This window comes from Henckelia pumila, chromosome 4 (assembly GCF_033568475.1).
Source record: "Henckelia pumila isolate YLH828 chromosome 4, ASM3356847v2, whole genome shotgun sequence".
NCBI lineage: Eukaryota > Viridiplantae > Streptophyta > Magnoliopsida > Lamiales > Gesneriaceae > Henckelia > Henckelia pumila.
Window position 1 is genome coordinate 195,718,467 of NC_133123.1, and position 72,089 is coordinate 195,790,555.

At 37.2% G+C, this 72,089-nt stretch overlaps 3 protein-coding genes and 1 non-coding gene across 4 annotated transcripts; 3 read left to right on the forward strand and 1 right to left on the reverse strand.

Moving 5' to 3' along the window:
* Positions 1-11,075: 11,075 nt before the first annotated feature.
* On the reverse strand, positions 11,076-11,148 carry TRNAR-UCU (transfer RNA arginine (anticodon UCU)). The gene has a single exon. It is a non-coding gene; the product is annotated as a tRNA-Arg (tRNA).
* Positions 11,149-31,327: 20,179 nt separating this feature from the next.
* On the forward strand, positions 31,328-33,806 carry LOC140867036 (uncharacterized). Its single transcript, XM_073272106.1, has 3 exons — positions 31,328-32,324; positions 32,562-32,693; positions 33,209-33,806. Exons 1-3 carry the CDS (start codon positions 31,522-31,524, stop codon positions 33,387-33,389), a joined length of 1,116 nt encoding a protein of 371 aa, XP_073128207.1. The 5' UTR covers positions 31,328-31,521; the 3' UTR covers positions 33,390-33,806.
* Positions 33,807-35,995: 2,189 nt separating this feature from the next.
* Positions 35,996-38,388, forward strand: LOC140862536 (uncharacterized). Its single transcript, XM_073265564.1, has 5 exons — positions 35,996-36,101; positions 36,164-36,254; positions 36,487-36,587; positions 37,191-37,543; positions 37,720-38,388. Exons 1-5 carry the CDS (start codon positions 35,996-35,998, stop codon positions 38,386-38,388), a joined length of 1,320 nt encoding a protein of 439 aa, XP_073121665.1.
* Positions 38,389-42,638: 4,250 nt separating this feature from the next.
* LOC140866482 (HMG-Y-related protein A-like) lies at positions 42,639-43,887 on the forward strand. Its single transcript, XM_073271481.1, has 2 exons — positions 42,639-42,834; positions 43,281-43,887. The coding sequence occupies exons 1-2, from the start codon at positions 42,745-42,747 to the stop codon at positions 43,698-43,700; spliced, it is 510 nt and encodes a 169-aa protein (XP_073127582.1). The 5' UTR covers positions 42,639-42,744; the 3' UTR covers positions 43,701-43,887.
* The last annotated feature ends 28,202 nt before the right edge of the window (positions 43,888-72,089 follow it).

The following is a 72,089-nucleotide window of genomic DNA, read 5'->3' on the forward strand; positions in this document are numbered from 1 at the left end:
CCATTCGGTTTGACGAATGCACCAGCAGTTTTTATGAATCTGATGAATCAAGTATTTCGAGAATATCTGGATAGATTTGTCATCGTCTTCATTGATGATATTCTTGTCTATTCTCATGACAAGGATGAGCATGCACATCATCTGAGGATTGTTTTGCAGACGTTACGAGAGAAGCAGCTGTATGCGAAATTGAGCAAGTGTGAATTTTGGCTTGATCGGGTAGTGTTTCTCGGTCATGTGATTTCTAGTGAAGGAATATCTATTGATCCAAGTAAGATAGAGGCAGTGCTGAACTGGTCTTGTCCGATGACGGTTGCTGAGATTCGAAGTTTCTTGGGTCTAGCTGGTTATTACCGTCGGTTCATCGAGAATTTTGCACAGTTGGCCAGGCCTTTGACACAGCTTACACGGAAAGATGTTGCCTTCATTTGGTCCTCGGATTGTGAGGAGTCATTTCACTAGCTGCATAGAAGTCTTACTACTGCACCTGTGCTCGCTCTACCTTCTGGATCGGGAGGTTATGTTGTCTATACTGATGCCTCTGGTCAGGGTTTAGGATGTGTTATGACACAACATGGACATGTTATTGCCTATGCTTCTCGACAATTGAAGACACATGAGAATAATTATCCAGTGCATGATCTCAAGTTAGCCGCCATTGTGTTTGCGCTCAAGATTTGGAGACATTATCTTTATGGCGAGAAATTTGAGATATTCACGGATCACAAGAGTCTGAAATATTTATTAACTTAGGCGGAGTTGAATATGCGACAGAGACGCTGGATGGATCTCTTAAAGGATTATGATTGTGAAATCAAATATCATCCAGGTTCTACTAATCTTACTGCTGATGCCTTGAGTCGGTAGGTGACACTTTCTGCACTTCAGACTAGTGAAATATCTTATATGGTTCAGGAGTGTTGTTCATTGAGTTTTACACTCAAGCACAAGAAAGGAAGAAATGGAATTCGTTTGTATACTATATTATCTGAGCCAATATTGTATTCCCGAATCAGGGAAGCTCGGATATCTGATGTTAAGACTTAGCATTTGGCACGTCTAGCCAATGGGGTTAATACATTTGGATTCCATTATCAGGCAGATGGATTATTGTGCTTATCGAATCGAGTGGTTGTACCTGATGTTGCGGAGCTCGGGAATGATATTCTTTCTCAAGCTCACAGGAGTCGATTGTCAGTTAATCCTGGAAGCATGAAAATGTATAAGGACTTGCGAAATAGATTCTGGTGGAAAGGGATGAAGCGAAGTGTATATCAGTTTGTTTCGAGATGTTTGGTTTGTCAACAGGTCAAGGCTGAACACCGACGACCATGTGGATTACTGCAGAATCTTGAGATTCTCGAATGGAAGTGGGAGCATGTGACTATGGATTTTGTCACCCACTTGCCTATGACTTCACGTCAGTGTGATGCTATCTGGGTCGTTGTTGACCGTTTGACGAAATCAGCACTTTTCATTCCTTACAACCGGGAGTATTCTTATGATCGCATGCCACGTTTATACATCCAGGAGATAGTGTGATTACATGTAATTCCAGTGAGCATTGTCAGTGATAGAGACCCGCGATTTACCTCACGTTTCTGGGGTAATTTTCAGCAGGCGTTGGGTACCACTCTGAGTTTGAACACTGTATATCATCCGGAGACTGATGGGAAGTCAGATCGCACTATTCGTATGCTGGAGGATATGCTACGTTCTTCTTTCATGGACTTTGGATTATCTTGGCAGGATCAATTAGCTTTGATCAAATTTTCTTACAATAACAGTTATCATCGTAGTATTGATATGGCACCTTTCGAGGCATTGTATGGTCGACGGTGTCGTACTCTGTTATTCTGAGATGAGATAGGAGAACGACAAGTCGAGGGTCCTGAGTTGGTGCAGCAGATTGTAGACAAGGTAGATTTGATCAAGCGAAGGATCAAAGCTGCTCAAGATCGGCAAGCCAGTTATGTTAATATTCACCGCAGGCCACTGCAGTTCGAGCCTGGTGAATATGTGTTCTTGCGAGTATCACCTTTCAGGAAGGTGATCAGATTCGGTGTGAAAGGAAATTTGTCACCTCGTTACATTGGGCCTTTCCAGATACTGGAGAAGATCGGAGATGTTTCATATCGTTTGGCGTTACCGCCATATCTTTCCAGTATACATGATGTTTTTAATGTGTCGTTACTTCGACAGTATATAGCTGATGAATTTCATGTTATTCAGCCTACTGATGTTCAGGTAGAGCCAGATCTGTCGTATGTTGAACGACCACTCCGTATCCTAGACAAGAAAGAGAAAGTTCTTCAAAACAAGACTATACCACTTGTGATGGTACAGTGGCAACGTCGAGGCATTGAAGAAGCAACTTGGGAAACCGAGAGTCGTATGCGAGCGAAATATCCTAAGTTGTTTGCTTTGTACTTTTGATTATCATGTAAAGATGTAATTACAGTTGTTGTAATAAAACATGGTTTGATATTTCATATTGTTATCTTGATTTGTCTTTAGATTTTATTTCGCGGACGAAATGTCTAAAGGTGGGGAGAATGTAGTAACCCATATTCCATTTTAAGATAATGATATGTTAAACATGATTAAGGGTTAGTAATTAACCAATCCAGGGCTTAATAGGACTTCAGAATTACCAGATGGAGCGCTACATATAAAGGTAGTAGCCAAGTTCCACTTTACATGCTATGATATGGCATATAATTTTAAAAGTGGTAAAAAATGATTAAGGAGTCCTTATTTGGTGAAAATAAGTGGAAAATCAGCTTTGGAACGTCCAAAAATGGTAGGAAGGGTCTTGGGGGTCTCAGACAGTTCGGAGGCACCGAAATGAGTTCGGAGCATCCGAACTCAAATACCAAGTTCGGATGATCCGAACCTGGCTCTTAGGAGGCTCCGAACCCAGTTCGGAGGCTCCGAACTCCCCAGAAAGCAATGCTAGATGACTTATCCGCGATTTTCGACAAGTGTCGTACATGCAGGTTCGGAGGGTCCGAACCCCAGTTCGGAGGCTCCGAACTCCGGCAGATTTTTCCTATAAATAGGGCCATTCGGACGAGAAATTAGATATAAATCAAGTATTCCGAGTGTTCAGTTTATAGTAAGCGTTATACATAGGGCCCTATCGGTAATAGTGAGATTCTGGAATAACAAAGAAGTTGTTATAGTCATCCAGAGTCAGCGAAATCAAAGGCTTACTACGACGAAGGTATGGTCCGAGAATCTATTTAATTTTTGAGAGTACTTATTAGCTTAGTTAAGGCTTATAGAACTTGTGTATTGATACGGTGAACTTTTGAATATAGGCTTGGAACCTAAGATTCTACTAGACTTGAACTAGCCTAGAGGTACGTACACATTGACTGAGATTGTCAGCGAGTATACATGTTTATATGTTGCATTTATTTGGCATTATTATGTGGCATGATGTATGTTTTACCGCTTTCTATACTCATATATCATGTGCACATACACGTAGATCCTATACCTTGATATACCTGATTATAGAGCCGCTTAGCTCTATACTTGATAGTCTGTCACTGAGAGTACCGCGACGGAGGGGACATGTATTTCTGACTACTCTGGTGTATTAGACGAGTGTGGTTGCACCCAGAGGTTGATCCGTGCGGTGGCAGCACTCATGTGGCGCCGGTACTGAGCATGACTTTTCAGATGACCATTTACCAGTCATCCTGTTGCATGCATCATATACATATGTTTACTCATGTTTATGTACTGGGCATTAGCGCTCACGTCCTAGTTGTTATCTTGGACACCCATTCCACGGGGCAGGTCGCAGGATGGAAGGAGCCGGTAGCTCGAGGCAGGATTAGGGAGCCAGAGCTTTTCAAGGGATTTTATACAGCATGATTTGTTTAGCTGTATAAATGTTTTAGACAGTTTATTTTAAGCATTTCAATATGGTTGTATCACTACAGATTTAAGCCTGGATATGTTTTCCTAAGTTGTTATGTAAATTATGGATTATGTTTCCGCAAGTTTTTACTCTGTTAAGAATTTTGCTGTATTAAGTTTAATGCATGCTATTAGTTGCCAGTTAGTAGGTGATTCCATGCAGGGTCACTACAGTTCTTTCCCCTGTTTTTTATTTTATTTTTGGTTTTTGTTTTTTTTATTTAATTTTTACTTCTTTCCCATTCCAGTTTGCCGAGCCTGCCGATATAAACAGTCTGCTGCTACTGTCCCAGCTGATACTGTCAAGAAGGAAGAGGATGAATCGAAAACCAGGGGAGTGTTATTTTTGTTCTCATTTTGTTTTTGTTCGTCTTTGCATTTTTGTGTTTGTTATGCATTCTGTTCATTGTTCTGAAGCATTGAGGGCAATGCTTTGGATAAATATGTGGGATAGACTAGTATATTGCATTGTTTGTTATGTTTGTGTTGCATCTGTCATGTTTTGTGTTTGTTTGCATTTAGTTTGTTTTTGTTTTTGTTTGCATTGTTATGAGTAGGATGAGTCATAAAAGCCAATGATGATGAAGTTTATTTGAAAAAATGGATTTTTGAAAAAATTTTGCTCTTGACTTGACATGAGAAACTGTAGGTTGAACCGTGAATATTTTTAAGCACTAATGTTAGACCAGTGAATTGTAGCGAAAGATTTGATGAAGTTTCTGTCTGTTTGACCATTGCACGGCAATAGGTGGTTTGTGGATCTTGATTGTGTTCTATGAATTTTGATGAGACTCTAGTTTACACTTATGATCTTGGGCGCATCTAGAAAAAAAAATTTCAATTCCATCCGGGCCTTGAAAGGATTAAAATCCTATAAAAGACTAAATTTAAGGCTAAGTATGCGGATTAAATGAGATTGATCCTCCATCCGGGCTATAGACGAGGGAATTAGAAAGAAAAAAATAGAATGATTTTTCGTATCCTATCCAGTTATAGCTAAGTCAGCGGGTAATTATTGGGGCTAAAGCAATACCGGGTGCAAAATCCGAAGGTATGTAATTCATTATCTCAAGGGAGGTGGGTTTAGTCTAGAAGTCGTTAGAAGGAATGGGCACTAGATTGTGATACTTGCACTGATTTGTCATAGGTCGCTAAACAGATTTGAGACGAATTCGATCTAAGTTGCATGAAACCGGAATGAAATTTCATACACACACGTTCACATTAAATCGAAAGTGTATTATGAAAAGTTGAGAGCATGTCTGTGTTTTTGGTTTTGTGATTGAACTTCTCGGAGGTTGTGCACATTTATGAATCGTCCTTACTTATGTTTTTGTTTGCATATTGTTTTTGCATGTCTTGCTCGAGGGCGAGCAAGGTTTAAGTATGGGGGTGTTGATGAGTGCATTTTGTATGCATTAGTTTGTGTTGTTTTTATATTTATTTTGTGTGCATTCATATTATTTTTATGTGTGTTTATGTTTTTTAGTGCATGTGTGTGTATTTCACTCTCCCGGTTAATTTTGTAGGAAAATGAATTGTTGAAGAGTGAATTACGGAGCAGTTTTGGTCAAAAAATCAAATTTAATTTTAGGGAGATCTTAATCAGATCTCCACCGTTCAGAATGAAGTTCAAGATGTTTTGAAACTTCTGTCCAAATTTCAGGTCAATCCGACGGCTAAAACTCAAAATATGAATTTTTCAACTTTGTCGCTCGGAGCAGATTGAAAGTTGCGCGGTTGGCTGCTGAAGGAAGCGCGATAGCGCATGATTGATGGTGTTCAGTGCTAGTGGACGCGCAATCGCGCAAAAGAATATGGGAAGGGCGCAAGGAGCTGCGCTATCGCGCATGAAGTCTGTACTGTGAGTTGTTTTTTGAGACAGAACATGTCTCGCTCGAGCGAGATCTTGTGCTTGCTCGAGCGAGCGATACGTGAATTTAAATCTTCGGAACAAAGAGTCTCGCTCTCGCTCGAGCGAGACGTCGGGATCAGGAAAAAATTAGAATTTTCAGAATTAAAATCTCTTATTTTTTGGGCTTTCTTTCTTGGGCTTTTTAGAACATATAAATAGGAGGTAAAAGACGCACAACGGGGGATTCATCAGGGATTTTTAGACGCACAACGAGAGCAAGGAGGCTGGAGAAAAGAAGAGATTTCTGCACTTTCTCTTTTATTTTTCTTTTAATTTTTGTTTAATTCTATTTTTAATTATTGAGTAGTTTATTTTCAACCAAGACGACGTGATTGGGCCGAACAAATTCATGTAAAAAAACTTGGATGTTTGTTTGGGATTTTTTAGAGTTGATTTTATTTTATTGATTGTCAGATTTATATTTGTCTTGTGAATAGTCTGATCAACTGTTTGCTTGCATGTTAATCGATTCCAAGTCAACAGAGGAGGTTTTGATTTCGATCACTCTGATAATCAACATATTGTAAAAACGACTAGAAATAGAATTCGGTTTCAGTGTGCGGTTTGGGTGCAAACTAAATTTTTACAAATATTTAATGCATTCAAATTTGATTAGAATTACGAAAGATTAGTTCATCAATATTTGAATAGGTTTGATTGTTCTAAAAATAGTCCTTTGAACAAATTAGGAGAATTCCCGTGAATTAAGATTAAATCTGAGTCCTAAATCGACTACATGTTACATGATTTGTTCGGTACCTATGTGTGTCTTGGTTGTCTTTGTTTTAATTATTTTTTTCTTTAGTTATTTTTATTCTTATTTCTTAAGCAGTTTTTATTTTATTTTCTTATTTTATATTAAATCAAATTGCTTTCTATTATTTTGTCTAGATTAAGTAAAATAATTAATTTTTGAGAATTGACAACAGTCTCTGTGGGATCGATACTTGGACTCTTTGTCCACTTTACTATTACTTGACCTGGTACGCTTGCCAGTAGATTTATATCACACCGATTTAGCCGGTCAATGGTTCTAAGTCAATCAATTATGTGGATAAAATACTGAAAAAATTCAATAAGGATGACTCTGCATTGACTAGTACCCCGATAGATACGAGTCAACATCTATGAAAGAATCGGGGTGAGAGTATCTCCCAATTAAAATACTCTCGAGTAATTGAAAGTCTGATGTACTTAACGAGTTGTACACGACCAGACATAGCATATGCAGTAAGAAAATTGAGCAGATTCACGAGTAATTCAGGAGCTGAACACTGGAAAGCAATTATCAGATTGCTAAGGTATTTAAGATACACTCGTGATCATGGGCTGCACTATACCAGATATCCCGCTGTTATTGAAGGATATAGTGATGCAAATTGGATATCTGATATGAAAGACTCAAAATCTACAAGTGGATTGATATTCACTTTAGGAGGTGCAACAATTGCTTGGAAATCTTTTAAACAAACTGTAATATCCAGATCCACGATGGAATCTGAGTTTATAGCACTTGATAAGTGTGCTGAAGAGGATGAATGGTTGCGTCTATTCTTAGAAGATGTTCCAGGATGGGTGAAACCTGTACCGGCTATTTGTATTCATTGTGATAGTCAATCTGCGATCGGAAGGGCACAAAGCAAGATGTATAATGGAAAGTCTAGACATATACGTCGTAGACACAATATCATTAGACAACTACTCTCAACTAGAGTTATCTCTATTGATTATGTAAAATCAAAGGATAATATAGCGGATCCGTTAACCAAAGGGTTAAACAGAGAGTTAGTTGAAAATTCTTCAAAAGGAATGAGACTGAAGCCTATGGTATAAATTGGTGCGAAGGAAAACCCAACCTATGCTGACTGGAGATCCCAAGAACTAGGTTCAATGGGACAACCTAATCGCACTGGTTTGGTAGATCACTTCACTGTTTGCAATAGGAATGGACTAGGTATAAATTGGTGCGAAGGAAAACCCAACCTATGCTGACTAGAGATCCCAAGAATTAGGTTCAATGGGACAACCTAATCGCACTGGTTTGGTAGATCAATGTGGGGGTTATCCCTAGTCCATTCCTATTGCAAACAGTGAATGTTGAGGATAAACATATAGCTTTTAATGATTATGATGAAATTCAACATAGAATCACCTATGTGAGAGAGAAGGGGGCCACTTCGAAGGAATTGCAAGGCTCAATTCTAGACCCTCGAGCAGAACTAGGCTGGTGTTCATGGCCAAAACAAACACAATCATAAGAATTGAATAATATCAGGGAGAGTCCTATGTGAAGTGTATCTTAATTTACACAAATGACAGAACAGTTCAAGGAAATCATGTCTACTGGTCAGCTAGTAAAGCAAATATATTTTACAAGGGAATGTTCAAAGGATAACACCTACCTATCCTATGCAGGATTCAATTGTAGAGCTTTATCACCAAGATTTGTATCAATTTTCATTCATGTGGGGGATTGTTGAAAATTTTAATTAAAAATAGGTTTGAATGAAAAATTATGGCTCATGAATGTGGGAGTGTCTTTTGACTCTCCGCATTTTTTAGTTAATTGAAGACTTTTGACTCTTCATATTCTTGAGTTTATTGCATGATTAATTGAGTCAATTAAACTTGTATGACTCTTGGTATGCTTTTTGAAGCTTATAAATAGTGTGTCTACCTCCTCAATCCACACAATTTTTGAAAAACAATTTCTACACACAATATTGAAGATCTCATTCAAGTAGTCTCTTGCATTTCATATTGTTAGCTTTTCATTTGGCCTCCTTAAGTTTTGGTGATAAAGTAAAGGTACGATTCGAGTTCGTCGGAGTAGTGAATTTGTGCTTAGTTTGCTACTGGTTCAATCGTTGTATCATGGGAAACAGACGTCGGTACGTGTTGATCCTCAAGCATCGTGTGGAGGCGACGAATCTGTTTTAAGGAAACTATACTTGTTACAGGCCTCGATTTGCTTTACAATTTTCTTATTATTTATCATTTGCTTTACTGTTTCCTTATTGCTTAATCAGTTGTTTATTACTGTTCAATATTTAAACATTCATTATACTGTTGTATTGTTTCTGATCAATTCGTATTTAGCATTTTAGCTAACACTCCTTCGTTCTTTACGTTTATAAACCTAAAGTAAAAGACGGTCGGAAATTGGTATTAAGCAGAGATTATTTCTTTCCAAAAAGTGGAAAGTACGCAAAATTACCAGAGTCCTCTTTTCCATGTAAGATAGTTGAAAAAGATAACATAATAACATATTAAATGAATCAATCCCAATAACATTTGTTTCGTGATGAATAATAATTTGATTAATCGTCATTGCCCTTTTAATATATAATAATATAAAAATAACAAATAAATAAAAACCCTAATCGTTTATATAAAATTTAAGGTAATAACGCCATATAATATATATATATATATATATATTGTTTCGTGATGAATAATATTAAATTGATTAATCGTCATTGCACTTTTAATATATAATAATATAAAAATAATAAATAAATAAAAACCCTAATCGTTTATATAAAATTTGAGGTAATAACGTCATATAATATATATATATATATATATATATATATATTATATTATATAATGGCGTATTGTACATATCCTCTAGATTTGTGGGAATCGAGTTCCTTAATTCCATTTTTTTTTTTCCGAAGCCGCCTGTTGTGGCGGGGTTTGGCGGACCCCTACCTGTTTATTAGAAAGAAAAAAAAAGAAAATACAAGAGAGGGGGATTAGACCAAAACTTCTCAAGAAATTACAAGAGCAATAATAATAAAAAAGATAATGCACCAAACATTTTATTTGTTTTTGAGTTGGGGACATATGATTATTATAATTGGATCCTGATCTCGAGATTTTGTTATAAACTTGAAACTTTGATGTCAGATAAACTAGGGGTGAAATAGGGTTGGGACCCGTCCCGTAAACCCCCTACCCAACTCCCGTCCCAAAAAAAAATCGAAAAACTTTTTTTTCTCCCGATTTCGTACCCAAAACATTTCGGGACCCGACTATTTGGGATCCCGAATGTTCGAAATCCCGTCGGGTAGGGAAAGAAATTCCAGAATTTTTTTACATATTCAAAATTTCGTTCAAAAAAAATAAAAAAAATGATAATTTTATTAAATATACTATTTAGAAACTTATATTTATAAATAAAAATAAATATTCAACTTAAAATATATAATATTAAAATATTCGGATAATGTTTCAAAGTTTTGTTAAGAGAAAAATGTATCGGATAATTATTAATAAAATGTTCGGATGCAATTACTAAATAAATTTGTTAAATAGATTGTCAAATTAATCTCCTGAGTCTTGTTCTACATATTTGTTCTAATTAGATAATTATAAATATGAATTAATTAAATTATTAATTTAATTTTTTAAAAAAATACACAAAAATAAAAGGCATTTCGTGATTTTACAATTTGATCGTCCCAACAATAAAAATTATGCGAATTAAGTCCACAATTAAATGTTATATGAGTTGAAACCTAATAATATTTAGCTTATTATATTAATAAATTTATTAATAAAATATTTTATTATATTATTTCGGAACGGGTCGAGAATCCCGTCGAAATAAGGTTTTATTCCCGATCCCACTCCAGATATTAATCGGGATGGGAAAAATTCCGAAAGTTCGGGTCGAAAAAATTTCGGGTTGAGATTTTTTGGGACGAGAAGGAGATGAGATTCGAAAAGGGTCGAGATTTCGGGAAAGTTTGTCATCCCTAAGATAAGCTGCAAGTCATCTGTCCTTAATTGCCTATTCTTAATTGAAATTTATTTTGCATTTACCTCAAAATAATAATTATTTTATACACAAATAATTTTCACAAAATATAGTAACATCATTATTATCCAAACGATAAAAACTACTATTAAAAAATAATCACAAATCTTGAAAAAAATAAAAACAAGCCCACAATACGTGAACATATGTATAATATTACAGGTCTTTATGTTTTTTTTTTATTTTATGAAACACAAATTGCATGTGCCACGATTCATTAATAAATAATAAATAATAAATAGATAAAAGAGTATGTATTGGTGAACATTATTGATGTGGTATTGGAATGGGCAGAGGATTGTCCAAGCCGTAAATAATGGGGCCTAGGTTGAGCTCGTTGGCCCAAAATTAGAATGAGTCAATCTATAAGCTTCATAAAATAATTTATTGATCCGAAAAAGTCACGCCCAGTGGGACTCGAACCCACAATCGCCTGATTAGAAGTCAGACGCCTTATCCATTAGGCCATGGGCGCTTGCTTAACGGGATATCAAACAATACCTTATTTAACTTGTTAATATTTTCCCTACTTTATACTTTTTTTTTTTGAAATTTACTTTTTCTTTACTTGATCGATAATTGAAATACTTTTAGAATATTTTTTTTTACAATAGTCGATCGTACCAATATTTGAGTTGGCTCTCGTATATGGAGAAGTATTTTAAGGCCAACCGTATAATTACATAAATTATTAAAATACATCGACACCATGGGCATGAGTAAAAAAATCTAATTAAGTATTTTATTTTTTTATATATAAAAAAACACAAATTTATTTTCTTAATAAAATATTTTTTATAAAAAAACACAAATTTATTTTCTTAATAAAATATTTTTTAGACCAAGTCTCAATTGACCTCAAGTTAGCATGATTTATTTTAACGATCAAAATTTCCCATTTGGTAATCGATCGGTCGTCCAATTCTGCTTGAACTAGCCTAGCTAGTGTCAACCGATACGATCGAGGTTTATACGCTGAACGTGATTTATACTTAAGAGAAGACATGACCAAACTTGAGTTTTTGAGTACTCATCCATCCATTGCAAGACAAATCAACCAATTATAATGTGTCGAATTGAATGTCGACCCACTATAAAGTTCTCTTCGTTTTTACACACAAAATTTGTCATATTATATTATTATTTATTTAATTTTATGACGTGAAAACATGCCATCGTTACTCTTCAATGAGCAGTACTAGATAAACTCTAGGTTTAATGTAATAATTTACAAACCACGATAGTCACTCATCGTAAATCATATTTAGCAACTTCACCCAAGAAAGTACTGTTAGCTGGGAGAATCAAACTAGTTCGAGGATGGACCCGGACTTGTAGTACATATATATAATAATGTTGTTTGCTTGCATTAATTTCATTGTCATTCTTGTGTTTTAAATCTCAGAGTAAAGAAAGATATAAACTCTTGCGACCACCTAAAAGGGTTGGCTACTTGCGATTATTAGCAGGATTGAATCGCTAGCTCAATCACTTTAATAGAAGAGGAGATCATCATACTCCTAGTGTACGAAAAACTAACTGATTTTTTCTGCGGTCGACTGGGGAATTCGGCATTCCTATCGAGATTGCGACGATGACAATGTAGATAAGTCGAAGCATGCGTTTGGCGAATGGTTAAGAGCCTCGTCTCATATTGGAAGTGGGAGAAAGAAAAATGTAAACTAGGAAAGATGAAGCATCACAGCATAATGAAAAGGAAAACGCTGATCGGGATTTACATATATATTGAGGCTATCGGAAAGAAACAGGTAAATACTATCCATATCCTTGTTGGATTAAAACACAATCTTGACAATCACTTTCTAGATATTTCTTTTATTAATTTAGTCTCTTAGAATATTTAAGAGTCATCTAGTTTTTTAGTATTTTAATTTAATGTTTGTGAGTCTCTATGTCAAGTTGGTTGTTTAAATAGGACTTCAAGATCAATGAAATGTAGCTTCTTTTCTTTGCCATAAAATCTATCGTCTTCAATCTGGTATCAGAGCCACTTCTTCACTAATAATTTTTTTTAAAAAAAAAATCACGTGAGAGGAAGTAAAAAAAAATGTCCAACATTAATGTTGTTTCTCTTGTGCCTCGTGTCAATGGTGAAAATTTTGATTATTGGAGCAGTATAATGAAGTTATGTCTTGAATCTCAAGATTTGTGGAGTGTCATTGAAGAAGGTTTCAATCCACCCGAAGATGAAGCTCAATTGAACGAATCCTATAAAAATACTTTAAAGAACAAGAGGCAAAATGATAAAAAGGCCATTTTCCAGATTTACCAAGTGAAAGGAATATTTTATTCATTAAAATTCCTTAATTCTAAAAAGATTTTTTTAAAAGTCTTTTGTCTTTCTTGGACATGAAGTATCTTTTGGAGATATTGTTTAAATATTAGTATCCTTGTTTAAATAAGATTTGAGATATTTTGCTTAATTATCATATCATATCTAACTTATCTCTTACTTATGTTTGTAGATTTGATATGATCAAATCTAGGAGAATCCTATGCATGCATGGAAACCAAGATAACAAGGATTCTAGCCTATATATGAGATAGGCGTGTACAAGCACAAAAGGGAGACCCATCGAGATTTACTTAATAGCTTCACATACGTACGTTGAGAGAGGATTATTGAAGTTGTGTTGGTCGTGTAACCTTGAAGCCTTGAAGAGCAGGTGAAGATCGAAGATCAAACATTGAAGTGTTCTAGCCGAAACAGTCGAGTTTCGGCCTCAAGGATTCATCTCCGTGTTTTCTTTGTTTATTCTATTTTCGTATAGAATTTTAGGAGATGTTTTTCTTTGGTTATTTTCTCATATGTTGGAGAAAATTGATTTTTACAATAATCAATAGTTTTAGGAAATTTTGTAAACTTTTTGAATTATTTTTTAGTGAAAGTTTTGTTCTGAGGCGCTGCAAGAGTATTTTATACTCTTTCTTAAAAATTTGAGTCTATTTATTTGGTTGCTTGTTTATTTTATTCACGCTTTAATTATTTTTGCTGCAAATTACTCAAGGTGTTATTGTAGGTATTGTCAACACCTTGTGACAACACCTCAAACTGTTTATGTGCAACCCTCATTCCCTTACAAGTGGCATTAGAGCCATATTCTTGATACACTAAGAAATGATCCTGGTTGGTTTATTTTATTACAAGGAATAAGATGGACTCATCTTCTGTTGCAAACTCGTTCTTGAAACCTCCGGTTCTTGATGGTACAAATTACGCACTATGGAAGACAAGGATGCGCTATACTATTAAGGCAATGGATGTTCGTGCATGACAAAGAATTCTGACTGGTTGGACTCCTCCAAAGACGCTAGATCAAGATGAAGAATACATTCTCAAGCCAGAAGAAACTTGAACCGCCGAGGAAACACAAAGTTCAAGCTACAATGCTAAAGCACTCAATGCAATCTTTTCATCTGTGGATATGAGAATGTTTGGAATCATAGCTGACTGCACAGTTGCCAAGGATGCATGGGATGCTCTTCAAGAACACTGTGAAGGAACTGATAGTATGAGAAGAACAAGACTGAGATTGTTAAACGAAAAATTTGAGAATATCAGGATGGATGAGAATGAGACTATTGCAATTATGATAAGAAACTTAGGGAGATAGCTACAGAGGCGCATGCTCTTGGAGGACCTATTGCTAGTGAGAATATGGTGAACAAAGTTCTTCGGTCTTTTCCAAAGATATTCAATGGGAAGATTTGGGTGCTTGAGGAGGTAAAAGACACCTCAAAGATGAAGATGACTGAACTGAATAGTATCCTTCAAGTTTTTGAGATGAATTCTACAGCACAAGAGAAGGATAAAGGAAAATCAATAGTACTTCAAGCTTCAAAGCCCTCATATGAGGAGTATGTTCAATTCCACCAAGAATTTCATCAGTCTGATTTAGAGGATGATTCGATCTCTCTCATGACTAGGAAATTCAATGATTATCTAAAGAAGATGAAAGAGACAAGAAATACTGATAAAAAACTCAAGGCTCCTATGTTTCCTATCAAGCCTTTGAGAATTACTGGACCAGAACAGTCTACAAGAAAACCTACTGATACTCCTAAGCCTCGACTGATGTTGGAAGGGAAGAAGAAGTCAGTACCAAAGAAGTTAGACACGGTACAATATCATGATTGTCAAGGCTTTGGACATTATGCAAATGAGTGTGCTAACACGCTTAGGAAAGGAATGAATACATCTTTAAGTGATGAAGAGTCTAATTAAAAAGAACAAGAATATGAAGAAAGCAACACTGCCTTCTCTGCCCTACTGAAAAGCAAAAAGAAGTTTCAAGTCAATTCTTTAGGTGTTGCCGCAGGTTTTGCCACACCTGGTCGTAACACCTCCCAAAGGTCAATCTGTTTAAATTCCTCCATTACTGAAAATGTGAGTAATAATGATTCAAGTAGTGATATAATATCCATGGAAGAAGCTCGGATGATGTTTGAAGAACTACATGTTGACTGGATTAAAAGAAATAAGATGAACACCATCCTTTCAAAAGAAAATTTTGATTTAAAGGCTGATGTGTCAAGACTTGAAGTTATGCTGAGTAAGAAAGACATGTAATTAAGTCAAGTAAAGGAAAAAATCGAAAAAGCAAAAGTTACATTGGCCAAGTTTAATTCAAGCACTTCCAAGCTTGATTCTCTACTCATGATGGGAAGAGATGGTACAACTGGTTTAAGTTTTGAAAACATCAAATTTGAGGTTGGTGAAAGTTCAAAAGGCCGTGTGTTTGTCAAGAAAAGTAGCAGTACTGAAAGCTCAAGCAAAAAGGCCTTACCAATTGATCCTCCAAAACCAAAGCCACAACCTACTGCTCCTTTAATGTCTAGAAGGAAATGTAAGTATATTTGTCACTACTGTCATAGACCTGGTCATATCAAACCATACTGTTTTAAGCTGCAGGAAGACTACATACAGAGATCTGCATCAAAGGTGTTGCCTAAGGTGTTGCCAACACCCTTCCATAACATCTACAGAAACAGATCTTCTCTAAGAAAAGTTTGGGTACTAAAAGCTGATAATCACTGTTATATGATTTATATTGCTTTGAGAACTAATGTTTCAGGTGCATGGTACTTTGATAGCAGTAGATCACGTCATATGACAGGTTTTAAGAAGTTTCTCACTGACTATGTTGAACAGAAAAGTGAAAAAGTAACCTATGGAGGAGGCTCAAAGGGAAACATTGTTGGAAAGGGAACTCTGAATGTTGCTGGTTTGCCTAAACTTCGCAATGTGCTTCATGTTGAAGGACTAACTGCAAATCTAATAAGCATAAGACAACTTTGTGATGATAATTTGCATGTGCAATTTGATAAGAAATTATGAAGTTTTTTATGATTCAAATCTTTGTGTCATGACAGATACTAGGTCATCCGACAACTATCAACTCGGAGAAGAGATGACTTGTAGGCACACAAAAGTGACTGAATTTGACCTATGACATCAAAAATTGGGTCATGCAAATTTTAAGATACTAAAGAACTTAAGTAAGTTAGATGTTGTCAGAGGTATGCCTAAATTAAAATCTGGTATTTCATTTGTGTGTGAAGCTTGTCAGAAAGGGAAGCAGACTAGGGTGTCACACGAGGTGTTTCTAACATCTGTGACAACATGCTGCCTTGAGCTTGTACATATGGATTTGATGGGTCCAATGGATGTTGAAAGCTTTGGTGGTAAGAGATATTCTTTTTTTTGTGTGGATGATTTTTCACGATATACTTGGGTAAACTTTTTGAGAAAAAAATCAGACACATTTGATGTCTTCAAAAACTGCTCACTGAGATTTCGAATATCCACAATCTGAAGGTAATCAGAATTCATACTGATCATGATAAGGAGTTCGAAAAATCTTTTATTTCAAGTTTGTGTGAAAAGAAATGTATTTCTCATTAATTTTCTGCTCCTAAAACTTCACAAAAAAATAGAATTGCTGAAAGAAAAAATAAGACTTTGCAAGAGATGGCAAGAGTGATGTTAAGTTCTAAAAATATTTCAAAACGTTTTTGGGCAGAAGCCTTGAATAGTGCATGTCATATTTTAAATAGAGTTTATTTGAGGAGTGGTACTACTATGACATCCTATGAAATTCTCATGGGAAAGAGGCCAAACCTTAAATATTTTCATATTTTTGGATGCGTATGTCACGTTTTGAATGATAGAGATCATCTTGCTAAGTTTGATGCAAAAAGTGATAAGTGTATATTCTCGAGATATTCATCAAATAGCCGAGCCTATATGATGTATAACTTGAGAACAAGGACTATTTTTGAGTCTATTAATATTGTATTTGATGATTTTGCAGATCTAAAGAATAAAACATCTGAGGATGAAGTTGATGATCTGTTGGATAATTTTGAAAATTCAGATGTTGTCCAAGGTGTTACAACACCTCCGACAACACCTCCTACAGAAATTCCAAAAACAAAAATTGAAAAACCCACTGATGAGAATATTGATGAGGACAGTGAGGTAAACGAAGCTGAAAAGAATCTTCCAAGCAGAATTCAGAAAAATCACCCAACCTCACAAGTAATTGGAGATGTTCATGGAGACTTGCAAACTAGAAGGAAAGAGAAGGTGGACTACAGAAAAATGACAGGTTTAATGTGCATGAGCTCTACGTATTCTCAGATAAGATTTTCTTGTTTCGTGTCAAATATTGAACCCAAAAAGGTTGAAGAAGCCTTAAAGGATGAATTTTGGGTCAATTTTATGCATGAAGAGTTAGAACAATTTGTTAGGAATGATGTTTGGTACTTGGTACCGAGTCCTGCTCATGGTAATGTTATAGGAACTAAATGGATTTTCAAAAATAAAACAGATGAGTCTGGAAACATCATTAGAAATAAAGCTAGGTTAGTAGCTCAAGAGTATACACAGGTTGAAGGGGTGGATTTTGATGAAACCTTTGCTCCTGTAGCCCGCATTGAGTCAGTCCGACTTCTGCTTGCTATTTCATGTAACATGAAAATGAAACTTTTTTAAATGGATGTAAAAAGTGCCTTTTTGAATGTGATCTAAATGAAGAAGTTTATGTGAAACAACCTAAAGGGTTTGAGGATCCAAATCATCTTGATTATGTGTATAAGTTGAAAATGGCATTGTATGGATTGAATCAAGCACCATGTGCATGGTATGGAAGACTAACCGAGTACTTGCTCAATATTGGCTTCAAAATAGGTGAAGTTGATAAGACTTTATTTGTTCAAAAGTCTCAAGGTAATATCTTAATTTGCCAAATTTATGTAGATGATATAATCTTTTGTGCTTCAAATGATAAACTTGTTGATGATTTTGTGAAGTGCATGTCCTCTACATTTGAAATGAGCATGGTTGGTGAGTTAACTTATTTCTTGGGTTTGCAAGTGAAATAAATGCATGATGGTATATTTTTGTGTCAAAACAAGTATGCTAAAAATCTTGTGAAGAAGTTTTTGAATGACAACACTAAAAATATGCGCACACCTATGGGGTCTAATGAGAAGCTGTGTAGGGAGGATGTTGCCGAAGGTGTTGACAATACCCTCTACAGAAGCATAATTGGTAGTCTTTTGTATTTAAGTGCTACTAGATCTGATATCATGTATAGTGTTTGTCTGTGTGCTGGATACCAGCCTAATCCAAAAATTACTCACTTAGAGGCCGTGAAACGTATATTGAAATAGGTGGCAGGTACTTTGAATTTGGGGTTATGGTACACCAAAGAAACCAATTCGAATTTGGTAGGGTTTAGTGTTGCTGATTGGGCTGGGGATTTAGATGAGAGAAAGATCACTTCGGGAGGATGTTTCTACTTGGGGAATAACCTAGTGTCTTAGTGTAGTAAGAAACAAAATTGTATCTCACTTTCTACTGCCGAGTCTGAGTATGTTATTGTCGATAGTTGTTGCTCACAACTCATTTGGATGAATCAAATGCTGAATGATTATGGAGTTAAGAGTGATACTCCTATTGTGTACTGTGATACTTGTAGTTCCATTGATATATCCAAAATTCCAATACAACGCTCTCGAACCAAACACATTGACATTAGACATCACTTCATTCAAGATTTGGTCGAGAAAAGCACGATCTTAATTGAGTTTGTTGGAACAAATAACCAATTAACTGATATATTCACAAAGCTTTGGATTTCGAGAGATTCTCCAGTCTAAGAAAGTCTTTCAGTATGTGTGCATTATAGATAGAACTGAGATGTTGTCCGGAGTATTGCCAACACCCTGTGACAACACCTTTTCATGCATGTGCATTTTTAGGATCTTAGGCATATTGCAGTCATGCATTAATTTTGTTTTGTGATGTGTTTGATACCTTGTAACCATTGACTAGTTTTCACTCAGGATTCTTTGCAAAATATTTTACAGAAGAATATGTATTAATTGAAGAAGTGTTCTGACTAAGTCACAAAGTAGCGGATGGATGTTCGTGTATTCCATGTTCGTGTCCCAAATGAAAAGTGACTTCGCAAATTCAGAAACTCAAATGAACAATAAAGGTTAAACATTAAATGTGTCAATTATCAAATTTGATTGAAAATCAGAAGCAAATGGAAAAAGCTACCTAAAGGGGTCCTTTGAAGATCGTTCCTTTAGTGTGCATGCTACCACTTCTGTAATAATAAAATTGATAGAAAAATTTTGAGAATCCTGAAGTGTTGCTAGAAGATGTTGCCAACACCGTTGAAAACATCTCATTTGTCAACATATAATTTTGCATGTGATTGCATTTTATTGCATTGCTACACTATGTTTTTAGACATAATTAGGACATGGATATTTTTTTTTTGAATATCTTGGGCCAAAAGGTTATGAATTCTGATCAAACAAAAAATTTTGAATTTTGCCCTATCCACTGAATTTTTGAATTCGAAGGGATTGAATTTTGTTTCAGTGGTGTTGTATTCTGATGAGGATTATAAATTGGGAAATATTTGGTGAAATATTTGAGCCTAGATTATCGGTGAAAATCGAAGAGATTTATTTCCTAATTTAATTCGATTTGTTACCGTTTTGGAGTGTTACCGTTGGGATTTTTTTACCATTGGGGCCTACTGAGAATCTGAGTTAGAATAGGAAAAGGTTTGGTGCGTTATATATTTGGGTTTTTTAATCTGTTTATGGAAATATATTATTTCCTTATTTTATCTCGCACCTCCTTATTCTCAGTGCTCCCTGTTTGTCAATTGCCCTAATTTGTTTTTGTATTTTCACTCTAGAAAATTTTAAATGGCAGGAAAGGGATTTGACTCTCAAGATATTCGTTCTGAGATGGGTTTCACAGAGGATGCTATTGAAGGTGTTACAAGACCTCCTTCATCACACCCTCTGACCGAGCAAGCCATAGTTCCTGTTGCTGAGGAACCTGTACCTCTAAATGTTATCGCACCTGAAGAGCCTGGCAACACACTTGATGTAGTTATAACTTGCCAGATATGAGCGTGCTGAACAAGGTATTTCCTTAGAAACTCATGACTCGTAGATCCAAGAGACAAGCAGGTTACAATCCAGATTACACCGCATCGAAAAGATTTCGAGGGAAGGGTCAACCATCTAGACCATCTCTGGTGGACACTGAATTTACCTCTGGAGATGAAAGCTCTAATTAAGATTTCAAGCTTGTACGCAGAAAAAGGGGAAAAGATAGTGCAATGGAACCAACTGTTTCAACCATTCAAGTTCCCTTTGTATCTGAGGAACAATCAAAAGAATATTCATATTCTGATGATGAATCCACAGAATCAGAAACTCCACCTGTTGCTGCCGAAGAGAAAATGTGCATCTGCATCTGTTCCTGTTCTTGTTCCTGAGGAGACCGCCACTGCTGCTCCTCTTGTGTTCTCTGATGATGAAGAAACTTCAAAAGCCAAGTTCATGGCTAAGATGAAGAAATCAAATGGTAAGAAAGTAGCAGAGCCTAGTAATGAATCTAATGAAGAACCAGATGAAGAGATGATCTAGGAATTCGCAGATAATCGCCCACATCCCTCTGATAATTCCAGCACTGACTCAAATGAAGACTCAGATGCTGAGAAAGAATTGGAAGAAGAGTCAGATTCTGATGACTCTGAGGAAAAATAAGAAGGTTCTGAGGAAGGTGTTGCCGACACCCTGGACAACACCTTAGGAGAAGACTACCGAGTAAATTCTTCCTATTCCTTTGCTTTTTACTCTAAGGAGATTGCTAAATTCTGCGATTAGTATGCTGACCGTGAGTTCCTTGAGGAACACAACATTGATCTGGAGAGCTACGGAGCTCAGAATATGGTCAGATTCTTTGAGGTAAGAAATTTTTTGTCCACTGTTACCACTACTGGTCCATATTGCAGGGAACTTGTGAAAGAGTTTTACTGCAACATCACTAAAGCCGTAAAGGATCCCAGATATGTCAAATATTGGAAGGTGTATGTGCGAGGACAACTCTTCTCTTTCAGTCCTGCTGCCATAAATTGATTTTTTCTTACACCGTCTAGTGATGATGCCGATCTACCTACTTTGGATGAGATGACATCTGTCATCACTGGTGGACGTGTCACAATTTTTACAGCTCATCCCAAGAAGCTGTCTGCGGCAAATCTCACATCTTTATACTTTGTTCTACACAAAATGGCTGTGAAGACCTGGACTCCTTCCGGAAATTCTACGGTGGTTACCAAGCATCAAGCTCCTGTTTTGTATGCTATTGGAACTGGTATTGCATTCAACTATGGCCGACTTGTGTTTGACACAGTCATGGACTTTGCAGACTGCGCAAAACCAACTTTGAAGCTGCCTTATCCATCACTCATCTATTCTATGTTGCTGTTTCAAGAGATTGAAAAAGATGATGATGAGGTTCTTATTGAACCAGAAGAACTGCTGAAGATTGCACCTGCTCTGCCACGAGGCAACAAAAATATAAACCTACCTTGGTCTGAATCAGGTGTTGCTGCAGGTGTTGTGGTAGATGTTGCCAACACCTCCTCTGCCACTGCAGTTTTTGTACCCCCTCTGCTGCTCAGAACATTGATTCTACATTTGTTCAATCTCAATTGTTTCATGCTGAGCAGAAGATTGTGAAACGACCCTAACTCTATAATTAATAAATAAATAAATATGCGGAAATTTTTTTTTTTTTTTATACTTACTAAATAAAATATGTACATATATGCCCATACATATATGCACAGAATAAAAAGATTTAAAAATAAATAAATAAATAATTAATTAAATACTTAAATAAAAATGAATTCTTTAAAATAAAATAAACATCTGAGTCAAACATTTAATTAAAAATACTGCATAAATAAAATGATTAAAATTTGCATGCACTGACAATATTCAATAAAATATTCAAAACCCATAACCACTGAAAAATAATATAAAATATGTAACGTGCTGACATAATCAAAAACATGCATGTGACTCAGACATCTATCACGGTCACGGGGTCACTGCATGCCTGCTCATACATCCTCGCCTCCGGTGGGTACAACCTCATCCTCAACGTACTGGCGATCTACATCTCTTCCCGTAGGGAGCTGCATAAGGAGCCATACCTATAGACGACTGAAAACTGTTGTTATAGGTAAACTCCACTAATGGCAGTCTAGTCTCCCAAGAGCCCTGAAAATCAATGACACAAGCTCTCAGTAGATCCTCAAGAATCTGGATCACCCTCTCCGACTGACCATCTGTCTGGGGATGGAACGCTATACTGAATAATAGCCGAGTCCCCAAAGCTGTGTGCAAACTCTTCCAGAATGCAGACGTAAATCTCGGATCTCTGTCCGATACAATCGACACTGGTATGCCATGCAGTCTAACAATCTCCTTGATGTAAAGCTCTGCATACTGCGTCAATGAGTAAGTAGTCCTCACCGGCAAGAAATGAGCTGACTTGGTGAGTCTATCCACGATCACCCAAATAGCTGTACATCCTCTAGTACTCCTCAGAAGGCCAACTACAAAGTCCATCGTGATGTTCTCCCACTTCCACTCCGGAATGGGTAGAGGCTTAAGTAACCCTGCAGGACGCTGATGCTCTGCCTTGACCTGCTGACAAGTCAAGCACTCTGATACAAATCGGCCAATATCTCTCTTCATGCCAGGCCACCAATACAATGACTGCAAATCTCTATACATCTTCGTACTTCCGGGGTGAATGGAATACGGAGATGTATGAGCCTCTGTCAAGATCTCAATCCTCAACTGATCAACGTTCGGTACCCACATACGACCACGGTACTGAACGATACCATCAACAACTGTATAAAGAAGCCCGCCCTTGGCTTGATCTCTCTGCCTCAATTGTTGCAACTCCTCATCTGCAGGCTGTCCAACTCTGATACGATTCCGAAGATTCGGCTGTACCACTAACACTGCCAAACTCGGTGCCTGCCCGCTCGAGTACAACTCCAGCTCGAATCTCTGAATCTCCTCTTGAAGTGGCAACTGAACTGTCACACAAGATACCACTGAAGTCTTCCGACTCAACGCATCAGCCACTACATTAGCCTTACCCGGATGGTATCTAATGTCACAGTCATAATCCTTAACTAACTCCAACCATCGGCGCTGTCTCATGTTCAACTCCTTCTGTGTGAAGAAGTACTTGAGACTCTTGTGGTCTGTGAAAATCTTGCACTTCTCACCATACAGATAGTGCCTCCAGATTTTCAAAGCAAAAACCACTGCTGCTAGCTCCAAGTCATGCGTCGGATAGTTCTGCTCGTGAATCTTCAACTGTCTCAACGCATAGGCAATGACTCGGTCACTCTGCATCAATACGGCGCCCAGCCCTAGCTTAGATGCGTCCGTGTAAACCACTAACTCCTCATGTGGAACAGGAATCGCCAACACTGGCGCAGATGTGAGTGCTTCCTTAAGCCGATCGAAGCTCCTCTGACAGTCTGAACTCCATATAAACTTTGCATTTTTCTTGGTCAAGGAAATCAAGGGTACTGCAATAGAAGAAAAACACCCTTGATGAACTTCCGGTAGTAGCCTGCTAAACCCAAGAAACTGTGAATCTCTGAAGCATTCTTCGGAATTCCCCAATCCTGCACTGCCTGCACTTTCGTCTGATCCACCGCTATCCCATCTTTCGAAACTATATGGCCAAGAAATGCCACCTGCTCTAGCCAAAACTCGCACTTACTGAATTTCGCATACAGTCGATGCTCCCTCAAAGTCTGCAATGCTGTTTGCAAGTGCTGTCTATGCTCCTCAATGCTCCTCGAGTAGATCAAGATATCATCAATAAAGACTATGATAAACTGATCTAAGTACGACTGAAATACGCGGTTCATGAGATCCATGAAGACCGCTGGAGCATTGGTCAATCCAAACGGCATTACTAAGAACTTGTAATGCCCATAGCGTGTCCGGAAAGCAGTCTTGGTCACATCTGCATCTCTGACCCTCAACTGATGATAGCCAGATCGCAGATCGATCTTGGAGAAAAGCGAAGCTCCCTGCAACTGATCGAACAAATTCTCAATCCTCGGCAGTGGATACTTGTTCTTCACAGTGACCCTTTTGAGCTCTCGATAATCGATACAAAGTCTCATGCTACCATCCTTTTTCTTCACAAACAACACTGGAGCTCCCCAAGGAGAAAATCTAGGACGAATGAAGCCCTTCTCCAACAACTCTTGAATATGCTCCTTCAACTCTTTCATCTCAGTAGGAGCAAGTCGATACGGTGCCTTAGAGATAGGCACAGTACCTGGTATCAGATCAATACTGAACTCCACCTCTCTAGCTGGTGGGACTCCCGAAACGTCCTCCGGAAAGACATCTGAAAAGTCACAAACCACCTCTATGTCTGACAATGATCTGCTAGGTGGTTCTGATGAAGTGATTACACTGGCGAGAAACCCCTGGCAACCACGTCTCAATAACTTCCTCGCACGTGTATAAGAGATAACAGGCGAGATCTCACTGCTCGGAGATGCATAGAAAACAAACTGGTCGCCTACCACTGGTTTCACTGCCACTGTCCTCTGCCGAAAATCAATCACTGCTCCGTTGACTGACAACCAATCCATACCCAAAATCAGATCGAATCCAGTCAACGGTAAAACCACAAAATCTGCTCTGATAGTATGTCCCTGTAACTCCATCTCCAAATCTCTGCAGATGCTAGTGGTAGTAAGAATCTGACCAGATGGCATAGTGACATCGTAACCTTTAACAGCAACCTCAGGCTTGATGCCTACCCGCATGATATACTCTAGGGAGATGAACGAATGCGTGGCTCCTGAATCTAGCAACGCAAACGTGGAATTTCCTCCCACTAGAATTCTCCCTGCACGCAGAAAATCCCAACAATCGCATACTAAACTTACTTTTCTCCCAATACAAGTTACAAAATTATTTCTCTTAATTAAACACGAATAAAATGAACATCCTACTCTAAACAGATAATTCATGCAATTTAAAATCATGAAGTAAATTCCCAAAAATTTCTTAAAAGAAGAAGTTTAGGAAATACCGGTGATTAAGGAGGTATCTGGGTCTGCCTCCTCAGCCTGCATGACGAACACCCGCCCAGTGGTGTTCTTCCTCTTTGGGCAGTTATATGAAACATGCCCTGGCTCCTTGCAAACATAGCATACATTCGACCCCACTAAACACTTCCCGGTGTGCGGCTTCTGACACTATGGGCAGATCGGAACTCCTCCAGTATTAGGGGCCCCGCCCCTCTGCTGCTGCTGTAGCTGACGCCCCTGAGGCCTCTGCTGCTGTCCCTGCTGATTCGGGCCCTTAGACGGCCCAGTATACGGCTTCTTCACAGGAGGCTGCGAAGTCGCCCTCTGATACCCTGGCTGAAACTGCCTCTTACTCTGCTGCTCTCGCTGCATCTCTCGCCTCCCTTCCTCAGAACGTAATGCTCTGCTAACTGCCGCCTCATAAGTAGTGACATCCAACATGCGAACATCATGTTTGATGTCAGCCCGCAAACCATCCACAAATTGCCTCAACTTATCCGGCGCACTGTCAGCAATAAGAGGCACGAAACGACACCCTCTCTCGAATTGGGTGATGTAATCCACCACAGACTTGTCTCCCTGGCGGAGACTCATAAACTCCCGGATCATGCGACTGCGCACATCCTCAGTGAAATACTTGGCATAGAACATGCGTCTGAACTCTATCCAAGTCAATGTAGGTAGATTCACACCTCGAACCGCACCTTCCCACCAAGAGGCTGCATCACCTCTCATCATATACACTGCACACTTCACCCTGTCAGCATCAGTGATCCCCATGTAGTCAAATATGGACTCCAGTGATCGAATCCACCCCTCAGCAATGAGTGGATCAGTGGTGCCGACAAACTCCTTAGGTCCTTTCTTTTGGAACCGTTCGGTAACATCCTCATCATGGGTGAGCCTAGGACGTGCCGCCTGCTGCTCCAACAGAGCAGTAATCCTAGCCATCATATTCGCATTGGCCTGCTCCAATGCTGCAAGCGAATTCTGCGGAGGTGGAGGTGGAGGTGGAGGTCCCCCTCGCCTATTCATCTGTCTCGAAGGCATTCTGCACCACCACATATTTCTTTACGTAAATCGCAATGCATAACTTAAGGGTTCTAAAACTTTTCTAAGATGAAAATCTTAAATCATTACATATGCTCCTTATAAATCATAAGAAAATAATTTAAAACTTACAGACCGGTCGTAGGATTTCTGAGCTTCACGTGGCAGTAGGACACCCTCCAAGGACCGCGCTCTGATACCAAATGAAACACCTACTACTAATAAATGCGGAATTTATTTTTTTTTAAAATAATCTATAAATAATACTATACATATACGCCCATACATATATGTATAAACATAAAAGAAATAATTTTACTACATAAAAATAACTAAATTAATTGCTGAAAATATCCTTATGCAAGAAATAAAAATACTAAGTTTGATAATTCAACATCCCCATAATTAAAATGATAAAAAGAAGAACTTGTTTAAAAACTCAGCATAATAAAATAAATGTTTTTTAAACATCAACTAAAATCTGCGACGGTCACGGGGTCCACTGCTCCGTGAACTCATACGTCCTCACCACCGGTAGGAGCTACATAAAAGTCATCTGTCTCACCTGCACCATATAAGCGTAGTGAGCCTATGGGCTCAACATGTCTAATCCTTTATAACAAGGTTAAAAATAATGCATCACATAATTACTAATACATATACATGTACATGAGCATGCATGGAAATATTTTCATCACCTAATAAAACTGCTGAATTATAAACTGAATCATAACCATAATCATAAACATATTATTTTTTTATCATATATAACATAATTGAGCAATGCATTTAAAACCTGAAAATGGTCCTATCCATAAGTGTGACGCTCATGTGTCGACTGATCAGTCTCATAAACCAACGTACGATGGCGGTGATAAATCACCTCCTATGGTAGTAAACTACCGAATCATATGGTGGATAACCACCCCTATGGTAGTAAAACTACCGAATCATATGGTGGAAAACCACCCCTATGTCACACATACTTCAATTTCCACCAAAATATTTTATTGCTCATCATTTACATAATTATATACATAAGAAATTTCATGAATGCATGCACTGAAAATATGTCCGTAATATATATTTAATTTATTTTCATAATAAATATAATTATGCTTAAAATATAAACTTTATGCATAAAATAATTAAATATATATTTCGGACTCATTTATTTTTCATGGGTTGGTCCAGACTGCTGGTCTCTCTACTAAACCCCTTAACTGACTTAAAGTCCATTAACTAACTTAAAGCCCATAATTAATAAAAAATTTTAAAAATTATAATTTTTACTAAAATAAAAATACTTAAATGTTATTGGTCTTAAATAAAAATATTTAGGCCCAATAACTAATTAATTCATAAAAATTCCTGGACTGGCCCAATAAAATCACTGACTGGCCCAAAAATTCCTATGGGCCCACAAGCCCATAAAAATCATCGGCTAACTTAAAAATAATTTTGAAAGCCCAAATAAAATTATTTGGAGGCCCAAATAATTTTATTTCAAATTAATTGGTCCAAAAACCAATTAAAACATTAAACACTTTAAAATTAAAATACTCGAGCCCGGCCCACCTAACCCAGACCCGGACTCACTTGACCCGACCCACTACCGTACAGACCCGACCCGGACCACCCATACCCGACCCAGCCCCACCCCCAACCCAAACCCGATCCCCCCTTTCCCCTTCCCTACGCTGCCCGAGCAGCAGGCCTTCATGGCCTGCTGCCGCCCGGCTCCGGCCGCCCCTGGCCGGAGCACCACCGCCCAGATGTTTCCCACGTCTGGGCGGTCCTAACCTGCCCTTAAACCTGCCAGCATGCAACCCGAAGAAGGAGAACCCAGCCCTCTTCCAACAACCCTAGCCCACGCACGCAGCTGCACCAGATCTGGTGCAGCCTCGACTCAGCCTTTCCTTCCCTCGATCCAACCACACACCTTGACTATAGGGACCCCAAGCCACGTCTCTAACCATGGACCAGCAGCCCTATGCCTTCCCATGCAACAAAACGTGAAGATGAGATGAAAAGAAGCCAAACCCATAAGTCATTCAGGTTCCATTCTGATCTACGGGGTGAAATATCATGAGATACCAACAAAGCAACATCAAACCATTAAAAATATGACTTAATCGATAATTAGCTTATATGGTGGCCAAGAAAAAGAATTTAGACATGCCTTGTATTTAATTTACGAAGACTAATGCGTATTCGGACACCGGGACGATGAGACGGTGAAGAACTCCAATAAATCTTGAATGCATGGCTATGGAGGTTTCTGGAGGATGAAGAAAAATTTGATGGAGGAAGATGTTGAACAGGATGAAAGTGACGGCTTGGTAGTGGGTTGTGGGGTTGGGTAGGTTAGATAATAGGTTAAAAATATATTATTAAATAATATAACATTATTCTATAAAACTAATATTTAAAAACCCTTAATAAATAATAATAATCTGATGGGAAATGCTAAATCCCGAAATAAAAACTTAAGGGATTTTTAAATATTAATAAAAGTCATTAAAATGACTTATTTTGGCTATAATTCAACCCTTAAATAAATATATAATTAAATACTAAAATTTTCTTGACAAAATACCTTAAAATATTATTTTAAGGCTCATAAATCTCATAAAATATTTTTGGCTAAGAATTTTGGTATCTCGTCCGTCCACGATCCCGTCTACGCGATCAAAACCAATAATTTCCTTAAAAAAAACTAAAAATTCTAAAATAGCGGGTTAAATGTTAAAATAAATTAAATCATGCATATAATTCACATAATAACACATAAATGTCATTTAATCCAAATATAAATTTTAAATAATTATTTTCCTTAATTATGCATGCAAATTTACGTATTAAAATTTTCGGGTGTTACAGATTGTACAGGCTAAGGCTGATCTAGCCTATTATGAAGGGTTGAAAGCTCACTACGAGTCACTACTAAGTGGAGCTGGCCCTTCTAAACAAAAAGGGGGAGAAGAAAGTGAACCTGGAGAAGAAGCTGAAGCAGATGACTCATCTGAGAGCAATCAATTCTAGATTTGCTTTAGTTGTTTTAGTTTATTTTTTATTTTTTTTGTGTTGCTAAGTTTTTGTTTTTTCTCTGCTCCTAATCAAAACTTTTTTTTGGTGATAGCTCTGATATGTTTTTTGTTTCTGTTTCTCCTTTTATATATGTTTATTGATCTGGAGTGTTGTAGCTAGATGTTGCCAACATCTTGTGACAACACCTCTGCTTTTACTTAGAGGGAGAATCGGTTCAGGGGGAGTTTTGATTAAGGGGAAGTTTAGTTGATATGCTTTTTGAATTAATTGTGTTTTGTCCAGAAAGGCAAAAAAGGGGAGATTGAAAGAAATATTTTATTCCTAAAAATTTCTTAATTCTAAAAAGATTTTTTAAAAGTCTTTTGCCTTTCTTGGACATGAAGTATATTTTGGAGATATTGTTTAAATATTAGTTTCCTTGTTTAAATAAGATTTGAGATATTATGCTTAATTATCATATCATATCTAACTTATCTCTTTCTTATGTTTTGTAGATTTGATATGATCAAATCTAGGAGAATCCTATGCATGCATGGAAATCAAGATAACAAGGATTCTAGCCTATGTATGAGATAGGCGTGTACAAGCACAAGAGGGAGATCTAGATTTACTTAATAGCTTCACATACGTACGTTGAGAGAGGATTATTGAAGTTGTGTTGGTCGTGTAGCTTTGAAGCCTTGAAAAACACGTGAAGATCGAAGATCAAACATTGAAGTGTTCTAGTCGAGTTTCGGCCTCAAGGATTCATCTCCGTGTTTTGTTTGTTTATTCTATTTTCGTATAGAATTTTAGGAGATGTTTTTCTTTGGTTTATTTTCTCATATGTTGGAGAAAATTGATTTTTACAATAATCACTAGTTTTAGGGTTTTGTAAACTCTTTGAATTATTGTCTAGTGAAAGTTTTGTCCTGAGGCGCTGCAAGAGTATTTTATACTCTTGCTTAAAAATTTGAGTCTATTTATTTGGTTGCTTGTTTATTTTATTCACGCTTTAATTATTTTCCGCTGCAAATTACTCAAGGTGTTATTGTAGATATTGACAACACCTCAAACTGTTTATGTGCAACCTTCATTCCCTTACACCAAGCAATTGAAATTCCAATTGATGAGAGGATCTCCAAGGCAGAAAATTCTCAAAGTGCATGGAAAATTCTTGTTTCGCTTGCTGTCATTGCGGGTAGATTTTGAGAAATTGGAGATGAAAGATACTGAGAAAATTGCTGATTATTTTACATGAGTCAATTCTATTTTAAATAAGATGGTAAATAATGGAGAAATTATGGATACCCAAAGGGTTGTCAAAAAAGTTTCATGAAGCCTACCAAGAAAATTCGACCATGTGGTAGTGGCTATTGAAGAATCTTAAGATATTTCTTCAATGGCGTTGGAGAGACTACAATGACTATTAGAAGCTCATGAGGTGAGAATTATTCAAAGAAGTTCTCAAGTCTCTTCTTCTCATGATCAAGCTTTAAAATCTCAGTTTACATTCACGTGAGGCCGTGGATCTTATCGCGGACGAGAAAGAGGCCACAGACAAGGAAAAGGAAGAAGATATGCTCATCATCAACATGACCAAACCAAAGGCAATGAAGGTTCAAAAGACAAGGAGAAGAATCAATCCTTTGAAAATTATCAGAGAGGAAGAAATCGAGATACTTACCAAGTTAAAGAAACCGATGGTAATTGTTATCATTGCAATAAACCTGAGCATAAATAAATGATTGTTGATTTCTGTAAAATATTAATTTGTACGCATCTAGAATAATGTGGGAGACAGCTTCATTGGTCATAGTTGGTAGGCTGAGAATGTCAAGTGCATGCAAATAATTAATGCTTGTCTGCTATTATACAATTAATTGCATGTGATATTCAAATTGTCAAAATGTGTAGGCTCCGTAAATGAATTGTGTTGTAAGGAGTCACGTTTCATTTAATATGCTACATGTGTTGAATCATATTTTAGTATTGTGTTGTTGCCTATAAATAGGCTAGATTGATGAACGAAGAAAAACAATTCAATTCCTCCAATTATCTCTTGTTTCTCTCGGTTGTTTATTCTTCTATCATTTTCTTCTTGTTTTCGTAATTTCTTCCGCATACTTCTTTTTCTTTCTAAGTATCCATACTAAATTAAAATTCTCCAACGTCTCATCCTAGCACACCATTGTACCCAAAAAAATTGTGGTATCAGAGCCACGTTCATTTTCTCATTTGAAAAAATATTATGATACAAAAAAATGTCTAAAAATTCGTTAACTACACCCATTCCAGTATTTGATGGGGAAAGTTATGAATTTTGGAGAGTCCAGATGAAAACTCTATTTATCTCTCAAGATCTTTGGGATATAGTAGAGAATGGTATACCAGAACCAGCAGATGCCGAAACCTTGGCCACGTGGACTCAAGCAAAGCAAAAGGAGTACCGAGAAAATATCAGGAGAGATGCTAAAGCCTTGTTGTTCATCCAACAAGGTGTAAATCGATCCATTTTTCCTAGAATCATGGGTGCCGAAAATTGCAAAAAAGCCTGGGATATTCTAAAATTGGAGTTTCAAGGGTCCGAGAAAGTTATCTCCATCAAGATTCAATCTTTATGGCGAGATTTTGATAATTTAGCCATGAAAGATAACGAAGAAATCCGTACATTTATTTCACGTGTAGTTGAAATAATCAATCAAATAAAAATTTACGGAGACACCATCGAAGACAAGAAAATTGTTGAAAAAGTCCTGCGGAGTTTGCCACAAAAATTTGAACATGTTGTGGCTGAAATTGAAGAATCAAAATATTTTTCAAAACTCACTATGGTGGAGTTGATGGGTTCTTTAGAAGCCCATGAAAAAAGGATGAGTAAATTCATTGGACCTTCCATTGAGCAAGCCTTTGAGTCCAAGCTCAAAATTGCGGAGAAGAAAAAATATGAAGGTGGAAAATCAAGCACATCCCAACAATTTCAACAAAAAAGGAGGATTAAAAAATTATCGATTCCGTGGATGAGAAAGAGGAAAACCACGCTTCAACAACAGTCAAAGAGGCAGTGGTAATATCAATTCTAACTCTTCATGTTTTATTTGCAATAAATCGGGTCATGAATCAAAAAATTGTTGGGATAGATGCAAAACTTGTAAAATTCCAAACCACTCTTATAAAATTGTTGGCACAGACAAAAAAATGAAGGAAACGAAGCCAACTTCACGATGGAGAACAATAAAAAAATCATGTTTTATTAATGTATGAACATGACCAATAATTCCTTGAATATGTGGTACTTGGATAGTGGTTGCAGTAATCACATGACAGGACACAAGGATTACTTCATCAAATTTGATGAAAGTTTCTCATCGGAAGTCAAGATGGGAGACGGAAAATTGCAACCTGTTGAAGGCAAAGGAACTGTAGTCGTGAGGAGGTAACACAAAATTTATTGAAAATGTCTTATATGTCCCTGATCTTACTTCAAATTTACTGAGTGTTGGACAATTAATTCAAAATGGTTACTTAGTTAATTTTAAAAAAACGTGAATGTAAAATTAGGGACAAAGATAAGAAACTGATTGCGGAAATAAAAATGGCTCCAAACAAAGTATTTCTGTTGACAATGCCACTGGATAATAATATCTCATTAAATTTTGAAAAATCTGAAGAATCACTTTTGTGGCATTTGAGATATGGACATTTGAACTATCATGGACTGAGACTGTTGAAACAGAAAAACATGGTGATTGGACTCCCTGATATTGAACTTTTGGACCAAACATGTGAAGGATGTATATATGGTAAAATGCATCGATTACCTTTTCCTAAAACTGCTTGGAGAGCAAGACAACCTCTTGAACTGATACATGCGGACATTTGTGGACCAACAAGGACATCGTCATTTCAAAACAAAAAATATTTTCTTCTTTTTGTTGATGATTTTAGCAGGATGATGTGGGTGTACTTCTTGGAGCAAAAATTAGAAGCTTTTGCAGTATTTGTCCGGTTCAAGAAGATGGTTGAAAGAGAGAGCAATCTTCAACTCAAAACACTCAGAACTGATCGTTGTGGGGAATTATTGTCCAAAGAATTCTCAAATTATTGCAGTCAAGAAGGAATCCGGAGGTAGTTGACAGCTCGATACACACCTCAACAAAATGGTGTAGCTGAAAGAAAAAATCAAACCATTGTCGAAATGGCCAAAAAGCATGTTGAAAGCAAAAGGTATTCCCAACATCTTTTGGGCGGAAGTTGTCAATACTGTTGTGTACATCCTCAACAAATCACTTACCAAGGCCAATCCAAATAAAACTCCTTACGAAGCTTGGCACAAGCACAAATCAAAAATCAAACACTTTCGGGTTTTGGATGTCTGACTTATTCTCTCATTCCTTCACAACGACGAGAGAAATTCGACGAAAAAGGTGAAATATATATTTTTATTGGCTACAGTGATGAATCAAAATCCTATCGTTTGTTTAATCCAAAAACAAACGAGTTGACAATTTCAAGAGATGTACACTTTGATTAAATGAAAGCATGAGACTGGGAGAATAAAAATTCCATTGAATCAAAATAAACAGAAGATTCTGGTGCAAGTTCTACAATAGATGCAATACGCAGCCAAAATATATTTGACTCAGATTCTGATTCATAATCCCCTGTGAGAAAGGTACGTTCACTAAGAGAAATTTATGATTTATCAAATGTTGCATTTTTCTCTTGTGAACTAAAAAATTTTGAAGAGGCCGTGAAAAAAAAAAATCTGGCAAAAAGCCATGGATGATGAAATGACCACTATTCGGAAAAATCAAACCTGGAGCTTGGTTGATCTCCCAAAAAATAAAAATGTGGTCGGATTAAAGTGGATCTACAAAAACAAATTCAATGAAGATGGATCAATCCAAAAACATAAAGCTCGACTTGTTGCAAAAGGCTACTTACAACAGCCTAAGATTGAATTTAATGAAACATTTTCACCTGTTGCGAGAATGGAAACAATTTGCATTGTACTTGCTATTGCTACACAAAAGGAGCTGCCAGCCTATCAACTTGATGGCAAATTAGCTTTTCTAAATGGAGAATTGCAAGAAGAAGTCTACATAGAACAACCACATGGCTACGTAGTGAAAGGCAAAGAAAACATGGTTTATCGCCTTCACAAAGAACTTTATGGCTTGAAACAAGCACCTCGGGCATGGAATAGTAAAATTGACAGTTACTTCATCAATAATGGATTCCATCAAAGCCCAAGTGAGCCATCACTTTATGTCAAAAAATGGAGGTACAAATGAATTTTTGATCGTGTGCCTTTATGTTGATGATTTGATATATACTGACACTAACCCTCTGATGCTACAAGAATTCAAAAAGACCATGATGAAAGAATACGAGATGACAGATCTGGGCCTTATGAAATATTTTCTTGGCATTCAAGTGCAACAAAGGAAAGGAGAAATATTAATTTCTCAAGAAAAATATACAGAATATTTGTTAAAAAAATTCAATATGTCTCTGTGTAATCCTGTCACAACTCCAATGGTCTTAAATAAAAAATTACAGAAAAATGATGGAGCAAAAAAGGTCAATCCAACAATTTATCGAAGTTTAGTGGGCTCATTAATGTACCTCACTAACACCAGACCAGATATTGTTCATTCAGTAAACATGATATCCAGATTCATAAGTGACCCAAGTCAAATTCATTTTTACGCTGCAAAAAGAATACTGCGATATTTGAAAGGAACAAAAAATCATGGTATAAAATATACCAGAGAAGATGACAATAGCCTAATTGGCTACACTGGCAGTGACTGGGCTGGATCAATTGATAACAGGAAAAAAACATCTGGATATGTATTCTGTATTGGTACAAAACCAATTTCTTGGTCTTCTAAAAAACAGAAGATAGTTGCACTTTCATCTGCCGAAGCTGAATATAATGCTACTACTGATGCTGCTTGTGAAGCAATATGACTACAAAAAATTCTAAAAAATTTACAACAAGAGTCAAAAAGTCCTACGAAAATATTTTGTGACAATATGTCTGCTATAGCTATGACGAAAAATCCTGTTTTTTGTGCCAGATCAAAACACATTGAACTTCGTCATCATTTTATCAGAAATCTCGTCAATGACGGAGAAATTCAACTAAATTTTGTTAGCACTGAAGAACAAATAGCAGATCCATTCACAAAGCCAGTATCTTCCAAAAAATTAGAACAATTCAAGAATAGTATATGCATTACAAATTAAAGAGGAGTGTAAAATATTAATTTGTACGCATCTAGAATAATGTGGCAAACAACTTCATTGGTCATAGTTGGTAGGCTGAGAATGTCGAGTGCATGAAATAATTAATGCTTGTCGGCTATTATACAATTAAATGCATGTGATATTCATATTGTCAAAACGTGTAGGCTCCGTAAATGAATTGTGTTGTAAGGAGTCACGTTTCATTTAATATGATGCACGTGTTGAATCATATTTTAGTGTTGTATTGTTGCCTATAAATAGGCTAGATTGATGAATGAAGGAAAAAAATTCAATTCCTCCAATTATCTCTTGTTTCTCTCGGTTGTTTATTCTTCTATCATTTTCTTCTTGTTTTCGTAATTTCTTCCGCATATTTCTTTTTCTTGCTAAGTCTCCATACTAAATTAAAATTCTCCAACGTCTCATCCTAGCACACCATTAAACATCACTGGTACCCAGCAGTTTCTATATTCGGAAAAAATGCCAGCAGGTTTGATTCATGAAAATAAAGCAAAAAATTCTGAAACTTTGTTAATTGCCTCGAACGACAATGTCGGTGATATTTGGTATTTGGATAGTGGGGCTAGTAAGCACATGACGAGAAATAAAAGTTTATTTTCAACATTTTAGGAATCTAACAATGGGCAGGTGAATTGGAGATGCAAAGTCCTAAAAAATTCAAGGTGTACGAGAAATTACTTTCAAAGCCAAAAATGGGAAGGTTGAGAAGATGTCCGAGGTATTTTTTATGTCCCTGGATTGCAAAGTAATTTGCTTAGAATTGGTCTTCTATTGAAGAAAGGTTTTGATATTCACTTTGTTGGTGATTTTTGCACCATGAAGAAAAAAAATCAGTTGGTTGCAAAAATTTTTTTTGGCTCAAATAACTTGTTTGCACTAAACCTTGATGTTTTGAATTCCTCTTGTTATCTTACTGCTAGTGACGAAGTATCCAAGTTATGGCATGACAGGTTTGGTCACCTCAATTTTTGGAGTTTGAACGAGTTATCAAACAAATCCATTGTTCAAGGGTTTCTCGAAATTGATGCCATAAGTGAAGTTTGTAAAGATTGTTAGTTTGGAAAACAACACCGAGAGTCATTTCCATCTAAATAAAATTGAGTATCATGATCACCTTTGGAGCTTGTCCATAACGATCTTTGCGGTCCCATCCGAGTTCCATCTCTTGGAGGTAACAAATATTTCTTGTTATTTATTGATGATTATACAAGAAAATTTTGGGTCTATTTTGTCAAAGAAAAGTTTGAATCTCTTTCTTGTTTCAAAAAGTTCAAATTTCAAGTTGAGAAGCTTGGTGGTCATCAAATCAAAAATTTGAGAAGTGACCGAGGTGGAGAATTTATATCTTCTTCATTTGAGGATTTTTGTCAAAGCAATGGTATTAGACATGAATTGACGGCAAGATATACCCCACAACAAAATGGAATTGCAGAGCGAAAAAACAGGACGATCATGGATATGGTTCAATGCATGTTGAACAAAAATCATATGCCAGGCTTTGGGCTGAAGAGGTTTCGTGTGATGTTTATTTAATCAACAGGTCACCCAAAAAGAGTTTGCAAAATACTACTCTTAATGAAGCTTGGTATGGCAAGAAACCAAATGTTAATCACTTGAAAACATTTGATTTGTCTTACTTATTCACACATTCCAGATTCTTTGCAAACTAAACTTGATGATAAGGCTGAAAAGTGCATCTTCATTGGATACAGTGAGAGGACTAAAGCTTACAAGTTTTACAATCCGAAAACAAAGAAATTTGTGATTAGCAGGGATGTTCGATTTGATGAAAAAGATTCTTTTGATTTTTCAGATTATTCAAGTTCATCAGATTTACAGATTCTTGACTTTGAAGAAGGAGAGTCCAAAGAAGTTAATCAAAATAATGGTGATAGAAATGATGGAGAAAATAAACGTGCACAAGATTCACCATTGACAGCGAAAAGACAAACAAGGAGCTTTAGAGATATTTATGATGAAACAAAAGAACTTGATGCAACAAATCAGGTGTTATTTGCATTCTTTGCAGGAGAAGATCCAATTACCTTTGAAAAAGCATCCAAAGAAGAAAATTGAAATTAAGAAATGAAAGAAGAAATCAAGTCTATTGAAAAGAATGATACTGGGAGCTTACTTCTCTACCTTCGCATAAACCTTCAATTGGTGTAAAATGGATTTTTAAGACGAAGACCAATCAAGATGGTTCTGTTAACAAATATAAAGCAAGGTTAGTCGCAAAGGGGTACAAACAAAAAGAAGGAGAGGATTTCAACGAGGTATTTGATCCTCTTTCTAGACTTGATACAATTCGGTTGATTATTTCTCTTGCTGCCCAAAATGGTTGGAAATTGTTTCAAATGGATGTGAAATTAGCTTTTTGGAATGGTTATCTTCAAGAAGAAATTTATCTCGAGCAACCACTTGGATTTGTTAGAAAATGTGAGGAAGATAAAGTGTACAAACTCAAGAAGACATTATACGGGTTGAAGCAATCACCCCGTGCATGGTATGGTCGAATTAATGATTATTTCATTAAATTTGGTTTTGAAAAATGTCATTTTGAGCATACTCTCTATATCAAAAAGAATCCAAATGAAGGTGTTATGGTTGTAAGTCTATATGCTGATAATCTTATTTTCACGGATAATCATTTGAAGATGTTAATGGATTTTAAAATCTCAATGATGAATGAATTTGACAGGACTGATTTGGAAGAGTTGCATAACTTTCTGGGCATTAACGTTGAACAGTCAAAGGCAGGGATATTCATTTCTCAAGAGAAGTATGCAACTGAAATTTTAAACATGTACCACTGCAAAATAAATATGGAAAAAGCTCACATAAATGTATGAAGGAAATGACCAGACCAAATAAAATAAGTTGATTATGGTCATAAAAAATTTCGATGACTTATTTCATCTTTAATCTTTGTACGTACCTTCTCATTAATACGATATAAGACTCTTTCCTGAAATGAAAAAGAGCGGTTGCTGCGACTCTTAAAGTATACTTTCCACAGATACTTCTTAAGTAAAGATTTGAATGTCTGTTTCTTTCTCATTTATGACCATCAATTTTTCTACTGTCGAAGTACGCAAAAAATGACTTCTCTTACACGTATATTGAAGTGGATTTATCAGTTCAACAGTAATATCTTCAACGGTTGGTGGTTTGAACTATTATGGCCAGTTGACAGAGTGTCAACGGTTGAAACATTTAGATATGATTTGAGTAGTTGGCTTGTTTGAGAAGTTCAATCCTTCTAAACTGTTGACAGTCTTGAATTGTTCTAGAACTGGTCTTAGACTGACTGATCTTGCTTGAGTGGTTCTAAACTGCTAGTTTGAGCTTATGAACCATTGAGTATTTGACAATCTTGAACTGTCTTGAACTGACTATTTACCTGTGATGAAAATAAAAGTAAAAACAGTTTGATCTATAACAATGAATTGTTGTTTGTTATCATCAAAACTAAAAACATTTTAAAAATTTTTTTACAATAATTTTATAAAAAAGATTGTACTGATCGTATGAAAATATTAAAAATACTAATTAATATATATACACAAACACACAAATATATATATATATATATATATATATATATATATATATATATATATATATATATATATATATACTAGCAATCGTGGCACACACGTTGCATGCGTAACAAAAAAATGTGGCATAAAAAAGCAAAGACAAAGAAAAAAATATGTTTAATGTGCTTGGCCTATCTAAGGAACGGGAACACTTTCATCCACGGAGTCTCGGAGCATGGGAGAAGACCGAACCTCCAATCCCATTCTCAATCTCTCGACCTCATTGTTTTATGCAGTTCCATCTCCTATCCTCTTTTGGTATTAACATCTACACACACAAAAAAAGTAAAAGAAAAAAGAAAATCAAAATAAAACCAATTAAACACTTGGAAATCTGCAAATAGATCGACTCAATTTCTTTCTAAAAATAAGAAAATTCACTCGACTTCCAACCCTCATAGGTGGAAATTACTACAAAACAGAAAAATATGTACTTCAAAATTTACAAACACCGAGAGAGTAAAAAAAAAACTGAACTTTTTGTAAATTTACTCCACATACTCCTTTTCCTTTCTCTCCCCATCCATGAGTGCTTGTTTTATACTTCAGTTTTTTCCCCAACTACACTTGTGAACAGAAAAAATATTTTGATTCAAACAGAGTTTAGTAAATAAATAAAACTGAAAGAAAATAATAAATACCATTGAAAGCAGTTGAATAATACGTGGAAGAAGTTAGAAAAAAGTGGGAGAAGTTAGAGTATGAAATTTACCAAATATTCACGAACACAAATATAAAACATATCACGATAAAACGTTAAAACAATTTCGGGGCATAGTGCACTCACGTGTCAAAGGCTCAAAGCAGTTTGTATGATTTTAAATTTTCAAATTTTGATTTTGACATACCAACGCACCATATTCTAAAAGAGTCTCATGCGTAATATAATAGAAAAAAGATATATAAAAATTCATATAATGAGAAATTCAATGCAAATGGATACGTAAATTAAAATACTAATTTTCTTACTTCAAACTCTAAAATCGTGATTAACACTGCATAAAAGGTAAAAACAGAAGAACAGATGACCTTGCTAATCCATTTCATCAAGTCATATAATCTGTTTAATTCAAAGTCAATAATTTTTCCATAGCAATCACATATATATTGTCGATAGAAACCTTTTTGTTACACAAAAAACATTAAAAAAAAATAAGAACTCGTGAACACGAATGATTAGAGGCATGAACGATTTTTTTAACAAATACCTATTAATTATATCATGTGTTAAAAAAACATTCGCAATCACCAAAAAAAAAAAAAAATAGCTCAGTTACTTTGTACTTAAAGAAACAACATAACTAATATACCATTGGGGAAAAAAAACTACCAGAGACCTACATAATGAGGTACCACTTTTTTTTTTTTTTTTTTTTTTGTCTTTCAATAGAAAACCATAACAATGATGACATGACCAATCTTACTCTTAAATTCTGCAAGGTTACACCGAAGTTTAAACATCACAATGCAAAGTAATAGCAAGTAGCAATTCGTTGAAGAATAAGTTTGATTTCTTACCTCATTTACTAATAAAAATTCAACATGATCAGTGGGCTCGATATATGATTCTTCATAGATGTTACTGAATTTAATTTTAAATAAGTAACTGAAAAAGAAATCAAAATATATTAGTTCATATGTGTTAGACAGTGGACACCAGAAGAAGATCAATTGGGTTTAAAAACTGTACCCATCATAAAGACTTGATGAAATACCTTTCACAAATCGATTGCTTTTTCGAACTATTTTGGTCGACATCGACTTTGCTCGGCTTTATCCCTCACGACCCATGTTTGTTCCAGTACCCTCGTCTTCATTTTTTATTTATGAGTGTTGGATATCAACAATTAGGATGATTAGGGTCATGATGGAGAAGTTTAAGAAGAGGTGAGGAATCAACCATAAGAGAAATAAAGGGTACATGTGAAGGGCCAAACCTTATCGAAATGATGAACCAGTAAAATTTTTAAAATGTTCTGTGCACTCGAAGATAGATGAAAATTTGAAGTGGCAATAAGGTTGAAAGCCTCTAACCCTCTCACTTCTCTTTTTTGTTTGAAATTTTTTTCCTGGAATAAAATATGAGACGTACGTAATAGACATGAAATAAACTTTAAAGATCCATTGTAAAAATTAGTACGGCAAATTCGATCAGACAACATCTAGCATCGAGAAAATAATCACCTAAAGACTACATCATCTATAATTTCAAAAGCACGTCAAAAAACAATAAAGAAAGCATAGAATTTCACACCAGTTTTGATCTGAAAAAAGACATAAGGATAAAAAGAACAAAACCTGCACGTGTTCCCGCAAACACCATTCCAAGATAGATCCATCTTCACGTGGATGTGTATTATTTTATGCAGTGGGGTGAAGGTAGTCGGCAGAGAACGGTTTTGATATATAAGAACTTTGATTTTAAAATTTGTAAAGGAAGTTGAGGAAGAAACGTGGGAAGATGAGCGGTAGAAAAGTTAAGTGTGTAAACGTGGTAGAGAAAAAATAAATAAGGGGATTTTTTTAAAATTTAAATTTAAAATTATGCCATACCAACATACCAAGTAATTTCTATCACCTACTCAACGTTAAATAAGATAGTATAAATTTTTTTTAAAATTTATATATATATATATATATATATATATATATATATATATATATATATATATAGTAATTTTCCCCTGCACACTAGTGTGCAGGGATTTCATGTATACCGCGTGATGTTCGCGCCCGAGACTCGCCCCGCCTTCCTTTGGCCCCGCCCCGTCCCGTCCCGTCCCGTCCCGTCCCGCGAACCCGGCGGGTCCAATCCGAGTTAAACCTGTTGAACCCGTCAAAAATTAAATATTTTTAAATTTATTAAATTAAAAGGTTTAAAAATTAAAAAAAAACCATTAAATTAAATTTCAAATATATATTGATATTTAAGACAAAAAAATATTCTCACAAGTTAAAATTTATCAACTTGTAATTAATTAATTTATAATTATTAGCCAAAAAATATTATAATTATATATTTTTATGCTAAACATATTATAATAAAATAAATTTATTTCAATCCAATAATATTATACACTCAAATTATTGATAAAATATTAATTATTTAGTATAAAAATATAATTATATATTATTAATATTACATATATATTTTATATTTATATATATAAATGTATATTTTAAATTTATATATATATATATACTATGGCGGGGCGGGTCTCGGGCGGGTAAACCCGACCCATTGCCATCTCTATTTGTGTTGTTTTTCTGAAAACAAAAAGAAAGTTTTAAAATACTTATTCAAACAGATCCTAAAAGGCGAAACATTTAAAAAAAAAAAAAAAGCCATGTCATTGATCCATGTCACTATAGCATATATCAGAGTCACCGTTAGATGAAAACCAAGAAATACATCTCTAGCCGTCGGATGTAATCCCGTGTCCCAGATCTAGCTCCGCTCTGTTCACCTTTTTAATCCCTTCTCCACAACTAGAATTACAGACGCAGTTTCTTACAGAAATCTCGTTCTTCCCATTATTTCGTTGTCTTAATTAATTCGCTCTAGGATTCGAAATTTGGAGGGATTTTGACAAATTGTTTCCGGTAATGGCGGCTGAAGAACAGCTCAATTTTTATCCCCAACCATCAGCTCCGGCGAATGATGTGATTCCGCCGACTTTGCCTCAGTATCCGGAGGTATGGAATTACTCTTTTGAGCCCACCATTTTCTTGAAAAATTGTTTGGATTTTTTTTTCATGGGAATGCGTGTTTTTATGGTAGATTTCTCAAGCTACAATTGCATTTAGAAGTTTTGGTCGTCCAAATTGTCCGTTTATAGAAGTTTTTGGTGAAAATTGAAATGATTTCCTCGTCGATTTTTTTGGTTTTTTTTAAAATTTTAATTTAATTTTTTTTATAGAAGATTTTCCCGATGAATCTCTACTTTAGCTACACAGTAGAATTTCGAAGCTTATGCATTATATCGAACAGTTTCTGTGCATTTTAAGTGGACTGTTTACATATCAAATTACGAGTGTTTGAGGACTTGTTCATAGTTGTTCTCCCTGGAATTTCTCCAAATCCTCTCTTTCTTATTACTTGTTTAATTGCAACCTGGTATTTTGATTTGTCCTCTCCACAGATGATTTTAACAGCCATTGAAGAGTTGAACGAGAACAACGGCTCGAACAAATCGGCAATCTCCAAGTACATCGAGTCCCGATACGGAGACCTCCCTCCCGCTCACTCCACGCTACTCACCCGTCATCTCAACGGCATGAAATCCGCCGGGCAGCTTCTTCTTATCAAGAACAACTACCTGAAAGCCGACCCCAACTCGCCAACTCCCCGCGGCCGCGGCCGTCCCCCGAAGCCGAAAGCACCACTTCCTCCGGGAACTGTCCTCCCCCCTGCGCGCCCCCGTGGACGGCCCCCTAAGTCTCAATACCCGTCTGATCCGCCGCCGCTACCGAAACCGAAACCCGCTAGCTCTGTTACCGGGAAAAAACGTGGACGGCCTCCGAAGGGGAAACCTGCGGTGGCTGAGCCGGTAGGGGCTTGATTGGAATAAGATGATAGTTTAGGGGTTATAAAAAAGCTAATTGATTGCTGTGCTTTTTGTTTCTTTTTATGTTTGAAATCTATGCTTTCTTGTAAGGATCTTTAACAATTAAAATAGGGGTATTTCCATTTACACCTTGGATGATTTTGTCTATTTAGTTCCAATATATATATATATTTTTTATAACACAACAATTTTTTACGAGGTTGTTTCACTAAACAATTTTGTTATTTTGTGTTTGATTTGATCTATTAAAAAATGTTTTTTTTTATATTTTAAATATAGATCGAGTTGATTCATTTCATGTAAAAGATTCATCAATCGTTTCACGGATATACATGTGAGATTGTCGGATATTATATTTACCCTTTTTAACATAACAGAGTGGTTTTGATTTTTAAAAAAATTGAAATTGGAATTAAAATTGAAATTAGAATTGAAATTGAATTTAAAATCTATAAATTTGAAATTTCATTTTTTGTTTGGAAAAAAATTTGAATTTAAAATTATAAATTTTACTAAATTACTCTTTATAAATCATAAATTAAATCAAATAATCCAAAGTTTAAAAATTAATAATTCTTTTAATATTAGTTGTGTTCGTAAAGCCAAATATTAAGATTAGAATAATTAATCATGGTGTACATAAAACAAGAAATAAAATGTCATGTAACACATTAAAATCTGAAAATTTAAATTCTAGAAAATATCTTTTTAAAAAACCAAATGCAATATAAAACATTTTATTATTTTAGGACAATAACAATTGAAAAAAAAAAAAATCACAAGCGAACATGAATAAAATAACAATGTATACGTTGATTAATGCGTCCCAAACCTCCTCTAGTTCTTCAATTTGTTTTGTTATGTTATTCCAACCAAACTCACTACCTCGTTTGAACATTTATAAAACAATAATCATCTTTTTTTTCAAAGTTTTTAATCTATTTTGCACGTTATCTTTATTTACTTTTATTGTAAATTTTGAATTTATAGCTTCAATAGCAGCATTGTACGCAACTTGAGAAAATTTATATTTGGTTTTTGTCCTTGATTCTTTTTTTCTTAAAGTCAGGCAAAAACTAATTCATCTATTGAATCCAACTTTTGTAGTGAACAATTTCAACAGCTTGAACGTTAGTACTCATTTAAGATGTTATAAACATTACAAAGCTCAAATCATATAAAAAATAAAATATTAAAATGTATAATGATTCCGATTAGTGTTTTTTTTACGTAAAGCAAAAAAAAAAATAAAGAATCACAAAAAAAAGAAAAAAATTTTACATTAAAATCAAAGTAACAATTAATAATATTAAATTAAAAGTACATGACACCCAAAATATTCTAAGTAGGACCACATGCATAATCTTCCCATATTTCTTGTGCTATTCTATTTCTTATAATTATTCCATGCTTGTTACTTTCAAATCTACCATGAGAAGTTGTATTTTCTTCGTTCACAATATCTTCATGTGCTAGTTCACTATCGACTTTCGGCAATCAATCTTTCATCGGGATCTACTCCCATGAGAAAATTATGCAAAACGCAGCATGCTAATATAATTTTTGATTGTGTCTCTACATTCTAGTTAGGCTCGACACCACTAGATAAAATTGAAAATCTCTTCTTTAAAACACCGAATGCTCTTTCAATGGCATTTCTCAAAGATGCATGTGTGTGATTAGATATTTTTTTTTTGAGATTCTGGCCCACGATTACTATATTCTTTTATCTACAATCATTAATTGAGGATTAATATATATTTGTTATTATTAATTTTTTTTTACATTTATTAGTGTATCTATGATGAAATACCATTTGAAACTTTTAGCTTATCCTCTCTATCGATTGCATTCTCAAGAACACACCCATCAACTGCAGAACCTTCCTATCCAAGTAACACATGTAAACCTCAAGTTGAAGGTACATGCAGCCAACACATTTTGTGTGGGAAAATCTTTTCTTCATCTATATCTTGCAACATTTCTTTAGATACTTTAAAACAAAAATATGTTTCATCGATTACACCAACACAATCCTATCATATGTATCAAAATAATGTTATTTTTTTTAATCAGATATGACTTAAATATTTTAATTGAACAATCCAAAAAGTTGTATCTTTATTTTTTACCTTGAAATATGGATAGAATGTAGGATTGTTAAAGATTTCAGTTGGGACCTCATTTCCATCAGTTTGGATCATAAATTGATCTTGAAGAGATATGATTGCTTTCATGATATTGTGAAAATGTCGACTGATGGTTTCTCCAGATCGTAAAAATATACATTTCATTGAGGGAGTAATTTTGTAGTGATCCTTCTAGGAATCACTAATTACTCAAAGCTTAAGCATGCATAATTAACTTAAAAACAATAATATTATAATCCAGCGGAAACTTAAATAATTCAAACTAAAACCACTGGTAGAATACAACCGGTCCAAGAACAAATGTTATACAACACAATCCAGTCCAAGAACAAATGTTATACAACCCAATCGAAGATGATACTAAATCCACGATAAATAAACCTGGTACAGTACAATCCACCAAGCTGCTCAACGATCGCTACCACCTGATTCGTCCAACCTAAGTCCTGCCCCATGGAATGGGATGTCCAGAACCAAAACCGAGGACGTGAGCAAATAACATCAAGTACGAAAATATAAGTATACACATGCCATGAATGTTAAATGCAAGTCAAAGGGCACCAGAAACCTATCATCGATAGAATACTGCTCAGTCAAAGAAGCCATGGTATGTATCACACTTGGCCGTCGCATCATGGGTACTCTCATACCATAAAATCGTGGACATATCCAGATCCAAAACCATGACATCCTTTCACAAAATATAATGGGACTGAGCGATCCCTGTACTTGTTATAACAATGGTAAAGGCTCAACGTGATAATGCATGCAGCATATCCGTGACATAATCAATGCACATAAAAGTAATTTCATATAAATCATGCAAACATAGAACATACATACTCAACCAGAGTATCTCGGATAGTACATCCGTACATCAGAATAAGAAACTTAGTGATATTGGCTCTCTAGTCCAAGCCTATAAACAGATAATCACTGTATCACTAAAAGTCCACTAAAAACTTTAACTAGACTAATAGCTACTCATTGAAGCTAATCATAGTTTAGAGATATACCTGCGTTCGTAGTCAGCCATTTGATGATGATAACATCAAAACTTAGGCACAACCCTGCTATGATCCCGGTAGCGCTCCGTCACTACCTAGCCATCGGATGGGACGCCCGAGAACCCTAAAATCTAGTAAGAAGACGAGAGGGGAAACTGGGAATTGGCAACTGAAAAGTGAACTCTCGGCCCCTATTTATAGAACACGTTCGGAACTACCAAACTCGCGATCGAAACTTACGATCTCACTTCGGAGCTTCTGATCGTCCTTTCGAACGTCCTCCTCCGAACGTGTGTATCTGATTGGACAACATGGATGCCGATAGTAGTTCAGAACTACCGATATGTAGTTATAGAACACGTTCGGAACTACCAAACTCGCGATCGAAACTTACAATCTCACTTCGGAGCTTCCGATTGTCCTTTTGAACGTCCTCCTCCGAACGTGTGTATCTGATTGGACAACATGGATGCCGACAGTAGTTCAGAACTACCGATCTGTAGTTATGAGCTTTCGAACTCAGTCTTGTCCAATCACCCAATCAAAACCCATACCCTGCCCGACTATTACTCGATCGGAACTTTCGATCTCTCTTTCGCAGCTTCCGAACTGCTTATTGCTTCCAATCACCAAGTCTAGCTTTTGAACCACTTCGGAGCTTCCAAACTGTCCCAGTACTTGAAGCTCTATCAACCATTTTTGATCGTTTTGAATTCGATTATCAAATATTTAAGCTCAAATTAGAATCCTTTAATCACGTTTAGACAGTAGATTAGCTTAATTAAGAGTCGAATTACTGCATTCTCCACAATTTAAGAGATTTCATCATCGAAATCTAGACTAGGACAATCAGAACAATAAGCACTGAAACAATTTTCATTACAATACTGCAGTTACAACTATTTCTCAAAGGAAAAAAATTACAATCAATATTCCGATTTTGTTTGATTTTGATGTTACAAACAAATTATTTAGGAAAACGTTCGAAATAGGTTAAGGAAGAAGAGACTCACGGTGTTGTACAACAGAGGAAATAGAAATTAGTGTTGGAAAATGTGTTCAAATCAATTAAGAATTGATACCCGGTGCAGCGAAAGTTTAAAAATTTTTATTTTTCGATATGGAACGATTCCATATCACGGGTATCAAAACTTTACGATTAAATTATGCAAGTAAAAATAAAATCACAATTAAATTTTTACCTATTCAAGCAACGACTTGATAATGGACACCAACAGAATTTAATCTGCTCTTCTTGTATATCCCGGGAACCGATGGCTTCACGATCAATCTCCGGAATAAGGTCCACGAACAGAAAACAGAAACCCTCTGATTGATTGCACTAGAAATCATTCAGATGTTTATCGAAGAAAATAAACAGATTTGATCTGTTAATTCGGAATGTAATTTTTCACAAAAATCACAGACCGAATTTTCTCAAAAGGGACAGAGGAATTCGAAAATTCCCCTTGAATATTATGAGTGATTTTCAAAAATTGCAAGATGAATTGTGTGTAATTTTCGAACACTACACATGTATTTATAGATAATTTTTAGACTAGATTAAGTTATAATTGTATTAGAACTCTAACTTCTTAGGGCCCACAATCCATAACTTAAGCCCAACAAGCCAAGCCTGTTATTATAGAAATTAATATAAAATTCATCGTGACTCCGATTGATAAACTGATTTTACCAATGTGCACAGAAACTATTTATGCATCTTTTGAAGTCAAGATAATTTTTCTGAATCCGAATTCAGTGATTTCCAAAAATGTCTATCCCTATGTCATTTTAGGAAATTCCACTCCCTTTAGTTAAGAAGTCCAACTTCTCTTTCATTAAATTTAACTCTTTAAATTTAACTATCTCAACGGAGTTTAGTAATCCATTACTTGTGTGACCCTCAATGATTCAGGGATACAGCTAGCCGTGGGCTCACAACTCCTTGTGACTCGGAACAACAATTTCCGACTTACCCATCGAATCATGGTAAGAGCGCCTAGCAACATCGCCCCATAATTCCCTAGGTATCACTGATAGTACCTGCAAGAACCAGTATATTTTGGTTAGCGTACAGTATAGTCCCTTCATCCAAATATCCCGATCGAATCAACAACCATTGGTGTATCGAGAGTCGTTCGAGATTCGATAACTATGCATTACATCTTGGAGATCAAATAGTGACATCGCATGTGTTACTAGGAAAACCGAGTAACCTAAAACACATCATGTACTCTGGCCAGAGATTCGTCACAGTAATATCTCCTCAGATCGCATAGGATATCCACACTCGCAAGTATGTGGTGAATCCTTGACAACAAAGCATCGACTCCTATATGTGTCGTAACTGTACCAAATCCCGACACCTGATGACCCCAATAGAGTCGGTAAATGAGTCAAAGTACAGTACTAGCATATAGAGTCTCAATGATGTTTCAAGTAGTAAGGACTAATGGTGTACAACCAAAACCGCAGACTTTATCCACTCGATAAGTGATAACCACTTGGAAAGTGCGAATAGGGTAGTTCGATCATTCATCATATGAATATCCATTTGCATGCTTTGAACATCTCCATGTCCATTACCAATGAAACATGGTACTTGGCATCACAAATGCTAGTCTCAATCTCGAGCTATCCTTATCCTTATTAGCGGACGGCTCAATTGACTAGGAATTGTTTAGAATATACAGTGACTATAAGATGTGTTTCATAATAGTGATCTCTCTTTATTCACTATCTCATATTACTTACACTATAGTATATTCAAGGTCTTTATCAAAACAACAATAGTATATCACAATATAACAATATGAAGAAAGAGAAAGATAATGCCATTAATGAATGTAAATTATATTAAACAAAGATTGTTTATACATAGAGTCACAAAAGCCCTTAGCCACAAGTTGGCTAACCGGGCACCCACTCTTTTAATCTCCCGCTTGCCCTAAAGCCAACTAGTCACACTATGCAATCCCATTGCTTCGCGATGTTTGTCAAACAATGGTCCTGGCAAGGGCTTAGTAAGTGGATCAGCGATATTGTCTGTAGAGGCCACTCTCTCGACAGTGATGTCTCCTCTTTCCACAATCTCCCGGATGATGTGGTATTTCCTCAGTACGTGTTTGGATATTTGATGAGACCTTGGTTCCTTTGCCTGAGCAATGGCACCAGTGTTGTCGCAGTACACCGGAACTGGACCAACAGCTTCAGGAATTACGCCCAACTCTTGGACGAAATTCCTCATCCAAACGGCCTCTTTAGCAGCAGCTGATGCTGCAATGTATTCTGCCTCAGTGGTGGAATCCGCTGTGGTGTCTTGCTTGGAACTCTTTCAAGAGACAGCACCGCCATTGAACATGAATACAAATCCAGAGGTTGACTTCGAGTCATCCAGATCTCTTTGGAAGCTAGAGTCGGTATAGCCTTCCAATTTCAATTCTCTTCCTCCATAAACCATGAATATATTCTTAGTCCTTCTCAATTACTTAAGAATATCCTTCACGGCTTTCCAATGCATTTGACCGGGGTTGGCCTGATATCTGCTCGTGACACTCAGAGCAAAGGCTACATCCGGTCTGGTAGATATCATCCCATACATAATACTACCTATGGCTGACGCATATGGTATGTGTGTCATTTTCTCTATCTCTTCGTCAGTCTTGGGACACATAGACTTGGATAGAGAAACTCCATGACACATAGGTAGATGTCCTCTCTTGGACTCATCCATAGAAAACCTTTTCAATATGGTGTCGATGTAGGTTGCTTGAGTGAGTCCTATCATTCTCTTAGATCTATCTCTATAGATCTGTATCCCTAGAATATAGGATGCCTCACCCAAATCCTTCATTGAGAATCTACCTGATAACCATATCTTTGTTGACTGCAACATCCCTACGTCATTCCCAATGAGTAGGATGTCATCAACATAAAGCACTAAGAACGTCACCGCATCCTTAACTACTTTCTTGTACACGCACGGTTCCTTTGGGTTTTTGATGAAACCAAAGTCCTTTATTGTTTCATCAAATTTATGGTTCCAACTTCTTGATGCTTGTTTGAGACCATAAATTGATCTCTGAAGCTTGCATACCTTATGCTCGCTTCCCATGGATGTGAATCCCTCGGGCTGCATCATATAGATTTCTTCCTTATTGTTTCCATTAAGAAATGCAGTCTTCACATCCATTTTCCATATCTCATAGTCATACCATGCTGCTATGGCAATAAGGATTCTTATGGACTTGAACATTGCGACTGGTAAAAAGGTTTGATTTTCGAACCCAACACCTCTATTTATAGATAATTTCTAGTTATAATTGTATCAGGACTCTAATGCATTGGAAAGCCGTGAAGGATATTCTTAAGTACTTGAGAAGAACTAAGAATATATTCATGGTTTATGGTGGAAGAGAATTGAAGTTGGAAGACTACACCGACTCTAGCTTCCAAAGTGACATGGATGACTCGAAATCAACCTCTGGATTTGTATTCGTGCTCAATGGCGGTGCTGTCTCTTGGAAGAGTTCCAAGCAAGACACCACAGCGGATTCCACCACTGAGGCAGAATAAATTGCAGCATCAGCTGCTGCTAAAGAGGCGGTTTGGATGAGGAAATTCATCCAAGAGTTGGGTGTGATTCCAGAATCTGTTGGTCCAGTCCCGGTGTACTGCGACAACACTGGTGCCATTGCTCAGGCAAAGGAACCAAGGTCTCATCAAAGATCCAAACACATACTGAGGAAATACCACATCATCCGGGAGATCGTGGAAAGAGGAGACATTACAGTTGAGAGAGTGGCCTCTGCAGACAATATCGCTGATCCGCTTACGAAGCCCTTGCCAGGACCATTGTTTGACAAACATCGCGAAGCAATGGGATTACGTAATATGACTAGTTGGCTTTAGGGCAAGTGGGAGATTGAAAGAGTGGGTGCCCGGATAGCCAACTTGTGGCTAAGGGCTTTTATGAATCTTTGTGTAAACAATCTTTGTTTAATATAATTTACATTTTATTAATGGCAATGACTTTATCTTTCTTCATATTGTTATATTGTGATATACTATTGTTGTTTTGATAAAGACCTTGAATATACTATAGTGTATGTAAGATGTGGTAGTACATGGGGATGACTATCATGAAACACATCTTATAGTCACTGTATATTCTAAATAGTTCCTAGTCGATTGAGCCATCCGAAAATAAGAATAAGGATCGCTCGAGTTTGAGACTAGCATTTGCGATGCAGAGTACCACGTTTCATTGGTAGGGAACATAGAGATGTTCGAAGCATGCAAATGGATATTCATATGATGAATGATCGAACTACCCTATTCGGACTTTCCAAGTGGTTATCACTTATCGAGTGGATAAAGTCCGCGTTTTTGGTTGTACACCATTAGTCCTTATTACTTGAAACATCATTGAGACTCTATATGCTAGTACTGTGCTTTGACTCATTTACCGACTCTATGGGGGTCATCAGGTGTCGGGATTGGGTACAGTTACGACGCATATAGGAGTCAATGCTTTGTTGTCAAGGATTCACCACATACTTGCGAGTGTGGATATCCTATGCGATCTGAGGAGATATTAGTGTGACGAATCTCTGGCCAGAGTACATGATGTGTTTTAAGTTAATAGTTATCCTAGTAACACATGCGATGTCACTAATAGATCTCCAAGATGTTGTGCATAGTTATCGAATCTCGAACGACTCTCGATGCACCAATGGTTGTTGATTCGATCGGGATATTTGGTTGAAGGGACCGTACTGTACGCTAACCAAAATCTACTGGTTCTTGCAGGCACTATCAGTAATACCTAGGGAATCATGGGGCGATGTTGCTAGACGCTCTTACCATGATTCGTTGGGTAAGTCGGAAATTGTTGTTCCGAGTCACAAGGAGTTGTGAGCCCACGGCTAGCTGTATTCCTGAACCATTGAGGGTTACACAAGTAATGGATTACTAAAACCCCGTAGAGATAGTTAAATTTAAAGAGTTAAATTTAATGAAAGAGAAATTGGATTTCTCAACTAAAGGGAGTGGAATTTCCTAAAATGACATAGTGATGGGCATTTTTGGAAATCACTGAATTCGGATTCAGAAAAATTATCTTGACTCTAAAAGATGCAGAAATGGTTTCTGTGCACATTGGTGAAATCAGTTTATCAATCGGAGTCACGATGAATTTATATTAATTTCTATAACAACGGGCTTGGCTTGTTGGGCTTAAGTTATGGATTGTGGGCTTTAAGGAGTTAGAGTCCTGATACAATTATAACTAGAAATTATCTATAAATAGAGGTGTTGGGTTCGAAAATCAAACACTTTGTGTCTTATAATTTTCGAAATTACAATATAAATATTCTAAGGGTTTTTTCGAAATCCTTGTCCCTCCCGGAGAAAATTCAGACTTGTGATTTTTGTGAAAAATTACAATTCTGAATTAACAGATCATATCTGTTTATTCTCTACGCAAAACTTCTGATTGATTTCTAGTGCAGTCAATCAGAGGGTTTCTGTTTTTTGTTTGTGGACCTTATTCAGGTGATTGATCGTGACGCCATCGGTTCCCGGGATATACAAGAAGAGCAAATTAAATTCTGTTGGTGTCCATAATCTCGCTTCGAGATTGGAGATAAAATATTTAATTAATTATTATTTATTTTACTTGTGTGATTTAATCGTTAAACGTTTTGATACCCATGATATGAAATTGTTTCATATCAAAGAAAAATAAAATTTTTAAACTTCCGCTGCACCGGGTATCGATTCAATTGATCTGAACACGATTTTCCAACAGTGGTATCAGAGCCAGGTTGCTCAGATCAAACGATTAAATTAATCGATTGTACAAAAAATTTTTGGCCTCGGGTTTTTGAAACAAAACATATTTTTAAAAAAATCAAAAATTTTATTTTTCTGACGGGCAAGAAAAAAGGGCAGCGATTGGTTCGCTGCCCAGGGCAGCACACGGCGCTGCCCAGCGCAGCGCAGGGCAGCGATCGTCGCTGCCCAATGGGCAGCGGCGGGCTACCCAGCCCGTGCCCGGGATTGTCCCGGGCAGCCCGGAAAAATTAAAAATTGATTTTTGAAAATTTTGAATTTTTGAAATTCTAGTGTTTGATCCGATCGAAAAATGTTTTTGATAAGATCACGAGGCATCAGATCGAATTGTTCGAGTCCGAAATTTTTAAAATTGATTTTTGGATAAATTTGAATTTTTGGAAAATTTAAATATTTTATCCGTTAAATTGAATTTTGAAAATTGATTATTTTGGTACAATTGATGATAAGATGTGATCTTATGAATGGATAAGATAAAATATGATTTTATATTTTAAATTATGATGCCACAGCATGTTTATCCAATTATTTAAATTTTGAATTTAAAATTGGATAATGGGATGATCGATTGCCATAACCAATTTTGTAGGTGTATGTTAGAAATTTACATTTGTCTTATTGTTGTTGGTGTTTATTAATGGGCTTGGTTTATAGCCCAATATGATTTTCATATGTAATAAAAGTGAGCCTAGTTTATGGCCCGTTCCCACCCCTACAAATGTATCCCATATTTGTCATCGAAATTTATTGTAAATTTATTAGACTTAGTGGGAGACAAACATTTGAAGAAATGGTGGGCCTAACAGACAATGAAGACTGAAGAAATGTAAATTGGAAGCTCAATGTAATAGGATTGCATTGCATACCTGCATATTACCTAGGATTGGACTTAGACTCGTGATTGGAAACCACGGGTCGAATAGATAATGGGATCGATCATCCTTAAATAATATATGATATTATTGATGTATGCATGTTTAGAACAAATTGTATGAATCCCGCAAGCATACATAAAAATGAATGATGAGACAAATTTTCAAAATTAAAAACCCTCATTTTAAATATGATTTAAAATTTATATCAAGATTAATAAAAGGGAATTTAAATGTTGTTTAAATATTCCTACCTTCCATCAACGATCAATGTATGAGATGCTACCCGCGGATACGGTCCGGCTCATATTATTGGGGGGGCCCGTTCGTCGGAAAGCTGTACATTGGATCGACACATGTTGTAAGTTGGGTGGAACTCCCATAGGATCGGCTCATATTATTGGGGGATCCACATGGCGACCGTCCATCACAACTTAATATTGATGGGTCATCTTGACATGTCACAATAAACGGCGTCATATTATTGGGCCCTTATTGGACATGAGGTAAAAACATGGGGGTTACTTTGGAAGTAATTGGGCTCTACCTTTTGAAAATTATGGTTGGCTGATATTATTCGGGACTATGATTTGTCAATTGGACTCCATGTTCTCACTAAGGAAAAAGTTTCCCATTTTCACTAGAGGGTGGTGAAATCGTTAAAATAGTGGGAGTGTAATTCATAAAATTAAAATTCGTCATATTTTATGTCTTAGTAAATTAATTAAACAATCATCGATTATTGTCTGTTTCATCTCAGTATATCATTATGATGAATCTTCGTAATCCACATGTTTCAATTCTCGAACAAAACAAACCTTCTGGCGCAACTATACGGAATGGTTCCATAAGTTAAGATTGTCCTGAGTTCGGAAAAGATTTTCTAAGTGTTAGAAAAGGCTTCTCCGAAAACAGCCCTGGCTGATGTAACTGCCGAAAGGTTGGCCGAACTAGAGAAATGGTTGGACCATGATCTCAAGGCCAAATGTTACATGCAAAATTGGACAGTCTAAACAAGTTTGCCATTACTACAAGAAACCCGGTCATTGGAAACGTAATTGAAAAGAATACCTCAAGCAGTTGCGAACTGCAAAGGGTATGTTTAACATTGAAATAAATGTTTTTATTAATACTACTTCTTGGGTATTGGATACTGGATGTAGATCTCACATTTGCAATGAGTTGCAAATGATGATAAGAAGTAATAGGCTAAGGATGGGTGAGACCCAGTCAAGGCTCGGGAATGGTTCCAGAGTTGAATCCATAGCTATGGGAAATATTTGTTTAATTTTGCAAAACAATTTTAAGCTATATTATGAGAGAGATGTTTTTATTTGTGCCAAAGATTTCATTAAAACATTATTTCTGTTTCTATGCTTGATAGAGATGGGTTTACTTGTAATTTTGTGAATGGAATTTGCAATATTTACAAGAATGAATGTTTGATTGGAAATGGACAACTTGAAAACGATCTATATAACTTAAAATTAAAGGACGTTTCAATGAATTATGTCGATAAACCGGTAACAACAAATAAAAGGAAAAACGATAGTCAAAACCCGGTAAATCTTTGGCATGCTAGGCTAGGTCATATTTCCTCAAAGAGGATGAACAAGCTAGTGGGAGAGGGCATGTTTGATATGTCTGATATTAACTCTCTACCTACTTGTGAATTCTTCCTGAAAGGAAAAATGACTAAATCTCCATTCAAGGGGAAACCTGAGCGTAGTCAAAATCTGTTGGATTTGATCCATACAGATGTTTGTGGTCCATTTAGAATTGGTACTCAATTTGGCCACACCTACTTCATTACCTTTAATGATGATTATTCAAGGTATGGGTATTTATATTTAATAAAATATAAGTCTGAAGCATTTGAAAAGTTCAAAGAATTCAAGGCTGAAGTAGAAAACAAACTAGACAAGAGTATTAAGGCACTTCGATCGGATCGTGGTGGAGAATACTTGAGTGCCGAGTTTTTGGACTATCTAAAAGAGAATGAGATTCTCTCTCAGTGGACTCCTCCTATGACACCACAGCTGAATGGTGTTTCGGAGCGTCGTAATAGAACCTTGTTGGACATGGTTCGATCCATGATGAGCTTCACTGAGCTCCCACCATCATTTTGGGGCTACGCGCTTGAAACGGTAGTTTTGTTGTTGAACAACGTTCACACTAAAGCAGTAGATAAAACACCATACGAGTTATGGAATGGCAAAGCTCCTAAGTATTCGTACTTGAGGATTTGGGGATGTCCTGCTTACGTGAAGCAGACAGTGGGAGATAAGTTGGATAGTTGATCCATCTTATGTTATTTTGTGGGGTATCCGAAGAATTCAATCGGATATTATTTCTATCATCCTGCTGAAACAAAGGTGTTTGTTTCAAGGAATGCCACCTTCTTGGAGAAGGAATTCTTATTGGATAAGAAAGGCAAGATGATGGAACTCGAAAAAATTTGAGAAGAACCCGAAATACAAATTAACGATCCTACACCTCAAGAATCATCACAAGACACGCCTATTGCTAGAAGATCCAAGAGGACTTCTAGGCCTCCTGTTAGATATGGTCTTCTTCTTGAAGGGGATCAAAGTAAACCCGATATTGGATGTGATCCAAGAAACTTCAAGGAAGCAATTTCTGATGCGGATTCTAATTTATGGCTTGAAGCAATGCAGTCGGAAATAGACTCGATGCATTCAAACCAAGTTTGGTCTTTAGTAGATCCTCCTGATGGAATTGTTCCAATAGGATGTAAATGGATTTACAAAAGAAAACTTGGGCCTGATGGCAAGGTGTTGACCTATAAGGCACGATTGGTTGCAAAAGGTTATACTCAAAGACAAGGAGTTGACTATGATGAAACCTTTTCACCAGTCGCAATGTTCAAGTCCATAAGAATCCTAATTGCCATAGCAGCATGGTATGACTATGAGATATGGAAAATGGATGTGAAGACTGCATTTCTTGATGGAAACATTAAGGAAGAAATCTATATGATGCAGCCTGAAGGATTCACCTCCATGGGAAGCGAGCATAAGGTATGCAAGCTTCAGAGATCAATTTATGGTCTAAAACAAGCATCAAGAAGTTGGAACCAGAAATTGGATGAAACAATAAAGGATTTTGGTTTCATCAAGAACCCGGAGGAACCATGCGTGTACAAGAAAGTAGTTAAGGATGCGGTAACATTCTTAGTACTTTATGTTGATGACATCCTACTCATTGGGAATGACATAGGGATATTGCAGTCAACAAAGATATGGTTATCAGGTAGATTCTTGATGAAGGATTTGGGTGAGGCATCCTATATTCTAGGGATACAGATCTATAGAGATAGATCTAAGAGAATGATAGGACTCACTCAAGCAACCTACATCGACACTATATTAAAAAGGTTTTCAATGGATGAGTCCAAGAGAGGACATCTACCTATGTGTCATGGAGTTTCTCTATCCAAGTATATGTGTCCCAAGACTGACAAAGAGATAGAGAAAATGACACATATACCATATGCGTCAGCCATAGGTAGTATCATGTATGGGATGATATCTACTAGACCGGATGTGGCCTATGCTCTGAGCGTCACGAGCAGATATCAAGCCAATCCAGGTCAAATGCATTGGAAAGCCGTGAAGGATATTCTTAAGTACTTGAGAAGAACTAAGAATATATTCATGGTTTATGGTGGAAGAGAATTGAAGTTGGAAGGCTACACCGACTCTAGCTTCCAAAGTGACGTGGATGACTCGAAATCAACCTCTGGATTTGTATTCGTGCTCAATGGCGATGCTGTCTCTTGGAAGAGTTCCAAGCAAGACACCACAGCGGATTCCACCACTGAGGCAGAATACATTGCAGCATCAGCTGCTGCTAAAGAGGCGGTTTGGATGAGGAAATGCATCCAAGAGTTGGGTGTGATTCCAGAATCTGTTGGTCCAGTCCCGGTGTACTGCGACAACACTGGTGCCGTTGCTCAGGCAAAGGAACCAAGGTCTCATCAAAGATCCAAACACATACTGAGGAAATACCACATCATCCGGGAGATCGTGGAAAGAGGAGACATTACAGTCGAGAGAGTGGCCTCTGCAGACAATATCGCTGATCCTCTTACGAAGCCCTTGCCAGGACCATTGTTTGACAAACATCGCGAAGCAGTGGGATTACGTAATATGACTAGTTGGCTTTAGGGCAAGTGGGAGATTGAAAGAGTGGGTGCCCGAATAGCCAACTTGTGGCTAAGGGCTTTTATGACTCTTTGTGTAAACAATCTTTGTTTAATATAATTTACATTTTATTAATGGCAATGACTTTATCTTTTTTCATATTGTTATATTGTGATATACTATTGTTGCTTTGATAAAGACTTTGAATATACTATAGTGTATGTAAGATGTGGTAGTACATGGGGATGACTATCATGAAACACATCTTATAGTCACTGTATATTCTAAATAGTTCCTAGTCGATTGAGCCGTCCGAAAATAAGGATAAGGATCGCTCGAGTTTGAGACTAGCATTTGCGATGCAGAGTACCACGTTTCATTGGTAGGGAACATAGAGATGTTCGAAGCATGCAAATGGATATTCATATGATGAATGATCGAACTACCCTATTCGGACTTTCCAAGTGGTTATCACTTATCGAGTGGATAAAGTCCGCAGTTTTGGTTGTACACCATTAGTCCTTATTACTTGAAACATCATTGAGACTCTATATGCTAGTACTGTACTTTGACTCGTTTACCGACTCTATGGGGGTCATCAGGTGTCGGGATTGGGTACAGTTACGACGCATATAGGAGTCAATGCTTTGTTGTCAAGGATTCACCACATACTTGCGAGTGTGGATATCCTATGCGATCTGAGGAGATATTAGTGTGACAAATCTCTGGCCAGAGTACATGATGTGTTTTAGGTTAATGATTATCCTAGTAACACATGCGATGTCACTAATAGATCTCAAAGATGTTATGCATAGTTATCGAATCTCGAACGACTCTCGATGCACCAATGGTTGTTGATTCGATCGGGATATTTGGTTGAAAGGACCGTACTGTACGCTAACCAAAATCTACTGGTTCTTGCAGGCACTATCAGTAATACCTAGGGAATCATGGGGCGATGTTGCTAGACGCTCTTACCATGATTCGTTGGGTAAGTCGGAAATTGTTGTTCCGAGTCACAAGGAGTTGTGAGCCCACGGCTAGCTGTATTCCTGAACCATTGAGGGTTACACAAGTAATGGATTACTAAAACCCCGTAGAGATAGTTAAATTTAAAGAGTTAAATTTAATGAAAGAGAAATTGGACTTCTCAACTAAAGGGAGTGGAATTTCCTAAAATGACATAGTGATGGGCATTTTTGGAAATCACTGAATTCGGATTCAGAAAAATTATCTTGACTCTAAAAGATGCAGAAATGGTTTCTGTGCACATTGGTGAAATCAGTTTATCCTTAACTTAAGCCCAACAAGCCAAGCCTGTTATTATAGAAATTAATATAAAATTCATCGTGACTCTGATTGATAAACTGATTTTCCCAATGTGCACAGAAACCATTTCTGCATCTTTTGAAGTCAAGATAATGTTTCTGAATCCGAATTCAGTGATTTCCAAAAATGTCCATCCCTATGTCATTTTAGAAAATTCCACTCCCTTTAGTTAAGAAGTCCAACTTCTCTTTCATTAAATTTAACTCTTTAAATTTAACTATCTCAACGGGGTTTAGTAATCCATTACTTGTGTGACCCTCAATGGTTCAGGGATACAACTAGCCGTGGGCTCATAACTCCTTGTGACTCGGAACAACAATTTTCGACTTACCCATCGAATCATGGTAAGAGCGCCTAGCAACATCGCCCCATGATTCCCTAGGTATCACTGATAGTGCCTGCAAGAACCAGTAGATTTTGGTTAGCGTACAGTACGGTACCTTCATCCAAATATCCCGATCGAATCAACAACCATTGGTGTATCGAGAGTCGTTCGAGATTCGATAACTATGCATTACATCTTGGAGATCAAATAGTAACATCGCATGTGTTACTAGGAAAACCGAGTAACCTAAAACACATCATGTACTCTGGCCAGAGATTCGTCACACTAATATCTCCTCAGATTGCATAGGATATCCACACTCGCAAGTATGTGGTGAATCCTTGACAACAAAGCATCGACTCCTATATGTGTCGTAACTGTACCCAATCCCGACACCTGATGACCCCAATAGAGTCGGTAAACGAGTCAAAGTACAGTACTAGCATATAGAGTCTCAATGATGTTTCAAGTAGTAAGAACTAATGGTGTATAACCAAAACCGCGGACTTTATCCACTCGATAAGTGATAACCACTTGGAAAGTTCGAATAGGGTAGTTCGATCATTCATCATATGAATATCCATTTGCATGCTTTGAACATCTCCATGTCCATTACCAATGAAACATGGTACTTGGCATCACAAATGCTAGTCTCAATCTCGAGCGATCCTTATCCTTATTAGCGGACGGCTCAATTGACTAGAAACTGTTTAGAATATATAGTGACTATAAGATGTGTTTCATAATAATGATCTCTCTTTATTCACTATCTCATCTTACTTACACTATAGTATATTCAAGGTCTTTATCAAAACAACAATAGTATATCACAATAATGCCATTAATGAATGTAAATTATATTAAACAAAGATTGTTTATACATAGAGTCACAAAAGCCCTTAGCCACAAGTTGGCTAACTGGGCACCCACTCTTTCAATTAGTTTGGAGGATCAATGAGAATTCGACGACGCGCAGGGACGAAGGAGCGGTGTAGCAAGGGGAGTCTGAAATAACCAGTGTAATAGATGGATTTCAAATTTGGAAAAAATAAATGCTAAATACACATAATAAATCTATGTATTTCAAAATCCCAAATCCATCGGGGTTCCAAACAAATATAAGAGATTTGGGCTGAGGATTTGAAATCTAAATCAGCCCAAATCCCTTGTTCCAAGGGGACCCTAAGAATCAAAATACTTACTTTTGATATAATGATAGGAAATTTTGAGATCTAGAATGAATCATGTCGATAACTAATTAATTACTTTAAGAACAAAATATTATATTGAATCCGATCATTTTAGATTTAGATATGAAAATTAAAAGTAGTGCAGTGTACACAAGAAGCTAACAATATTGTACTATAATAATAATAATAATAATAATAATAATAATAATAATAATAATAAATAATGCATGTTAACTAAATTTTAATCCTTTATTGACTTTTTTCATTTCAACACATAATAAAAAATAAAAATTTATGAATGCTCCAACCTTTTATTCACATTATTGCAAAAAATAATTAAAAAAAACACCCCGAAAACTTTTTATGTTTTTTTTATATGTATTTGTTAATACTTGAATATGATTGTTGAGTCTTTACATTGACTATGCTTGGATGACATATGTGAGAATGATGCTAGTGATGTTGAAAATGGGCCAGCAACGAAGTAGTTCGAATAAGCAAGAGGCATGTCCTGTAGTATCTCGATTCTTAATTAAGCTAATAAATTATCTAATCATGTTTAATTGGTCAAAACATGGTTAAGATATTCTCGTTTTGGTAATTAGAGTAGAAAATTGGATTCAGAATCCAGAGGATTTCAAGTGTTTGAGTACTTCAGAAGATCCGAACTTGAACCACGTCCAGATCTCTAGTCCCGAACCCTTCAAAATGAAATGATCAGGGTCGGAGGTACCGAGTAGTTCGAATGTTCCGAACTACAGATCGGAAGATCCAAACCTTACCCCGATAGGCCAGTATGGGTTTTTGATTGGTGATTTGACAAAGGTGAGATCGGAAGCTCCGAACCTTCTGCTCGAAAGGTTCAAACTCTAAAGAAAATTCCAGTTGTCCAATCATAGACACACATTCGGTGGCTAGTGTTCGGAAGAGCGATCAAGCTCCAAAGTACGATCGGAACATCCGAACTTGTGATCGAAAGGTCCGATCGTGGTCTTTATATAGGGGCCAAAATCTCCATTTTCCTTTCTCATTCCAACCTCTTCCTTCTTAGTTCTAGAAATATTTTTAGGGTTTTTAGGCGTCGGTTTAAAGGCCAGTCAAAATCAAAGCGCTACCGAGATCGTAGTGGAGTTGTGCCTAGAGTTTGGGCCATCACTATCAAAGGGATAAAAACAAACGTATGTATAATGCTAGACTCTGTTTAGCTTTTGTGAGTAGCTATTAGTCTAGTTAAGGTTTTTAGTACGTAGAGGGTGATATGGTGATTACTTTCTTATAGTCTTGGCCTTGACTACCTGAGTTTCTAGGTTTCTTGAGTTGATTGATTAGAGGTACGGACGTACTATTCGACATATCTTGATTGAGTATACATGTTCTATGTTTGCATATTTTATGACATGGTTTATGCGCATATATTATGTCACGATGATTATGTTGTATACATTATCATATTGAGCCTGTACCTTGATATAACCCGTAGTGGGGTCACTTAGCCCCAATTTCTTGAGTAGACTCGTTGGTTACGGGATCAGGTGACCGATATCCACAGTTTCATTCTTGTGTGTGAGTCATCTCCTAATGCGATGATCCAGTGTATTACATACTAGGGCTCCACTTGACTGAGCAAGATTTTTACCGTGATAGGTTTCTGGTACTCATTTATTTGCATTAGCATTCATACCATGTGTATACTCACACTTCTGTACTGGGCGTTATCGCTCACATCCTTGGTTTTGTCTTAGACACCCCATTCCGTAGGACAGAGCTTAGGTTTTATGGATCAGGAGGTAGCGATTTTTTAGTTGCAGCAGTCCCGAGGTTGGCGTTGTTTCCGTATCAGGTTTCGGTTTGAGAATATTATTTCAGTAATTTGTTCGATGGAGTTATATAACAATGTTTCACCGATTGTGTTGGGTCTGTTTTACAGACCAATATTGATTTTGATGATAAAAAAACTTGTTATTATGTTTCTAACATATTTACTTATAAATATCAACAACTGCTCATAAATACAACATTGAGAAGATCAAACAATAGCCCATAAATACACCATTGAGAAGATCAAACAACAACTCTTAAATATAACATTAGGAAGAACACATAAATACTTCCCATGAGCACTAATGCATGGACAGACTATAAAAGAATATCAGCTGCAATGAGAATATATACATTATATAGGGTGTCCAAAATAGATCAATTAGCTACATGAGAGCTTGACCTTGGTGTGAAGCACAAAAACATATTTCTTGAGCTTTCACAGTCAAGTTCTTCATATCCGAACTCACTCACACACATATAAGAGTTGATTTGTAAAGATTGGTTGAGTGAGAGTCCTCACACAAAGACATTAAATATTGTGTTTGCAGTCTTGACATAAGAGACGTTAAACAATATGCGGGTTGTGAGATTGATGCTTACAATCGAGAGTGCTAGGAGTTCGACTTAGGCGATGTGATAAGTCCTATGATTGGAGTGAGTTGTGTACAAAAAGTTGTATAAACCAAAGTCTTCTAGAGAATCCTTCCCTCATGGAAGAAGGGGTGACATAGGAGTTTTATCTCCGAACATCCATAAAAAAATTCGTGCCTCTTTACATTATCGCTTTTACTTAATTTTGCTACTGTTTTTAGATTGAATTGTTTTCAAATGATTTACAAAATATTTAATCGGTTTATACGTAGGATTATTTTGAGTATCTTTCGCTTGGTATGTAAACCAAACTCAATTTAATTCATCGGTGTTCAATATTTCAAGAACGAGATATTGTAACTCAAAGAATCTCTCCAAATTGATCCTAACAATTGGTATCAGAGAGGGTTGTTTTTTAAAGAACATTTGAAACCAATAATGATTTTTCAAAATCGTTTTTCATGATTTTTCTAACACATATATGCATAGTTGAGTTTCCTAGCAGCTTGCAGCGACTTTGGAAAAAATGGCATAACTCCTTGCTCGAGTGTCCAAATGACAAAATGATTTTGCATTGAAAACTAGACTCGTAGAGGATCGCAGCAGTATAAGATTTGTAGTCTGGTTTTTCAGGAAAAAAACAGTTTATTCGAACCAGTCGTGCTGCCGCAGAAAACAAGGCATGGGAAAGAGTTGGTGTTTTTGTCAAGAATCTCAAAGATGTTTCACTTATCAATAAAAAGAACTTACTATCTCAAATCACAGCCATACATCGTCAAGAAAACTTGGTACACTCGTTATAAAATTAGCTTTAAGAGAGTATTTGAGTTTGACTTCCATTTTGATGTTCTACTTGTGCTAGCATGTCTTTGATATTAAGAATGTCTAGTCATTTCCCTTACATCAGTGTTAGTGTTTAAATATTATAAAGGGACGCTTAAATTTTTTATGAATATTTCAGTTGGCATGTCAATCTTGGCTTTGTGTTGCTTGATAGTTTGAGATAACTTTGCCCAATCTTGATGAAGTTTGATAATTGCTCAACATGATTTATTTGTGTTAGTTAAATATCACTTTATTTTGTTTGTTTGATACTGATTTTTTTATGCATTATATTCATGGGTTAAAATCATGAAATGACTTTTTGCAAGGAGGAGAAATGATAGAAAATTTCTTTGAGCATATTGGGTTTACTTCTCCATTTTTACAAACTTCTTTTATTCAAACTTTGAGGGGGAGCTCATAATTTCTCAATTTTTTTATTCAAACTTTGAGAAGGGGCTCATAATTTATCATATCTTTGAACTCTTTTTGATTGACACAAAAATAGGGAGAAATATATTTCATAAAAATATACTTTTCATGCTTTGTATTTCTTGAGTTTCATTATGCATATTTTTATCCAAGTTTTGTGATCATAAAAAAAGGGCAGATTGTTGGGTTTTTTTTTACAGACCAATATTGATTTTGATGACAACAAAACTTATTATTATATTTCTATTTACTTAAGTGTGTAGTTGGTAGATCACATTTTGGAAGTTTCGAGATGAAGAACTCTAATTCAACCAAACTTAGTTCCTGGCGCAACTTCTTATTTTGAGCATATCCCATAGCTCGATGATCTAAATGATCAGCCATCAAAATCAGTAAACAACCAACTCAAATATCTACAAGTTATATCTGGACTAGTTGGTCCAATTCGGATGTTATCTAGGTCAAACTGCTGCCTCAACATTGAACTGGACGAATAAGATGACAGCAAGCAGTTTTACATACCAGCTCTAGTATTTTGGTCATATTTTGTAGCTTGGTTATCCAAATGGAACGATTCAGTATGCTTTTCAAAGCTAAGAACATCTCTACAAATCATCTTCAGAAGTCAAGATCTAAATCGGAGCATAAAGAACTGATAAACGACATTGAAGTCTCTAGGTCTGCACTGAAATTCTACAGAATTTCTGGCATTGTCTGGTATTTCAAGCATATCTCTTTCATATCAACTCAAAATGGAGTGATTCTTGATCGTAGGAAATCTAAGAGAAAGGGCTACAATTTTGATGACATCACTTTGCCCATAAATAAAAGAATCATGCTCCAATCGCTTCCTCAATTACTTGAGGGGGTTGATTTTGATGAGACCTTCGCTCCTGTAGCCCGCATTGAGTTTGTCTAACTTCTGCTTGTCATTTCATGTCATATGGGAATGAAACTTTTTCAAATGTATGTAAAAAGCTCATTTTTGAATGGTATTTTAAATAAAGAGGTGCATGTGAGACAAGCCAAGGGGTTTGAAGATCCACAACACCTGACTTCAGTATGGATTGAAGCAAGCCCCTCGTGCTTGGTATGAAATGTTACGCCCGGGCCTAGGCCCGCGCCTACATGACTGCACACAATGAGCACATATAGCAACTACTTCGTATTTGTCCTCGCTTTACGAAAATGATTAACCCAAGTTGCTATATGTAGTAGCCCGTACCCTAATTGAGTAATTAAAGGATTAATGCTAATTAAATAAATTGGGTATCGGACGGATCGGAAGCTTCGAAGGCACGATCGAAAGCTTTGAACAGGATCAGAAGCTCCGATGAGCGATCGAAGGCACCGATAATATTACGTCAGGCAGGACGTGTGGTTGGATCGGAAGCTCCGATCAGGATCGGAAGCTCCGATCACCCCTATCCAAAGTCAACCAGTGATATTTTGACACGTGGCATATCAAGATCTTCGAAAGCTCCGATGGCAGGATCGGACGTTCCGATCGAGGTTTGGACGTTCCGATCGAGGTTCGGACGTTCCGATCGAGGATCGGAAGTTTCGATCGTTGTCTATAAATATAGGGCCGGGGCTTCATTTCCAATTGCCAATTTCGAGTATTTCCCTCTCCTTTCTAGTCTATTCGAGTTGTTCTAGCCTTCCTAGGCTTGACCCAGCGGTCGGCGAGGCGTTAGGAAGTCGTAGCAGAGTTGTGCCCAAGTTCTGGAGGCATCGACATCAAAGGGCTAACGACGGACGAAGGTATAGCTTTTGCTTCCTATAAATATTTAGGAGTATGCAATAACTTAGTTAAGGATTTTAGAGCACTTTAATGATAGTAGTATCATTTGGCAGTGTAGAGCAGACTATAGGCGTGGACCTAGAGTTGGTAGAGCTTGCACTGTTTTTGAGGTACGGAAGTACTGTTCGAGATATCCTAACTGAGTATGCATGTATTATGTGACTGCATGGTTTATATGTCATTGATTTATGCTGCATTCATTTGCATCTTGCTGTATCTCTTTTGAGATGTCTGTTAGTAGGGTTGTACCCTATCCTGTTAGTGGATGGACTTCCATCGATTTGGGTCCGGTGTATCAACGGTTTTCTCGGTATGGGAGCCACCTCCTGAAGCGAAGGCACAGCGTGCTACATACCAGGGCCCGTTCTGTCTCTGTTATCTGATCTTTGACCTCGAGTTTATAGGGAGTTCACTTTGCATGCATGTATACTCATACTCTCGTACTGAGCGTTTTATGCTCACGTCTCGTACTCTGTGTTTCTGGACACCCTATTCCATGGGGCAGGTTTGCGATTGGACGAGGAGGGTGGATCCAAGAGGGGCTAGTCAGTGGCTGACCAACTGGAGCTTCGTCTAGGTTTTATTTCTGTTGTTTTGAGGTTGATACAGCTATTCGATTTGGTTGTATATTATTTGGATGAATTATAGATTCCTTTACTTGGGATTGTATAAAGTTTATGGTTTCCGCAGTTTATTTATGATATCTGTTTTATTAAGTTAATTGCATGCCTAAGCTCTGTTAGTAGGTGATCCGGGTTAGGGTCACTACATTTATGGTATCAGAGCATGAAAAAGAATTCTTGGGATTTAGTCTCATCATGAGGTATTTTTGTAGATGACAAATCGTGATGACCAGAGTTCTCATGGCAGTATTGGTGGGCATTGGGGTGATGCCGACCGGGAGCCTCGTCGAGAATGGCGTCATCGTCATCATGACGACGAGCATTTAACTGTGCGTCGATTCTTAGCTATGGGTCCTAAGTCCTTAGTTGGAGGTGAGTCTCCGGAGGATGCAGAGAATTGGTTAGACCGCATGGAGACGACTGTTCAGACTTTTCACTGCACCGAGGAGCAGAAGATGGAGACCCTTGGCTATCTTCTGGATGGACGTGCGCGCAGATGGTGGAGGTTTACTTCTGCACCTTTTGTTGCGGCGAGAGAAGTGGCCACCTGGGCCGAGTTCAGCACAGCTTTTCAAAAGTGGTATTTTCCTCCTGCACTCCGACAGTCGAAGGCAGGCGAGCTACTGAGTCTGCGACTGGGAGCCATGTCTATTGATGAGTATCAGCAGAGGTTCTTTGATCTGCTATCCTATTGCCCCGAGATTGCTGATAGCTCAGAGATGAAGTATAATCTGTTCCTTCAGGGCCTTAACCCTGAGATCCATGACCGTGTGGCGGTTGGCGACGACATGTCCTATGAGGGTTTGGTGAGCCGTTGTCACCAGGCGAAGGACAGCATTCGGCGGAACAGGTCTTTCTCTCAGTCGAGACCTGCTAGTTCTTTGGGTCCCCGTGCCCAATCTTTCAAGAAGTCTGGATCTACTTCTTCCTCTGGTTCTGGAGGTGTTGTCCGTTTCGGTAAGAAGGACAAGTATGATCACTGTGGGAAGAACCATCCATCCGAAAAGTGCCGTAGAGCTTCTGGAGCTTGTTTCCGTTGTGGAGAGACTGGTCATATCCGGAGAGATTGTCCACTATCTGGGGGAGGCGGTTCTGGATCTGGTTCTCAGGCCACCGTACAGCAGAGGTCGCAGGGACAGTCTGCTGGGAGTTCTCATTTGAGGCCACGAGCTTCTGGCCAGGTGTTTGCCCTGAGACATGATCAGGCAGTGGAGTAGAACGAGAAAAGTCATCGCAGGTACATTTTTGCTTTATGGTATACCTGCTCTTGTACTTATTGACACTGGTGCATCTCATTCCTTCATTTCTGCACGTTTTGTTAAGAGGCATAAGTTACCATGCATTGCACTAGACGTAGTGATGTCTGTTTCTACTCCGACGGGCCAATCTACTTTGGCTAAGCGTCTAGTGATGGGTTACCCTTTAGAGTTCGAAGGGAACATTCTGTTAGCGAATCTCATGGTCCTGGCGATGGACGACTTTGATTGCATTCTGGGAATAGATATGTTGACTACCTATCGAGCTTCAGTGGACTGCTATCAGAGATTAGTACGCTTTCATCCGGAGGGGAGTGAGAGCTGGTTTTTCTATGGTGAGGGAGCGCGACCTCTGATGCCTTTGGTATCAGCTTTGAGAGCCTGTCGAGCTCTAGAGTCTGGCGGGGAAGGCTACCTTATCTATGCAGTTGATTTGTCCGCTGAGAGCATTGGGATAGAGAGCATTCCTATTGTGGATGAATTTCCAGATGTATTTCCTGATGAGATTCCGGGTTTTCCTCCTGCTAGGGAAGTCGAGTTTGGCATAAAGTTGATGCCGGGTACTTCGCCTATTTCTAGAGAACCGTATCGTCTGGCTCCGTCAGAGATGCGTGAGTTGAAGAATCAGCTACAGGATCTTTTGGACAAGGGGTACATTCGTCCTAGTGTATCTCCTTGGGGAGCTCCTGTTTTTTTTGTAAAGAAGAAGGATGGGTCGATGCGGTTGTGCATTGACTATCGGCAGCTGAATCGAGTCACTGTGAAGAACAAGTATCCGTTGCCTCATATTGACTTGTTTGATCAGCTGCAGGGTACGTCAGCTTACTCCAAGATTGACTTGAGATCTGGGTATCATCAATTGAGAGTCTGTGATCAGGACGTAGCCAAAACTGCATTTCGTACTCGCTATGGGCATTACGAGTTCCTAGTGATGCCATTTGGTTTGACTAATGCGCTGGCTATATTAATGGATCTGATGAACCGTGTCTTCAGGGAGTATTTGGACAAGTTTGTCGTGGTCTTCATTGACGACATCTTGGTGTATTCGCGTAATACGAAAGAGCATGTTTCTCACTTGCGGTTGGTACTACAGACTCTTCGAGATGAGCAGTTGTACGCCAAGCTGAGAAAGTGTGAGTTCTGGATGGATAGAGTGGTCTTTATTGGCCATATCATATCCAGGGAGGGGATTTCTGTTGATCCAAGCAAGATTGAAGCGGTACTTAATTGGTCGCGTCCGACGACAGTTGCTGAGATCCGTAGTTTTCTGGGTCTAGCAGGGTATTATCGTCGCTTCATTATAAACTTCTCTCAGTTAGCTCAACCGTTGACGCAGCTTACCCGCAAGGGTGTGGATTTTGAGTGGTCCTCCGAGTGTGAGGAGAATTTCTGTGAGCTTCGACGGCTGTTGACTTCTGCGCCGGTGTTGGCTTTATCATCAGGATCTGGAGGTATGTGGTATACACTGATGCTTCTCTTCAGGGGTTAGGTTGTGTTCTGACTCAGAATGGGCATGTGATCGCATACGCTTCTAGACAGCTGAAGCTTCACGAGGACAACTATCCAGTCCACGATTTGGATTTAGCAGCCATTGTGTTCGCTTTGAAGATCTGGCGTCATTATCTGTATGGCGAGAAATTTGAGATCTTCACCGACCATAAGAGTCTCAAGTATTTGTTCACTCAGGCGGAGTTGAACATGAGGCAGAGACGTTGGATGGACTTGCTTAAGGACTATGATTGCAAGATAAAGTACCATCCGGGAGCTGCTAATCTCACCGCTGATGATTTGAGTCGCAAGGTGCGACTATCCGCACTTCAGACTTGTTCGATGTCTAGTGCGATCAGTGACTGTTGTACTTCGCATTATACCTTCAAGCATAAGAAAGGTATGCAGAGCATCCAGATGTTTGCGATATTATCTGAGCCAGCTTTGTATTCGCGGATCCGAGATGCTCAGATGTCTTATTCGAAGACCCAGCGTTTAGCTCGTCTAGCTAACGAGGGTAGCTCGTCTGAATTTCATTATCAGTCAGATGGCTTTCTGTGTTTGTCTGGTAGGTTTGTGATTCCGTAGGATGTAGAGTTGCGAGAGGAGATTTTGTCTCAAGCACATCGCACTAAGTTGAGTATTCATCCTGGGAGCAACAAGATGTACAAGGATCTACGTACTCGTTTCTGGTGGAAGGGAATGAAACGCAGTGTTTATCAGTTTGTTTCGAGATGTTTGGTGTGTCAACAGGTCAAGGCAGAGCACCGACGACCTGGAGGATTGCTTCACAGTCTGCCTATTCCTGAATGGAAATGGGAGTTTATCACAATGGACTTTGTGACCCATTTGCCGGTATCCCCAAGGAACTGTGATGCTATCTGGGTTGTGGTGGACTGACTCACCAAGTCAGTGCATTTCATTGCCTATAGCCGAGAGTACTCTGTGGATCGCATGACATGGATGTACATTCAGGAGATCATTCGACTTCATGGAGTGTCTGTGAGCATTGTCAGCGATCGGGACCCCAGGTTTACTTCTAGATTCTGGGGGAGTGTTCAGCGTGCGATGGGTACTACTCTCAGTTTGAGTACTGCCTATCATCCGGAGACTGATGGTCAGTCGGAGCGCACTATCCGTACTTTGGAGGATATGCTTAGAGCGTGCGTCATGGATTTTGGTTCAGCCTGGCAGGATCATTTGCCGTTGATCGAGTTCGCGTACAACAATAGCTATCATACTAGTATTGGGATGGCATCTTTTGAGGCGTTGTATGGGCGACGTTGTCGTACTCCACTCATCTGGGAAGAAGTGGGGGAGAGACAGGCTGAGGGACCGGTGTTTATTCAACAGGCGATAGACATTGTTGATCAGATCAAGAAACGGATTAAGACTGCACAGGATCGTCAGGCCAGCTATGCTAATATCAAGCGTAGACCTTTGCAGTTCGATTTCGGGGAGAAAGTGTTTCTGAGAGTGTCACCTTTCCGCAAGATTCTCATATTTGGCCTTAAGGGCAAGTTGTCTCCCAGGTTTATCGGTCCGTTTGAGATCTTGGAGAGCATTGGCGATTTGGCTTATCGACTAGTTTTGCCACCACATCTATCCAGTATTCACGACATGTTCCACGTATCTCTGTTGCGACGGTA

Bases quoted from the DNA above. Each gene is read 5' to 3' on its own strand.
- LOC140867036 (XM_073272106.1), top strand. From the start codon at position 31,522: ATGTCTAAAAATTCGTTAACTACACCCATTCCAGTATTTGATGGGGAA. The intron at 32,325-32,561 runs GTAATATCAATT...GTACTTGGATAG, and splicing joins CAACAGTCAAAGAGGCAGTG to TGGTTGCAGTAATCACATGA. The intron at 32,694-33,208 runs GTAACACAAAAT...TGATTTTAGCAG, and splicing joins GGAACTGTAGTCGTGAGGAG to GATGATGTGGGTGTACTTCT.
- LOC140862536 (XM_073265564.1), top strand. From the start codon at position 35,996: ATGCCAGCAGGTTTGATTCATGAAAATAAAGCAAAAAATTCTGAAACT. The intron at 36,255-36,486 runs GTATTTTTTATG...ATGGCATGACAG, and splicing joins AGGTTGAGAAGATGTCCGAG to GTTTGGTCACCTCAATTTTT. The intron at 37,544-37,719 runs GTGTTATTTGCA...TGGATTTTTAAG, and splicing joins AACTTGATGCAACAAATCAG to ACGAAGACCAATCAAGATGG.
- LOC140866482 (XM_073271481.1), top strand. From the start codon at position 42,745: ATGGCGGCTGAAGAACAGCTCAATTTTTATCCCCAACCATCAGCTCCG. The intron at 42,835-43,280 runs GTATGGAATTAC...TCCTCTCCACAG, and splicing joins CTTTGCCTCAGTATCCGGAG to ATGATTTTAACAGCCATTGA.